Source organism: Heteronotia binoei, chromosome 7 (genome assembly GCF_032191835.1).
Source record: "Heteronotia binoei isolate CCM8104 ecotype False Entrance Well chromosome 7, APGP_CSIRO_Hbin_v1, whole genome shotgun sequence".
NCBI classification, from domain to species: domain Eukaryota; kingdom Metazoa; phylum Chordata; class Lepidosauria; order Squamata; family Gekkonidae; genus Heteronotia; species Heteronotia binoei.
Window position 1 is genome coordinate 97,708,065 of NC_083229.1, and position 71,549 is coordinate 97,779,613.

General features: G+C 42.2%; 2 protein-coding genes and 1 pseudogene across 3 annotated transcripts; 1 reads left to right on the forward strand and 2 right to left on the reverse strand.

Moving 5' to 3' along the window:
- Positions 1–13,604: 13,604 nt before the first annotated feature.
- On the reverse strand, positions 13,605–35,259 carry FBXO15 (F-box protein 15). 2 transcript variants are annotated; one of them, XM_060244075.1, is made up of 10 exons: positions 34,965–35,259; positions 27,061–27,180; positions 26,414–26,518; positions 24,842–25,084; positions 24,040–24,249; positions 21,753–21,882; positions 19,859–19,938; positions 17,997–18,142; positions 15,720–15,844; positions 13,605–14,172 (listed from the first exon to the last, which is right to left on the reverse strand). In XM_060244075.1, exons 1-10 carry the CDS (start codon positions 35,084–35,086, stop codon positions 13,903–13,905), a joined length of 1,551 nt encoding a protein of 516 aa, XP_060100058.1. In that variant the 5' UTR covers positions 35,087–35,259; the 3' UTR covers positions 13,605–13,902. The 2 variants fall into 2 exon arrangements, with proteins under 2 accessions (XP_060100058.1, XP_060100057.1); XM_060244074.1 differs by having other exon boundaries at positions 21,729–21,882; positions 34,965–35,246.
- Positions 35,260–36,163: 904 nt separating this feature from the next.
- Positions 36,164–47,865, forward strand: TIMM21 (translocase of inner mitochondrial membrane 21). The gene is made up of 6 exons (XM_060244076.1): positions 36,164–36,736; positions 43,358–43,420; positions 43,519–43,616; positions 44,399–44,472; positions 46,982–47,087; positions 47,180–47,865. The coding sequence occupies exons 1-6, from the start codon at positions 36,433–36,435 to the stop codon at positions 47,270–47,272; spliced, it is 738 nt and encodes a 245-aa protein (XP_060100059.1). The 5' UTR covers positions 36,164–36,432; the 3' UTR covers positions 47,273–47,865.
- An 18,135-nt stretch (positions 47,866–66,000) lies between these two features.
- On the reverse strand, positions 66,001–67,217 carry LOC132575547 (gem-associated protein 2-like; annotated as a pseudogene).
- Positions 67,218–71,549: the final 4,332 nt, after the last annotated feature.

The following is a 71,549-nucleotide window of genomic DNA, read 5'->3' on the forward strand; positions in this document are numbered from 1 at the left end:
TCCATATAATTTACTAAAAATACTGGGTCCGGAACTGAGCCCTGTGGCACCCCACTGGAACCTCCCTCGATTCAGATGATGAGCCCACAGAGATCTTCCCTTAATACACCTCCTACTTTGCAAGGTGTTCGCATTGGCTGGTTTTGCAATGGTGCACATCCAGTTTAAAACGCAGCACTTGCTTGTATCCAAGGTTCACTGTTCATCTTTCACTCCTTCCCTATCTGAGTCCTAAAGACAAAATCCAGGTTGCTTATATGGGTGTTCTGGGGTAGAGTTTCAAAGCCCATAAAGTTTTTTGAGATTGGCTTCTTCTGATCACAGAATTTTGAGGATTATTATTATTACTAAAATTCCTAGGCCAAAAGGTATTCCAATGACTTTAATGGGACTGCTTATGTGTTAATTCTCTCAGAACTTAATTTAACATGCCAACTCCCTTGGTTAGCTACCTCTGTAGTGAGCTTCCATGGAAAGAAGACTTAAGTGCTCAAACGTAAGGAGAAAGGAGGATGGTCAATATACAGATGTAGAGGATTTCTTTTCCTAGCAAATAAAATCTAAAATCTAAATCAAATCTCTGAATAATTCAGTGTAAGACTGTCTCAAATTTACTGCATACAAGCAGCATATATACTTCAACCTCTCACTAGACAGACAGACAGACTGACCTACAAGCTGTATCAACAGAGAATTAGTATGACCCCGGAAAGCACTTTATCACAACTATATGATGATTCATTGGTGTATAGTTAATCAGTAAACAAGTTGTACAAGCTTCCCTTCCCCATTATTTCATTAGTCACTGCAGCGTCATTATAGCATTTGCATGTCTTCCAGTGATGAAAGACATCATTTCATTCCTTCTCACCCTCCAACCTTGTTTATACTGCTCTCATTTCAAGGCATAGTAAAGAGCAAAGTGCAATTCCAAAGCTTTGACTGAATCTCTCCATTCTGTCACTAATTATTTCAACCAAATATGTTTGACTTTACAATTTGGCATGATTCAGTACAAAAATGCATCTTTAAAAGAAGTTACAAATATGCAGTTTTAAATATACAGCTGTTAAGCATGCGATTTTCAAAAGAACGAGTCAAGTAGATACAAAACTACATTTATTGCGAAATCGAGATGCTCTCTTGGTGCAGGACCTTGAGAGTGATGCCAACAATACATTGATACACTTATTTTAAGACATACATCAAAGGGTTCTCAGTGGAAGGGGTGAGGAATGCCAGCCGGTGCATAAACTATCATAAAAGTCTACATTCTCACTACGTTATCAGTATCTCGTTCTTGCTTTCCCAGATGGTCTACACTCCCATGCAGGAATGTATGGGAAGGTGTCACTCCTTCTCTTCTCTAATAGTTTCCTTTCCTAATTCACTACAAAAGCCATAAAGCAGGAAGGAGGGGGGAAGAATAACAGAGCCATGTTACCTCGGCCCTCCATGATGTTTTATAGACCAGCTTTATGGAGGGTCCTAAAACCATATATCACCATTGAATTTTACCATGCTTGATATACTGCCCCCCTTTAATCAATGTCGGGGTTTATGAGGAAACGCCTTGTAAAATTTAGCAATTAAATCCGGGGCGAATACATTTTGTTCTACCACCCATTCATTTTGGCTGGCAGGGAAATGTTTCCACCTGATCAAATAATACAACATGCCACGTTTGATTTTGGCATCTAAAATTTCTTTCACTTCATGATGACTCTGATTCCCAATTTGGATAGGTTGTGGAGCTGGTGGTCGAAGACTGCAATGAAAGACAGGGTGTATTTTACTAAATAGTTTGGGTTGATTCAGTGGCAAATTTTTGGTTGATACAAACACGGTATACCCCACCTTGAAATCCCAAACGGGAATGTGTGATTTATCATACTGTTTCTTGTAAGTTTCCTTAGCCGCCTCCAAGTTCTCCTGTATGAGTTTCCAGCTTTTTCCTAACTTTCCCCACCATTGCTCAAAAGTCATGTGAGTTCCCGATCCCTCTCCCCCCGGCAACGATGGGACAGGCTTGCCTTCGTACCCATTTACTATCTGGAAGGGCGAAGCCTTAGTCGAGCTATGAACACTATTATTATACCCATATTCAGCAAACGGCAGCAACTCCACCCAGTTGCATTGTTGGTGATTCACGTAACACCGTAAATACTGCTCTAGAAGTGCATTTACTCGTTCCATCTGGCCGTCGGTCTGGGGGTGGTAGGCCGAACTCAAGCCTCGTTCTATCCCCATTAGCTTGCAAAACTCCTGCCAAAAGTTGGCAACAAATTGCGGGCCACGGTCACTAATTATCTTGTCGGGGAACGAGTGGATTTTCACAATATGGTGGAAAAACAAGTACGCAAGCTTTTTGGCTGTGGGCAGTTGCTTACAAGGAATAAAATGTGCTTGCTTTGAAAATGTATCCACTACTACCAGAATTACGGTTTTCCCTTCTGAGGTGGGTAACTCTACTATGAAATCCATAGATACCACAGACCATGGGCAGGTTGCTGTTTCCAAAGGTTTTAACAGACCGGGGGGCTTCCCCCCTTCTTTTGGCCATTAAGCATATGGGGCAGGAGGCCACAAACTCTGATATATCCTTTTTCATTGAGGGCCACCAGAATTGTCTATTGATCAAATGCAGAGTTTTCACGTACCCAAAATGCCCCGCCAGTTTATTGGAATGGCAAAACTGCAACACTTCTGCCCGGAGGCTTTTGGGAACATACAGTTTGCCATCCTTGTACCAGTACCCATCCTCCCCTTTCTGCACTTCGCCTGGCCGGTCTCCCCCCTCGTTCTCAGTTTCAGTAGCCAGCCATTTCCCTCCCCACTTCTCGGTGTGAAGATTCTGTTTGGATCTAGCCGGGGTGGTTACCATGCCGGCCACTTGGGTGGGGGAGATTAAAGAATCGACCACCTCCTCCTTTTGACTGTTGTGTTGGGGAAGTAGTGAAAGGGCGTCCACCAAAAAGTTTTCAGTCCCAGGGATGTGTTTCAAACTGAAATCGAACTTCAAAAAAAATCCTGCCCACCTGATCTGCTTTTCAGTTAACTTGTGGCACCCCGTGAGTGCTTCTAAATTCTTGTGATCCGTCCAAATTTCAAAGGACGTTTTGGCGCCTTCTAGCCATGACCGCCAAGTCTTTAGCGCATACGTTACTGCGAATGCCTCTTTGTCCCACACGGACCAATTTCGTTGCTCAGGGGAAAATTTTTTAAAATTGGTCTACACTCCCATGCAGGAATGTATGGGAAGGTGTCACTCCTTCTCTTCTCTACTAGTTTCCTTTCCTAATTCACTACAAAAGCCATAAAGTAGAAGGGGGGAGGGGGAGAATAACAGAGCCATGTTACCTCTGCCTTCCATTATGTTTTACAGACCAGCTTTATGGAGGGCCCTAAAATCATATATCACCATTGAATTTTACCATGCTTGACAATAGCTGCCAATACATTTATATACAGAGGTAAACATTACTTGAAAAGAAAAAAACTTTCCATTCTACACCTAACTCTGATTTAATTTGTAGACTCCAATTTAAAACCAATATTTGATCAGAATTATTTAGCCACAACACTTATTGGGTCATCCTTGTCCACATGCTTGTTCACCTCCTCAAAGAACTAATAGGCAAGGACTAATATCTCTTATTTCTCCTTTGCAGTTTTGGCAATGGAGGCCCATATCACTTGCAACAAGTGAAGAATACATTCAGTTAGAATCACAGAATCAGAAAGTTGGAAGGGGCCATACAGACTATCTACTCCAGGGGTGTCAAACTCATTTGTTATGAGGGCCAGATCTGACATAAATGAGATTTTGTTGGGCCAGGACATGTTGGGTTGAACTGGGCCATATTGAGCTAGACCATGTATGTACCTATTTAAGATTAGGTAGCAGAGATATAAATTTTATAAAGGACAGAGATAAACACAATTAAATATTTAAAAAAAACCCCTAAAACATGTTTAAAACGTTAACGCTCATTGGTCTTAAAGATGTTTTCTTTGTTTCTCTCTGGGCAAAGGAAGCTGTGGCTCTTTCTTTCCTTCCCAAGGAGACTTGTGGGGAGACGCCTCAGCCAATAGAAGGAAGAGACCCTTGGCTCAGTAGCCCTGCTGTGCGACTGAGAGAGTCTGGCAAAGCAAGTTCTGCTTCCCACCCCCCTTCCTCCCCAAGGGAGGAGCCTCAGCCAATGGAGAAAATAGAGACTTTGCTCTGTAGCTCCTATGTGATTGAGCAAGCCTTGCAAAGCAAGCTCCTATGCAGAAGGGAGCAAGAGATAGGAAGAAGGAAGCCGATGACAGCCAGTTGCTCAGGGGCCCAATAGAAACCCTCTGGGGGCCTGATTTGGCCCCCAGGCCTCATGTTTGACACTCCTGATCTAGTCCAACCCCCTTTTCCATGCAGGATCAGCCTAAAGCATCTCCAACAAATAATCATCCAACTGTGTTTTGAAGACTGTCAATGAAGGGAAGCTCACCACCTTCCTAGGCATCTGGTTCTACCTCTGAACTACTCTGACCATTAAAAAAAACGTTTTTCTAATATCCAGCTGGTACTTTTCTGCTTGTAATTTGAGCCCATTGCTATGGGCCCTATCCTCAGCTGCCAAATGGAACAGTACTCCAGTCGCAGTTGCAACTACAGTGGCAACATATGTGATGCACTGAGGGGCTGGGGTTCTCTCTGTGTAAATAGTTCTTAATTGTTTATTGTAAATATTTCCACTATACATTTATTACAGTTAAAATAGTAGAGCATTAATTATTAATTCCATTTTGTGTTGGCCAGAAAGTTACATAAACCTCAACCAAAAAAATGGCACTGTTATCACCAGCCTTAAAAATAGCTGAACTGTCTCAGAAAGGCAAAGGGAAGGCAGATGGTTACTGGCTACCCAGGGGAAGAGCAGTGCAAAAAAGACAGGTAAAAATGGATAGCTATACTGTTCTAAAACAGGAGAACAAAGGTAGAGTGCAGTTCACCAGTATGACCAACATGGTTTCATTTGTTGTTGGTCAGGGTTACACTGGACTGAAACTTTGCTTTGCAAACAGGGAGCAGTGCAGTTAAAATGAGAGAATCACAGTCCTTACTGTCTAAGGGGAATAAATATATCTAGAGCAGACAGGACACCTACTGCATGATGGCTCCTTTACCTTCTTGCTCAAAGAAGATGCAGAATATTGTGCAGTCTTGGGTGCAAACATGCAGTGGTTCTTGCATTTCCACAGGAGCCTCAGAAGCAGAAGTTGAGGGCATTGGATGCTCTTGCATGAAGAACATCTTGAAAGCTTCCACAGCAGACTCCAGTAGTGTAAAATTCCTCCTCAGGACTTCCTGCACCACCTGAGAACAGGCCTACCCTCCACTGGCTTCCATGACAGTAGACCTGGCCTCCAGAGAAACAGCAGCAGCATTCCCTCTCAACTGTTAGTATGAGCTAGCTCAGTTTTTTAGCCTCCGGAGCACACATTTTTGTTTTAGCTAAGAAAAAATGGCTCCGGAGCAAATTAATTTATGCAGTAGCTCGCAACTTTAATGTCTTCAGTCTTAATGCATCAGGATACCCTTAAAACACTAGTAGGTTTTAAACACTGTAAGTCTGAAGATTTAGAAGTATATTCTGAACAGCAGGAATTAAGTACTGAATGCTATTGGACAGCCAGGTACTTTCCTAATGTAAGCTCAAGAATCACTATCATTATTCAAGCTGTGATGCCTTGACATTTTTCAAATGTACTTCATGTTATAAGGCATCATTAGAACAGCTGAGTTTGCCATTGGTGGCAGGGAAGTGAAGAGTGTTTAATGATAACAGTAGTATATTCTTCTTAGACTCCTACCAGGGTGTTCAGTGAAGGCCTGTTGAGAATTGGAAAAGGAGGTCAAGACAGGTGATATTTCTTCCTTCATTCACTTCAGAACCCTTGGCTCCTTCTCGGCAAGCAAAAGCAGAGCATTTTGCTGTTCATCAGCCTTATCTGAGAAGTCCTACGGGAACAATTGTAAACTTATAACATCCCGACTGTGACTGGACAGCATAGCTTGCAGCATTTAATTCTCGAGACAAACTGTGACTTTGCCATGACACTGCAGTAACTTGGTTTCAGCACAGTCTGTTAAAACCACAGCCAAGCATTATGCACTATGAGATATTGCACTGACTCTAGTAGAAGCAACTGATCCATCCCACTAGCTATACAAAATGGGTAGTACTGACAGTAAGCAATACACAAGGAATGAAAAATAGAGAGCAGGCACTAGATCTGGACAAAAAGATACTTTAAAGTGTGAGCCAGTGATGCTAAAACACCACTGAAAGTCATTGGCAACGTTTAAAAGCAGCTATGAGAGGAGAAACATTTTATCTTGAAAACCTGTGATCAGATCTCCCAGCAATTTCTTTTTAAATTAAATATAGTAGTGAGAGGGATTTAATTCTTTTGCTACATCATTCTGTTAATCAAATGTGCCCCCCTCCACAAAAAAACCCCTCCCTTGTTTTTTTTATTTTTTTCCCTCCAAAAGAATAAGAAGCTTGGTCAAATTTGCCATCTCTAGCTTGGAAAACTCCTGGAGATTTGAGGGCAGTGCCTGGGAAGGATGGGATGTAGGGAGGTGGGAGGGAGTTCAGCAGGGATGTAATGCCACAGAGCCTGCCTTCCAATGGTGCCATTTCTTTCCGAAGAACTGATCTCTATAGTCTGGAGATCAGTTGTAATTCCAGGAAATCTCCAGGCTCCACCTTGAAGTTGATGTCTCTAAACTTGGCAGAGCTCTGCTGAAGTAGAAACAAGTGACAGAAAAGGCCAAAGAGACCACTCAGTTGCCAGAACTACAAGATGGACAATAATGATAAACAGCTTTGAAGATTGGGGGGGGGGGGGAGGGAGCATGCAAAAGATATAATAAGACAGTCTACAAAGTCAAAGGCAATCCCTTGAACTTCAGGGAATAATCCATCAATCCAGTCTCCAGAAATTGGATTACCATTTGTTCAGAGAACATCCACCTGTCAGTTACACCAGCGTTCTGGGAATTATAGTTTAAATGGCCTTTGTTAGTCCTAACAGTATCTCAAAGTGACTTTCACATTTACGAATTGACTGTACTTTCTCTTCAACACCTGTGCACAGTTTCTATTAAGGCAAGCTAGACAAACATAATCAAAAGGATTTGATGCTGCAAGAATTTAGCTATATAGCTTCCTTTATTGTTTCATTTGCAATTTTAAAAACTTTCTGGATACATGGCACATCTGGCTAATGGCAAGCTTAGACTACCAAGTGCTTCTGCCCCAGCTACTAAACAGCAATAATGATGCGGCAGGTGTTGTACACAACAGTTACACAAAAGTTACCCGGACATAATAACTATCAAGGAAGGTAGAAGGGAGAGGGCCTAGTAATGTGTGTGTGTGTATATATGTGTGTGTACACACACATATACATACATGCATATATACACACACATATAAATTGGCCACTGTGTAACAGTGTTGGACTGGATGGGCCATTGGCCTGATAAAACATGGCTTCTCTTATGTTCTTAATAGAACAGTACTGAAGAAAGTGTATATGCTTTTATGTTTCGTTTGATAGTACTCTATAGACTGTCCATACCTTAGCTCTGACACTGCTACAACACAAAAAGACCTTCTAGCATTTGTGACTGCATGCTAAAATCTACGTTTCTCTCTCTTTAATATATGGAAGCTTCCTGTGTATACAAAACTGGGCCTTTAGTTTATTATTTATTATTTTATTAGATTCAATTCATTAGCCACCCTTCCCTAAAAAACAGGGTTCAGGTGCATGCGGAGGTACCACAACAGCATAATACCCTGCTCTTTCCACAGTTGAGAGAAACTGGATAGTGTTGCGGTAGTTGCAAGTAAGAGGGCTAATAAAGCTGGTGTTACTGGACAAAGGTGGCAGGAATTTGCATTTGATACTGAGCTGAACTTTTCCAGGCTGGAGGTTCTTGTTCCAGGCAAAAGGTGGGGAGAGGGCATTTTTACAGTCTTTGAGCTACTTCTCTGTTATTTTTACAAAATGTCAAATACAAATTACACACCTGATGTCAGTTCTGAATTGATACATTCTGGAAATTTAAAAGGTGTCCTGTTAATCCCTAACACCATAACCAAGTTCCACAACTAAATCCCAGCTTAAATTATGCGCAGAGCTTTGCTGGGCTATAGAATTGCAGCTGGAGTGTTTTTCTTTCACCCAGCCTTGACAGATCCCTCTCTGCAGCTCCTCACAGTCCTCTCAGGTTCTCACTGCCCTAAAGAACTTTATGTCACAAAATTAGCCATTTCACTGCCTACTCCCAATTCCAAATTAATGAGCAAGTTGTAAAGCACCAGACTTAGTACTGAGCCATGCAATACCCCACTGCTTACTACCTTCCACTTTGAAAACTGCCCATTTATACACATTCTCTGTTTCCTATTAATTAACTAGTTCTTAATCCACAAGATGACTTGTCCTCTTCTCCCATGACTGTTGAGTTTGCTCAGGAGGCTTTGATGAGGAACTTTATCAAAAGCTTTCTGGAAGTCTGGGAAAAAAATATCTACTAGATCACCCTTGTCCACATGTTTGTACACCCCTCAAAGAACTTTAAAAGTTAGTGAAACAAAAATTTTCCTTACAGAATCCATGCTGATTCTTCCTCTATAGCTTTTGATCATCAATACGCCTACTCATTCTGTCTTTAACAACAGATTCCACCAACTTTCCTGGTATCAACATTAGATTGACTGGCCTATAATTTCCCAGATCTGTCCTGGAACATTTTTAAAATATAGGGGTTCCATTAGCTACCGCCTAGTACTCCACAAATCAATTTTCAGTTTGTTTACAATCATAACCTTCATGTTATAAATCAATGATTTAATGCCAACTTTATGCCAAACCATGGATATGAGCTAACCTTGATTTCAGTTTCCATCTTTCCAGCCCAGTGCAAACCAAAGTTTCTGATTTGCTTACCCACTGCAAAACCTCTAAGCAAGTACAAAGATTCCCAATGGAGTCTGACAAACAATTAAAAGAACACAAATTTGCTCCAGAACGTACATTAATGGAAATACCTTCCTGTCACCATTAACTGAGCTTGAACAATTAATAAAATTATAGTAACAGTATGTTGGGTTTTAAATTTCATCAGTATTGGTCTGCCAAAATAATTATTGCAACTTTTAGGCAGTTTTATTGCTGATTAATATGTACAGATCAATGCTTGCCATTTAAATGTATAATTTAATGCGTCTTACCTCTAACTCATTCTACAAAGTCTCAATTTAAAATTGGCAGGAGTTAGATGACTTTCACAGTGTTTTCAGCATGGGAATGCCCCCCCCCCCAAGCCGGCACAAGCTGCACTGGCAAAAATGGTGTTGTGGCCCACTGACGGCCATGGGAAGTCAAAATTCACTCCCCCAAACACAGCCACAGCCATGTCCATGGCAGCCCAAGCAGCTCAGGATACCAACTAATTGCACATTGAATCAGCAAGCTCCCATGCGCCAGCCACAACCTTCCTCAAGATTCAATCATGGGGGACCCACCCTACAAATGGTTCCAAGAGATCACCCCAGAATTCCAGAGATAGGGATGCAGCATGGAATGCTGCCTGACAGCTCCCTGCCATGGAGACTTCAAGTGAGTGCACATGCACCCGTGGCAGGAACAACACAGACAGGGCACCTAGCACTACCGAGCAAGTACCTAGTGAAGATACAATGTAGTAGGGAGAGCAAAGTCTGAACTTTTTGGCTGACCTCTCCCAGATTTCAGTCTGCAAAGTACACCAGACCCTCCACCAGGATCCCAAGGGACAGCCACATGTGAACAGGTAAGCAAGACTCTCACAGTGCCCTACCCCCATATCTCCCCTGGGTCTACCACGGCAGCACTAAGCAGCACTAGACACAGCATCTTCCCTTCTTGAACCAGGCAGCCCTGGAGGAAAGCATCAGGCCCCAAGAGGCAGCATACCAAGTGGTTAGGTGGGTCAGGGTAGAGCAAATTAGGAGCGAAGGATCTTTGCTTTCAATGATACCGAGTTTGGGCTTTCAGCGAATAATAGTTGAAGCGGTGATATTTTATGTTGTTTTACTCAAGTATGTAAAAAAGATTCACACACAGAGGTATACAACAAACGCCCAAGAAACTAGGGAAAATAGAGGCTATCGATAGAGGAATTGTAGGGTCGTTGAAGTGGGTAATATTCACCTGATCCAGAAGAGGAGACGTCCTTTAAGTGGAAAAGTATAGCGAGAGGGATGAGCACGACCAGCATGACACGCCCTATAGACCAAATTACAGGAGTAACGGGGAGTACAGACTGCAAATGGCGCCCTACAGAATGCACACCGAAACTGGTTTTGAACCATATTATATAGAGATCTGAAGGATGGGGATCGTTAGTTGCTAAGGAGTCATTGATGGCTCGGTGATGGCTTTCTTGAATAGATATTTAATTAAAACAATAGATCGGGAATTCCATGCATTTACTAGAACGATGGGCTAGGACATGACTGAAGAATTCGTTATCAGTTTTGGCTGACACTCAGGAAAGGACCCTTTAGGAAAGATAAAGTCCTTAAGTGATAGGATGAGTCTTATCATGAATTTGAATAGAAGTGGCAGAGTGGAGAGGATGGGTCGAAGGAAGAGGCCATCGACAGGTAGATCAGAGTGAGAATAACACTTACCAGCAGTTCCCATGTTATTATGCATCCTGTCTGGGTGGAGGCAGTGCCTCTCAGTAACAGGGGCTTGCCCAAGGCAGTTGCCAGGGGAAAGGGACCACCGTGACTGCTATGGAGAAGACTGCTTGCCTAGCCAAGTGACAATTTCCCCCATAGGCAAAACCCTGTGGCAGCAAGCAATCACCACCAACCTATGCACTGGCTGATTTCACATGACAGTCGCACCTTTTCCAACCCAGAAGCAGTATGCTTTGAAGGTGCTAACACCATTCCTCTTCCATTACAGGGAGGTGCCAACAGAACACTGACTCAAGAGAGAAGGGTGTAGAAACCGCCACCTGGGGGGGGGGGGGGCTCCTCTGTGGGATTGGAACATGGAGGCCCCTGCAGGACAGTGAATGGCCCTTTGTTCTGCCAAGACAAAACATTGCTGGCTGTTCCCAAGTCTGTTTTGGTCATACACAGGTGCTGATCCAACAAGGTGAAACTGCACAGCCAAAACACCATCTAGCACTCATGCTGCAGCAGGAGCCAACCTTTGTAAGTGAGTGGACACATCCAGCATTCTGGTAATTCCCTTCTCACTGCCATTGTAGAGGTGGCCAGCAGCAAAGGAACAAGTGGGATACCCATTGCAGGGGTCATGATCCCATGAAAACCACTCCACTGTCCCTGGACCGCTTAAAGTTGAAATCATTGTTCCCATCTGAGGTCTTGGTGCCTGCTGGGGACCCACAGGGAAGGGAGCTGGAGGAGGACACTGAGGAAGTAACAAGGGCCTGGTGGACCCAGGATGTTGATGCGCCTGTGCTTAGTGAGGGTGGTCTTTAGTGACGCAAATAATGCAGGCTTGCACACAGCAGTGATAAAACCACTATATACAATTTATTTACACCTCCACTCTCCAAACCGACAGAATGCTCCGCTGCAACTCCACCATACATATCCCACACACAATAAAGTGTCTTTGTACATTTATACAAACCATTCACCCAGGTAACCAATCAGCTTCTTGCTGAGTCATGTTGACATTGTCCAGGCTGATGCAATCTGGCAACCAGCCACCTTCTGTCACTTAGATGATCTACCTGGCAGTTCTGTTACTTTCACTTTTCCCAGCATGTGCATAGAAACTGCTTGGCTTTGATTATGACACAGGAGTGGAGGCCTCATCCTGGCAAGACCACAGACACATATGGGTGGGAGGGAAAGGCAAGGAGACATGCTAGTAGTCTTCCAGCTACAGCCACACAATGCACAGGCATGATTGGTGGGTCAGCCAACTCACCTTGTGGATGAAGGGAGGGGAGGCATCATGGGATGGCAGTGCTCCATGGGAGGAATTCCATGGATGGTCACTTTCACAGGAGCCCTGGGGGAGGTGGCTGGCCCTGATAGGCTGTGAGGCCCAACAAGGAGTACTGGACCTGTTGTTGGAACAGAGCCATTGGTATAAAGGTCTGCAACTGCAGTGAGATTCAACTGATGGCTGAAAGTGCTACAAAACAGATATTGTCAGTTTCAGAAAACGTAGCCCTATGGAGCCTCTTAGGGCCATCTGGAGCACAGCTGCACCAGAGAATATTTGCGTATACAAATAAAGAGTTTGTGCCTTGCATCCATCAAATGTGCCATTTGTGCCTTGCAGCCATCATTATACTAAATGTAAACACACCCTAACCTAGATAGCCCAGGCAAGTCCGATCTTGGAAGCTAAGCAGGGTCAGCTCTGGCAAGTACTTGGATGACAGACCTCCTTGCAATACCAAAACTGAATTCTGAAATTCAATCCAAAGACGATGGAGGTCCTTTGCCTGAGTTCCAGAGGTCCTGCAGGGAGTTTACCTTACCGGATTTTGATGGGCGCCACTGGTGAAGTCGCTACATGTCAAAAAGCCTGAGGGTGATTCCGGAGCCTTCTCTGACGATGGAGGCCCAGATAGCAGTCACTGCCAAATCTGCCTATTACCATCTTTAGCAGATAAGGCAATTGGTTCCCTTCCTCGAGCGCAGCAACCCATGCTACGGTCACCTTGAAACTAGACTACTGTATTGCCACGGGGCTGCCCTTGTCACAAATCCGGAAGCTTCGGCTATTTCAGAATGCAGCAGTCAGATTGTTGTTGGGGCGTTTCATGCGGGAACACATACAACCTGGGCTGAAAGCACTGCATTGGCTGCCTGTTGCATACTGGATTCATTTCAAAGTCCTATATAGCCTGAGGTCTGCTTACCTTCGGGACCACCTTTCCCCATATGTTCCCCAGAGGGTACTACATTCAGGAACACAAAATCTATTGTTGATCCCTGGGCCCAAGGAGGCCAGGCTGAATACAACTAGAAGCAGGGCTTTTTCTATAGCCGCACTGTACTGGTAGAACAAACTCCCTGATGATATTAGGGCCTTGCAGGACCTCTCTCAGTTTCACAGGGCCTGTAAGCCCAAGCTATTCCACCTGCCACTCAATATGGAACTGGATGGAGTAACTGAAGGAACAACCTGCATATAACATTGCCTAGCCCATCAGATGAAAACTGTGATAATGGATACAGTCTAGTTATTTCTCGAACAAATGTAATATAGCACCTATTATGTTTTTATTGTTTTTATAATGCTGTATGTTTTTATATTGCCATAGGCCTGTAAGCCACTCTGAGCCTGCTCCTGTGGGGAGGGCAGGATACAAATCTAATAAAATAAATGTCAGGAGGCGGGGGCAGGCTTTATTCAGCCACCTCCCTGAACATCCTCCAGGCCCCCAGTAGGGGTCGGTCACCAGAGATCACCATGATTTCCAGGTGTACACAAACACACACATTCACATGTACACACACACACATACAAATAAATACAAAGAATACATATACTAAATACAAACCCATAATTTACTATACTGAAGGATATAGGAAATGTTCCTGACTATTTTTAATTTGAATTTCTGCAGTAACACACACAGCACTCCAAAGTGACAGTTATTTATATTTTTACAATACTAAAATTAGAAGTTGCTCCCAAAAAGCAAGCACACTTTTTTGTTGTTCACAAATAACCAATGCAATATTTTTTCTAAAAAAATGAACATTACTGGGGGGCTCTATTTTACTAACAAAATATAAATCCAAACGAGTTCCCTTCAAGAAAAACAATAATTTCAAGAAACTACACTCAGTAATTTCGGCCAAACCAGCTATTAACCTTTTGGGTGCTCAAATAAAGAACCAGACTGGTTATACAGTATTCTTCTGTGTCTTCCATCCAAACCATTTCCACATGTACTTTTCCAGTGGAATCCACATGATTCAAGTAATAGCTGGGTCCAAAAAATTTATAGAGTTCAGGTACTTTGGAAGCGATTACCATGTTGACTGGGGCACTAAAACACCAAAATGGTTTTTGTGATTCATCCAGAACAGTCACATCCATAATGAAGCAATTCTACAGCACAAAGAAAGGGAAAATGGGGCAGGAGTCAAGCAATCTTCATAGTTTAGCTCAACAATTAATTTTTTAAAAGGGCCTGCAAATTCCCTATTCTGACAGTGCTCAAATTGTCTTTAGTTGTCCAGAATAAAGCAGACAAGTAGTAGCCATGAGCACTAACGTTCAGAAACAGTACCAAAAAAATCTTGTGCTTTATTAAAACCAGTACTTAATATGATGAACAAGGGCCAAAGGTGCCAGTCTTTATTTTCACAACATCAACAGAAAACAGCAATGTACTGACAGCAGCTATATACCAAGGGTAACCTTGATGATAACAGCATCATTATCCCAGTTTTACCTCAGCTGTTAGCAAATCAGCACAGAAATATTTGCATCTTTTTGCAAAGGAGAGCCAGTTTGGTGTAGTGGTTAAGTCTGCGGACTCTTATTGGGGAGAAGTGGGTTTGATTCCCCACTCCTCCACTTGCACCTGCTAGCATGGCTTTGGGTCAGCCATAGCTATTGCAGGAGTTATCCTTGAAAGGGCAGCTGCTGTGAGAGCCCTCTCCAGCCCCACCCACCTCACAGGGTGTCTGTTGTGGGGGAGGAAGGTAAAGGAGATTGTGAGCCGCTCTGAGACTCTTTGGAGTGGAGGGCGGGATATAAATCCAATATCATCTTAATCATCTTCTTATTTTTTTTTCCTAAATGGTGTCCTAAAATTAGTGATACCAAAATGGGAACTGAAGTGCTAAATTCCCTATCTGTTTAGCCTATCCCACCTCAATTCACCAACCTTCCCCAAACCAATACTTATGGGGGCTGGCAATGCAGATCATTGCCAGTGATTTCTAAATTAAAAAAAATATATATCCCTTTTCAAATCCAGTGTGTTATCCCATTTCACACCTTGGCTTCCTGAATTCCTTCACTACAAATGCTGCCCCCCAGGTACCAGCTACCCATCCAAGGTCCAAGCATCTCCAAGTAGTCCCAGTACCTAAACCTTTTTTGACATACGAGCGTTGCCCTCCAAACTAATTTTGTTTGTCAAAACAGTTCTATTCTACCCATTATGTCAGTTTACAAATGCCACCCAAGCCTCATTCTCAACTGGCTACCAACATAATGCAACTCACACATTCCCACATCTGTGCTGTCTGGGCCAGTAACCAGCAGTCTGTGTATGACATGCATGCACATTTGCTCATAACTGGCTGTACAGGACCTTTGTACAAGGACCTAAAAAGATGTGCAGCCCTAGAAACCCATTGTAGAAAAAATGCAGGAAAACCAAGCTAATTTACTAACATTTTGAATTTGTCATAAATCAGAGATCTACCTTCCTTTTAAAGCAATGAAACATTGATTCCCTATACATAATATAAGAAGAACAAACTTTGACTTGTATGGACAGATCTTAGCAAATTTGGGGTGAAATTAAACAAGCCTGAACTCAGATCAAGATTTTTGTTCTAAATATTTTAAAGACTCTGAATGTTGCTTTCTGCATGTTAAGTTTATCTTCTATTTAACAGAACAGATTTAGTGCAATTTACCTGAATAATACCTTCAAGTGCATCAGTCTTCCAAGAGAGACCAATTTTTCCAACAAGAGGCAAATGCTGGGAATTATTTTTGTAACTTATCACTGTAAGCTTCAGGTACCCATTTCTAATGTATTCTGTAATAGAAAAAAAACATATAAAATTACATCAAATTAGAGGCAACTAAGGCCAATAGTTTTTTTAATGTTTGTTTTTCTTTACCCGAATAAAGCTTGTGTCATTTATAAAAGCAAACTCTTCTTGGGACATATCAATGGCTCAGATATGCTAGCACTCTCCTTATTACATGGGTTGAACTCAGAAACTAGATGTGTATACAATATCATAATTCGAGCGGTGTACTCCATTAAGTGATGTACAAATACTGATTTACCTATTTATGCATTTTGCAAAATTATTTTTAAATCTGATACAACAGCTACACTTTAATAAAATCATGGCAGTTGGTGGGGATCCAAACTCAAGGCAATACATTGGACTTGCCCATCTTTACCCAAATAAGTTCAGGGTGGACTTTTCAAAATCTCTGTTACCCTTCTTATGCTCAGGTGATCCTAAAGAAGTGCCCCCTTAGTCACTAGAAGCAAGGCAGGGCATCCAAAGAGGGTTAGGGATAACAAGTTATTGCTGACTGAAGAAGGATATTCACTATAAACAACTTCTGACCTTAAAAAAATACTGTTTTAAATTCAATGTATAAATATAAGTTTTGTACTTCTGGGGCTTTATTACAAAATCTGAACAGCCAACAAATCCTCTAGTGATCAATTAGAAACCTCACTTGGCCCCAACCACTTTCTAAAGACACTTGGTAGGCACTAGAAAAGACGTCAGTGCAAACCACAGTGGGGAACCCATGATGGTATGAATAGATATGAATCAATGTTAGCTGTGTCTCTTATCTACTAGCCTCTCATTGGTAGCATTTGTTCACAGCTAAACCATTTAGAACAGAGCAATATTTGCTGATACTGAGCTGAGCTCTGGAAAAATGTTATGATGGCAGTCAATCTATATCCCTATTTCTTTCGGTTCAGAAAACTACTTTTTTCTAATAAATATTTGACCTGTTATTCAAACCAACTGGATACATGCAGTAATTAAACAATTAAGGAAACCTAAATTGTTATCCTGAGCTACTTAAGATCATATCCTGTAATTTCTTTGGGTAAATTTTAATCTGCTTTTTTCTTATAATGGAACTCAGGACAAAGTGCCCCCCCCAAAAAAACAATTATTCTAGATGTAAATTCAGCACAGCAGTAGGTCAGTTCCAAAGGTGCTGTGCAAACACACACACAAACATACACAACTGCTAGATGCTACCCTAGATGCAGAACAACTACATCTTTCAGAATCTTCTAAACCTCTTTCAGCTTCTTCTCAGGCACAGATGGGGAATTCAAAATCTTTTTCAGGCTTACATTCCTTTCCCTTCTTTGGATGCTACCAATATGTCTTCTCCTTTCCTTTACCAACAATAAGCTCCATTGACCCGAGGTCTTGAAGAAGATACTGGATTTATACCCCACCCTTCACTCAGAATCTCAGAGTGGTTTATAATCTCCTTTCCCTTCCCCTCTCCACAACAGACAACCAGTGAGGCAGGTGGGGCTGAGAGAGCTCTTTCAAGAACAGCTCTGAGAGAACTGTGACTGGCCCAAGCCCACACTAGCAGCTGCATGTGGAGGAGTGGGGAATCAAACCCAGTTCTCCCGGTTAGAGTCTGCACCACTCTTAACCACTACACCAAACTGGCTCTCTGTATCACTGAGCCAAATACAATACATTTAAAACACGGATCACATCAGAAACATTTACACATAATAAAAAAAGCATTATCTCCATAATAATATAACATTAAAAGATATAAAAATCAAGTTGTCCCAAAACAGAGGAGCATCTTATGGATATCATGAGACAAAAATATGGCCAAAGCTCATGTCACCTCATGGTTAACATCAGTCAACAGAAAAGAAATTGCCTGCGGTTCAGTGGCAAATTTTATATTAACATGGCTTCTCTGTCTCCCCACTCTCCACCTTCTCCAGGTATGCAAATACAGTCAGCCACAACCTAAAGAGGAACAACTTAAACATAAGAAGAGCCTGAGGGAGGGATGGACGTGCAGCATTCATGAAAGCAATTTTTTTTACCACTTTCTGTGTAGTGCCACCTAAAATTCAGATTAGATTTTTAGTCATATTAGTCATATCTGGAAACAAAAGAAAACTGGACCCATGTGTAGGCATGTAATCTGAGAATTACCTTTTCTACAAAACAAACTGCGAAACGTTCCACACATGTAAGGCTTTCCTTTGCTATGCATATCAATGTGCAGCTGATAGCCATGCAGGCCATATTCTGCGTCAATATCATCCAACATTGCCTTATCTGGGGCTACAGTATGCATCCTGAAATAGAGAAACAAACCAGCCATTTTTTTAAAAGCCCATGCCAAGTATCTTCAAATAAAATACTAGTAAACAAAACAAAAAAATCCAAACCTATTTTTCTCAGCAGCTCATGTTGTGTGAGGAGTAGTGGAGAGTCACTGCCAGACAGCGCTGACAGACAGACCAATGATCTTAATGCACAGAAGTTTCATTTATTATCTCAGCTCAAACTCCTTAAGTCATTATCTCAGTAGTCTTTTAAAAAAAAAAAACAGAAGATTTCATCTGCCTTGATTTAAACACCCTTTTAATTCCATACAGTGGCCTCAGACCAGGGCCCTTTTTACACTTATACGTAAGGGCCACCCCCAGTATCCTCCCTGACCATCTGCATTATATCTATGCACCTAAAAGGTTCATACAATACTTAGCCTTGTGCCTACTCCTACAGTTCTGTGCCTTCCCAAAGTGAGAGGTCCCTTCCTTCATTCCACCCCCTTCTCTCTGTTGTCCTTTTAATTCCTTCAGCCAGTCCTTCCCTGGGTTCTTCAGGGATGGAGTTTGATCACTGCCAGGCTGCACCCCCTCTGGCTCAGTCTCTCCTCCTCTGTTGGCTTCTTTAGAGCCTGGGATTGGCTCTGCCATCACCTCAAGTCTCTCACAACCTTCACCCTCACCCTTGGCTGGTCTCTGTGGCCCTTCCTTGTCTTGACATCTTTCACCACTTCTGGAGCCTCTCTGTCTCTACTGCAGCTGTTGGCCTCATCAGTCTCTCTCTCTCTGCTGCTGCTGCTCCTCCCTCATATCCCCCAACCATTGGATTTTAAATCCCACAGTTGGCCCAGTCAAGCCTTGTTCTCATAACAGTGATGGTGCATCACTTCCGGCCCAGTTTTTTCCCACCCACCCCCCCATGCCCAGGATGCAGGAAGTGCCCTGACACCACTCAGGTCTCATGGCATTAACTTGCTGGCCACAACACTTATAAAAGAAATACTCTGCCTGTTTGAGACTTGGGCAGCTTTCAGTCATCTAAGTTGAATACTGATTTCTTTTTACAAATATATCCCTTGAAAATTATACTAGGAATCAATACCAAGTATAAAAGATTTGATTTTTATTAGATACTTGTTACAAATGTTCAATCATTCTTTCTATATTCAGTTTCACATACTAAATTGTATGTTTTTGGATTTTGAAGTAGCAGTAGAGAAGCAAATGGTAGGTTTTCCCTTGGACAGAGAATGCTTCTAAACATAAAACTAAACACTCTAATCTTGCAATTATGAACATGAACATATATGAAGCTGCCTTATACTGAATCAGACCTTTGGTCCATCAAAGTCAGTATTGTCTTCTCAGACTGGCAGCGGCTCTCCAGGGTCTCAAGCTGAGGTTTTTCACACCTATTTGCCTGGACCCTTTTTAGTTGGAGATGCCGGGGATTGAACCTGGGACCTTCTGCTTACCAAGCAGATGCTCTACCACTGAGCCACCGTCCCTCCCCAATATTTAAGGGTTTCAGGAAAAACTTTTAATTATGCCTCCTTAATGATTAAGTAATTTAACCAAAACTATATAAACCTTCCCGTTATGCTCTGCAACAAAATCACTACAAATACACATTCTAGTTTAAAACTAATTACGGTTCTAAATTCTGCAGCAACACTCTGTTCACCTTCTTTTGTATACCAGTGTTGCATGCCACAGAAGACAACTAAAATCAGTACTTACGCTGTAGCAGAGCCAAGGATGCTTCGCTCAATAAGCTGATGGTAATGAAGACATGCCATAACAAAAGCAATTTCATTTTTCTACAAAGTTAATCACAGAGAACATATTTTTCAGAACAAAGCATTTAATTTCCCCCCAAGCTCCTTCAGAAGTGAAAATAAATTTAAACCCACAGAAAGGCTACTTCTTCATGGTCTAGAATCACAACACTGTGTCACTGGTACTTTAATACTATTTTTATGACTTAACAGCAAACAGGCTGTAATTCATACATCTGTTATTCTATACTGCATCCCGGCACAAATGAACTTTGCCACTGTACACACCAGAAAATCAGTTCTAAAAGAGAATTTTATGTTGTTCAACAAGTTTCTACAGAAAAGTGAACTAGACAAAAAAATTGGCAAAACCCCATCATTATTAGCAGCCTGCTCCCTGACTTGTATTCAGGGAGACAAAATATGAAATTCTGATGAAGTGAAAAACATGTCTATTTAGTACTATCCTACTGTAGCAAAAAAAAAACCTCCAAGGAAAGCAACAAGCATTGTTCACAGGTTCCCAAAGCTTCATACACAGTTCCATGAACTGTATGTTTTGAATATTCATGCCATTTACTGACCACAAAAAGAACTGGGTGACTATTCAGTTTAATCAGTCTTTAAGTCTGAAATTATTACCATAGAACAGCTAATCTACACAATTCCACTGGCTCTTCTCTAGTCTTGTTTTAAGGATGCACACACAAATGTAGAACAGATAGATGAAAAAATAACAGGATGTGGGAAATATTAAATTACAAGATAAATCAATACTCCTAAATAACTGAAGCTCACAGAGGAATGGCAGTGAAAGGATAAGGAGCTGGAGGCATTTTATTATAAACCTAATAAGGCAAGGCAGGAGGAAAAGAATGGCAGGGAAAGTAAAGGAAGTTATTTTAATTTCAGAAAGCAGATGAGAGCATGTGAACATAATCAGTGGCATGCTTTTCTCCTCCTTCTTCCTTGGCATGTGCACTACAGTCAAAATAAGATTGGCAATGTGTATAAATGGCAGTTGCGCACAATCATATGAAGAAATGGTGAATGAACACAACGCATGACCATTGCTGTGTCACATATGTAGTTTTCCAAGTTATATAGGTTAATGTGCCCACAGAAAATCAAACTGGGAAAAAGCACGAATTAGTTACATAATATACATAGTCTTGACGTCAGGAAAATGTGTATTAACCATCCTGAGGAGAACTTGCCTGCTCAAACCCTTAGGAGACCATTTTGTTGACAATTTATTATCACTGTTTTGTTGATAATTTATTAAGAAAATTCATATGCCGATATGAACTCTAAAAGAATGCTATGGTGACAGTCAATCTACACCTGTTTCTTTCAGTTCAGAAAATGATTTTTTTCTAACAAATATGACCAAAGTGAGATTCAGCAAAGCAGAACATTAACAGAAAGCCCATCTCTGCCTTACAGACCAAAGTTATAAGATACTGAGTTAGACAAGAATGTGTGCCCTTAACCAATGAGACAGTTAGTTTAGGAGATTATTTTAAAATCCTGTATATATGGACAGTTGTGTTGATTGAGAGCTATTTCTCAGAAGGAGCTCCTTGCCTGTGACCTGCTTACTTTTGGGGTAAAAATCTTTCATGGATTCATGTGATTGTTCTCCTTTAATTATCTATATAACAATGATGAATGGAAGATTTTTAATAAGCTTTATTAAATTACAGATACAATGTACAACCAATACATAAACAGCCAGCCAGGTAACACCTAATGAGACTTCCAAACTAAAATAAGAGAAAACACCACACAACAGGACTGATCACACTCATCCAGAACAAATCATAAGCTACCTTGTACAAGGAAAGTGATCTTACATTCCAAACTCCCAGCAAGACTCCTTGTTCAACATGGTAAAGTTCAACAAGTGCATCGCCCCCAATCATTTCAGCATTTTGAGTCAGATTGGCAAGCTGGTATTCCGAAATCAGGGAACGTCGCCAAGGCCTTTAAAAGAATATCAAATTAAGTAATGATCAGACTTATTCCCAGACCAGGTCACAATTCTGCAGCTATTACTGAAGAATGATTCTGTGTTTCTGGATGTCCAGTCCTTTCCTCCAAGAATCACAAGACGACGCAACAACAATTCAGACCCAGTGTTCACTTTGCTTGTGAACAGGCAATATGCAATGGGGATCAATCACAAAAGCCTCTTGCTTTGGATCCTGAAGCCTTTGGATTTCAAAATAGTGAAGAAAATCGCCAATAAACCCTACAGTGAAGGAAACTACCAAACACCCCACGTTGGTATGAACATCTCTCTTTGTAATCCTTCTATCCTGAACCTTTTTTAGACTGTAGGCATCTCTGGAATTCTGACACAGTGAGGTGGGAACAACCACAAAATGGCTGCCATGGGAGGCAGAGCCAACCAAAACATCAGAGAGTAAGGATATGTGTAACTCTGAGAGTAGGTCTTAATGTTCAACAGGATGCCTTTTGAAATCAAACTATTGTTTCAAAATCTTTTCTTGCATTCACACAAAGGCATCCTAAGGCATGTATGGAAAGGAAAAATGCTTCTCCTGATCCCCTTTACATGAGCCCTTCTCTAAGAGCCTAAACATTTTTAACCTGCCAATGTATCATCCAGTGACTGTTAGTGTTGAAGGGCTGGTGAGAGTCTCAGTAAAAGAAAGATTCTGGTCATATTTTAAGAAGGAGATTAATTTTTTTTAAGTGAACAAAATTTGATGTAGTGATGTTGCTGTCAACTTCCACCTGAACTATAAAATACATTAAAAGTGGCAGATCTGATGACTTCAGCAGAAGTTCCAGTCAGGTGCATTAAACATTTTAGTCATGCTGCCCAGTCATGTTTAGTCAGAAGCCAAGTCTCACTCTGTCTTTAGAATATCAATCCACTATTAGCACAGGTTATGCCCATAAAGCCACTATCTGCCTTACACAATAAATATCAAAAGCACTTCCGGGCTGTCCACTTTCTAAAACTACTTGTTGGGTGACAGGAAAGGTTACAGTGCCCAGAGGGACTCCTATATCTGTTAAAGATATAAAGATCATGCACCCAACATGGCACTGGATCACACAGCACAATTAATAATCACCATACAGTTTGCAAGACTCACCCAGGTATGGCAGTGGCTACCAGGCAATTTGATGTCACACAATTTGCCTGGGTCCAGCAGCAGCCTTCACTCAACTTGTATGACTTGGCTGGATCCCATGGCTGCCTTCACCCAGGTGGGGCCTGGAGATATTCCAGAATTACAATTTATCTTCAGATTACAGAGATCAGTTCCTGCTTTTGGAGGGTGGACTCTATAGCATTATAACACACTAAAGTCCCTCACCTCCCCAAACAATGCTTTCTCCAGGCTCTCCCCCAAATCTCCAGGAATTTCCCAACCCAGAGCTGGCAGCCCTACTAGGCCCAACAGTGGCCACCACACTATCCACCCAAGCAACTTGCTTAGCCTCATCTACCTCACAGGGTTGTTGAAAGGGGAAAAAAATAAAGGAGGAAATGATGTAAGCTGCTTTGGGCCCCCAATTTTTTTTTTTTGGGGGGGGGAGTTAGAATACAAATGAAAATAAATAATACAGCTGAAAACACGGGCAGGTAAAAGTTGTTTGGTGAATGGGAAAGAGAGAAGGACACAGAGACAGGAGGAAAGATATGGAGACCATCTAGAACTGCTAATTCCAGCTTGGGAAATTCCTGAAGATTTGAGGGTAGTGTCTGGAGATTGCAAGGAAGAAGAGTAGAAACAGCTCAGTAGGGACATAATTCCATAGAGTTTGCCTTCTAAAAATGCTGTTTCCTCAACTGGAACTGATCTCTGTCATTATAAGATCAGAAAATCTTGATCTCTGTCATCTCAAGATCAGAAGATTTCCAGGCCCCAACTAGTGGTTGGTAACCCTAGGGTGGAGGAGAACAGAAATAGGAAACAGTGTGAGGAAGGGGATGCAGAAGAAAACAAAGTGACCCTGCAAGTCCTTGCCAGGACCTCAGTTTGTATTTACTGAAACAGCATTACTAGCAGTACTGGAACAAATTCTTTGTCAGCAAATAACTTTTCAGCAAATTCAAGTACAACTACCAACAACACAAGCCAGGAAAAAAAAATAACTTACCCATTCTTGAGATAAGTTTTACCCTCACCTAGAAGCACTGGTGTCACTCCATATAAACGCAGACATGATACATTGTCTAAAGAAGGCCAACTAATACCATACCAACATATAGTAATAGAGGTCTCATTAAAAGAAATGTCTGCCTGATCCATTACATGTTCATTGCCACTTCGTTCTTTTAATATGATGATCCATCTCAAACCAGACATTCTGTTATCAGAAAAATCAAAAGGTTTAAGATTGTATATTCTGTATTTTAAATACCAACTTCTACTAGTCATCACTATGCCTAAAAACTCCCAAGAAAAAGGGAAGATTTCCCAGCCTTTTTATTTAAAACTAGGAATACAAGATTACTCCAAAACATTACCCATCACAAAGTTGACAAAGCGTGCAAAAATACTACTTCAGTGTTATATTATTATTTATTGCATTTGATGAATCACCCTGTCCTAGCCACTGCCAGGCTCTGGGCGATATACAACATTAAAAAAATACATATATATAAAATCAGTTACATTAAAAAGATTACAAACCCTGATGGTGTCTTTAAAGTGCTCTTATTCAGTCATTACATCATACTGTCATACTTAAATTATCAACAAAGTAAGTCCAGTGTCACCTTTAAGACAATAAAATTTTATTCTGGGTATAAGCTTTCATGTTCATGCACAGCTGAATCTAGCAAATTACCATATAGCCTACCTGAAGTTTTCCACATTTGCTCACAACATAAATAAGCATCACTATTAAAATAGCAAATTAATTGTCTATGTATGAACCTATTTTTAACACAGCTTACTTGATGGCATTTTTGGTTTCAACTGGAAGGCCTGTGTAAGTATTTATGGACTTCAGAAGGTGAATTATTCCAGCTTTGCCAGAAGCTATTTTTTTTATGATGTACTCTTTCTTCCAGTATCCTGATTCCCTATGCTGCAAATCAGAAAGACTCAGAGAAACAGACAATTCCTGCACAGCTTCAGTCCTCCATTTGTTTCTTTTAGGAAGAAATGACTTGGAGTATATTTTTAACCAGATCGTGCTGAGAAAAAAAACAGAGAAAAAAATAAATCTTTTAAAAACTTATGCAAACATAGGTTAGGTATAATAACATTTTTAGAGATCAATTAAATCAATTTTATAGCACCAAATATTTAAAAACACTTGTATTTTATTTTTAAATGGATTCTCACTAGATAATCTATTTTCTATTTAAAACAGTGGCATATTAATAATACTGGACTACATGACAAGTTCTGTTAAATAGAGCTATGTATCCAAGCGTTGATTATTGATTTAGTACTGACTGAATTTGATTACTGCAAGATGAACACATCACATTTGTTCTTTCATTTCATTTATATACGTCTGCTGCTCTAAAATATCTCAGGGCAGCCAGTTTATTAAATTGTAAAAGCTAATCAATACCATAACATATATTAATAATTTTAAATACCAGCAAAAGTAACTATTACAAATCCATAACAGCAGCAGGTAGTAACAATGCATCACTCTAGAATATATTTCATATTTCTCCAAATGCTTTCAAACAATATGTTCTTAGATGACCAGCTAAAAAACAAGACCAAGGTCTCCAGACCTTGTTGAGAGTTCCAGATCAACTAACCTAACACGAGTGCTCCAGCCAAGAACCAAGTGCATGAGAAGGACTTCAAAAAGTTGAAACCAGTACTGTGAGTATGCCTAGATAATAGCTTAAAAACAATGGTTTCACTAAAATGCCATAACAAACTATAGTTCATAAATTACACATTGATCTAACCCTGAGATGTCTAAATGTAGATAGTGCTGTGCAACAAATCAGGGTGTTTATTCAACACTATCCATAGTTTAAACAAACTGTAATTTATTACAACATCTGAATGCATCCACTGAGAGAGAGAGTATATTCTGTCAAACATGAAAAAAAAATTCAGCCACCTTCAAGGGCTGCTCAGGGGAGACATCTAAAAAGGAGGTTAACAACATGTATTACCAAATCTAATGGAAAGTTAATTAGAATATTTTAGTGTTCTTTTTTGCTGTTGACTCTTTTTTCATTTAACTTAGCCAAGGAATGATGTCCACACTATGATAGGAAAGGAGTACCAAGAAGCTGTGTTATATACCTAATGCAAACAGAAGATTTCTTGAAGTAAGTTAATATAATATACTTATTAACAATCCACATACTTGATCTTCAAACAGGGTTTATCACATTCAGACTAATACAAAACACCAGCTAACATAATACCATCCACTTGAAAAATACAGAAGAAACTTATTTCTTTGTCCAGACAATTAAGTATAAACATAACTTAGGAAACTAGACTGCAAACCTTATGTCAAAATAATTGCTATGCTTCCTTACTTGTCATTGGATAGGTGATAAAAGCGTTTATTCACACAGCCAACACACAGCAGAGTCACAGTATCCAGATACGAGAATATCTTCAGTATTATCTCTGAGGGCAAGCTAGAGAATGAAAAAGATCAAGGAGTGGTGCACTTATTTGAATAGAAATAAGGAGCAGCAGTATGGGTTGGAGAAGGGGAGAAATTAACACACTTGGGCAGTAAACTGAAAGAAAAAGTGAATTGTTCTTTCATCTGCTACCCAACATCAGATCCAGGCACAGAGGGAGGGAGAGAGCACACTATCCTGCACCCCACCCCTGGGGTGTTTTGAAGACAGCATGTTTTCACCCTTTCTTTGTATCCTTGCTCGAACAGACCACGTCAAGAAATTCAGCTTGACATTTTAAGTTTCAGGACTATCGCCATATACCAGCACACCAAAGCAAACAATATTCTCAAAGAAGTTATGCATATCTTAAAAGAGATGTTTGTTTAAAAGAGACAACTTTCAGTCATGTTAAAAAATGTTACTTCAGTTTAATTTGATGACTATAATTTTAAGTGTACTTCTAGAAAGCATACTATCGCAGAACACAGCTAGACTTCCTGCCATGTAAAAATACTTAAGAGTGCATTTTTAACATGACAAGTATTCTTTACCTCTCAATTCTTGTTGTAGAGGTCAATTTAGTAAACGGCTTCCAACGCTGCTTTTGAATATGCATCGGTTTGGATTCGGAAGGTTGCATGGCTGTAACAGTTGAGCGTTTGGGTTCAGTGCTGAAAAAAATAATAATTATATCAGCTGAAAAATTCTATGAAATAGAATTGACAAGTTTCACAAATTATTTCTATGTTCTGTCCAAAGTGTTCTCAGACCATATACAACCGACAACCAATTATAGCAGGGATACCATAATTTAGTTAATCCTAACAGCAGCCTAACACAGAAAAGTTTAGCAGAAATAAACAGTACAGGAAGATATGTGATAAAAGAAGTTTCACCTTGTTAGTTTTGTGTGTTAGGCTGAAGTTAAAGGCACAGAAATAAGGGCCTAAAATGCAGCAATCAAAAGAAGATATTGCTATTTATACAGTATTTTATTGCCACATAGCTACAAAGAGAATATCATGGTGAAGGGAAGGGGGGGGATAGAAATAATAAGCAGGAAACAGCTTGGAATATTTGTGTTTCTTTAAATGTTAGGTAAGTTTCACAAGAGAAGGGGTGAAAGAGTGGGGTGACTGAGTGAGGTGGCTGGTTGCTTTCTAAGAAAAAGCAGAATTTAGCAGTCAAGCAGCAATGTCTGAGAGTAGTGACTTTGTAAAGTTCAGTCAACAGAACTGAAAGCGCAGTCTTCTGGTAAGAATCGCAACAGAGTGCTGTGAAAAACATTAGGATTCTAGGGAAGATAATAGTAATACTTACAGAGGACATATTAGTGACTACAGAAGAGTCAAAGCAAAAAGTGTGAGCAAAAGAAGTTGACAGAAACCTGAATAAAAGAAAGGGAAAGATTTAACTAAGCAAATATATTAAAGCTTGAACAAGGGACATTCTGAAGAGAAAGGAGGATTTGAATGGGAAGAGTGATTATAAAGAGAAACAGTGTGACAATTTAGAGATTAACATCCACCACTTTATTTACTGAAGATATAAATTACTAAACATCCCAAAACCAATATGCTTCTTGTACTAATAAAGTTTTTTTTGTTTTATGTAAACCTGGAGTCATATGCTATTAAAATACAAGAATCTCATCCTCAGGACCACAACAAAGGTGCCTTAGGGCTTGGGCACAATACTATGGGAAAGGTTAAATAATTAGATCAGAATTAAATTCCTGGTGGCAGCATTATACACTGAGAGAGAGAGATAACAAGAAAGTTAAAGACACAGCTTATCTAACCTCAAAGAAAAAGAGAGTAGTCATGACATAGCTGTTTTCTAACTCACAGGAAAAAAGAGAGAAATTAAGTCCAAGAAAAAGAATAACCAAAAAGCAAAATTCAACAGCAAGAGCCTTTTCGAAGCCCGTTTAAGCGGCGAGCGTATTTTAGCTCGCCCGCGGAGCCAGATGGACCCTGAACGGTTCCAGATGGCTCTACAGGATCCCTAGCCCTCTGGCAACTCCCTCGATGACCTGGTGGAGTCCTGGAATTATAGGCTCTCCAGGGCCATTGACGAGATTGCACCTAGACGTCCTCTGCGCCCCCGCCTAAAGCTAGCACCCTGGTATAACCAGGAGTTGCGGCAACTAAAGCGAGGACTCAAACGACTAGAGAGGCAATGGCGGTGTACTCGAGACGAAGCGACTAGAGCATCTTATAGAGAGTGTATGAAGTCCTATGAGATGGCAGTCAAAGCCGCAAAGAAAACATACTTTGCAGCTAAGATTGCGTCTGCAACTTCGCGCCCGGCACAATTGTTTAACACGATTCGGACTCTTATAACGCTGCCACAGGGCAGCCCAAACGCTAGTCAATTGGAAATCGGCTGTGAGGCTTTTGCGAATTTTTTTGCAGATAAAGTCGCGTCGCTCCGCCGCGACGCCCCCGCCATATTGGAGACAGTAGGCGAACCTGAGGCTCCTTGCCTGTCTTCAGATTGTGTCTTGGATAGTTTCAGTGCTCTCAGCCTGGAGGAAGTTGACAGGATCCTCTTGTCTGCACGCCCTACAACTTGCAATTCGGACCCTTGCCCCTCCTGGCTTATTAAAACCTGCCAGAGAGAGCTTAGGTATCCTGTATGGGATATCATAAATAGATCCCTGATGGAAGGGCAATTTCCAGCACCTCTTAAGGAGGCAGTGGTCTGCCCCCTCTTGAAAAAACCAACACTAGATCCGGCCGAATTGGCACACTATCGGCTGGTCTTGAATTTACCCTTTTTGGGTAAACTCATTGAGAGGGCAGTGGCGTTGCAACTACAGAGTTTCCTGGAGGATGCTTCCACCCTCGACTCCCATCAGTCGGGCTTTCGCCCGGGTCATGGGACGGAGACAGTGCTGGTTGCCCTGGTGGACGATCTTCAGCGGCATCTGGACCGAGGCGGCTCAGCGGTACTGATGTTGTTAGACCTATCGTCAGCGTTGCTGACCTGCCATCTCGCCGACGTGGGGATTCAGGGGTTGGCTTTACAATGGCTTACCTCTTTCCTCGAGGGTTGGGGACAAAGAGTGGTGATTGGGAATGAACTGTCCCAGAGGCGCCTGCTTGATTGCGGGGTCCCTCAGGGAGCAGTACTTTCCCCGATGTTGTTTAACATCTACATGCGCCCTCTTGCCCAGATTGCCCAGAGATATGGGCTGGGTTGCCACCAGTACGCTGATGACACCCAGCTCTATCTACTTACGGACGGCCAGCCTGCCTGTGTCCCAGAAAACCTGGACCTGGCGTTGCAAGCCGTGTCTAGATGGCTCAGGCTGAGCGGACTGAAACTAAATCCAGCAAAGACAGAGGTCCTTTGCTTGGGTCGCCGTGGCCCAGGGAGGGAGATTCCCTTACCAGCCCTCAACGGTGTGCCTCTGACAGCGGCGCACAGGGTTAGGAGCCTGGGGGTGCTATTGGAGCCTACTCTAACTATGGAGGCCCAGATAGCAACCACCGCCAAGTCCGCATTTTTTCACCTTAGGCAGGCAAGGCAGTTGGCCCCTTTCCTGGAGAACGGCGATCTGGAAACAGTGATCCATGCAACGGTCACCTCGAGGCTGGACTACTGCAATGCCCTCTACATGGGGCTGCCCCTGTGCCAAACCCGGAAGTTGCAGCTAGTGCAGAATGCCGCCGCCCGGCTGTTGTTAGGGCTCCCTAGACGGGAGAACATTCAGCCGGGGCTTCAGGGACTGCATTGGCTGCCGATAACATACCGAGTTTGGTACAAGGTGCTGGTTATGACCTTTAAAGCCCTTTATGGCCTGGGACCTGCCTTCCTCAGGGACCGTCTCTCCCCACATGTTCCTCAGAGAGTGCTGAGATCGGGGTCTCAGAACCTCCTCATAATCCCTGGGCCAAAGGAGGCCCGTCTGAAAGCGACCAGAGACAGGGCCTTTTCGATTGCAGCCCCCTGTTGGTGGAACCAGCTCCCGGAGGAGGTGAGGGCCCTGCGGAATCTTGAACAGTTCTGCAGGGCCTGTAAAACAGCCCTCTTCCGGTTGGCATACAACTGACTGATACCTGGATGCCTGAATATCCAAACTTATGAACATCAGAATATTTGAATACTGGAATACTTGAAGAACCGACTTAAGGAAGAGGTAGCATAGTATATTGATTGTGTTTTATGTATTTTTATGTATTTTACTGTATAAATTATTAATGTATTTTAAACTGATCTACTGTTAGCATTCTGTGTTGTAAGCCGCCCTGAGCCTGCTTTGGTGGGGTAGGGCGGGATATAAATCGAACAAAATAAAAATAAAATAAAATCATTAATTAATAATAGGCAACAAGCCACTATTCCAAGCTACAGAATCCTAAAAAAAATTATTTTGCTGACTTGATTTATGCCTCACCTTTCTCCACAACCTGGATCCAATGCATTCTCCTCTCCTCCATTTTATCCTCACAACACCCCTGTGAGGTACATTAGGCTGAGAGGGTACAACTAGCTGTCAAGTCTGATGTTTCAATAACGAGACCTTTTTGATAAAAGTTTCTAGTTTATTGTAACATGTTGTTAGACTATAGAACGAGGTTGAGAGACTGGCGAGTATACAAACAAGGCAATCATATAAGGTATACATCAAAGGAATTCTTAAGGGAGGGGCACACTATGCAGGGCACATTCACACATTGATGTTACTTTTTTGTTCTCAGGCCTAGGTCGTCCTTGAGCGTCTGCTTGGCACCACTTTCCCCCCACGCTCCTCTGAGAAGGCTCCACAATCTTGTTCCCATATTCCCATTTCAAAGCATTGCTACATAACAAAGGGAGGGAGGGGGAGAGGAAAGTTCGAGCTAGCAGCATTGGCATACAGTGTGGTTTTTACCCAGGATCCTTTTCCTGAACCAAAGAAATGATCTAACTACACAGAGAATTACAGCAGACTTGACACTAGCCCAAGGTCACCCAGCAAGCACAGTGGGGATTTGAATCTAGATCTCCCAGATCCTAGTCCAACACTCTACCACACAACAATTACAATAATGTGGTTGCAGATCAAATGCAGTCAAATCTTCCAAATTAGTATTATGTTTACTTTTAATCACTTATTATCTAAAGCAGTGGCCCCCAACCTTTTTGGCACCAGCGACCAGTTATGTGGAAGACAATTTTTCCAAGGACCGGTGGGGGTGGGAGTGCTGGGGGTTTTATTGCCCCCATACCCACACTCCATCCCTGTCCCCCATGGGGGTCTTTAAATGAGGAGTAGGCAAAGGCCTCTCCCTCACTCCATGGCCCAGTTGCTAACAGGCCATGGACCGGTACTGGGCCACGGATTGGTCATCAGGGACCCCTGATCTAAAGTACTCTTAGCATCAAGAACACATACTTATGTGAACAAAGTTATTAAACACACATAGTACGTTGTTTAGATAGATTCAGATGGATAGCTGCACTGATCTGAAGCAAAAGAACGAAGTTCAACTCCAGTGGCACTTTTAAGACAAATGAAGTTTTATTTAAGGTATGAGCTTTCTTCATATACATTAGAATGGAAGTTACCAGTTCACATATATAGGTAGAGCAGGGGTGGGGAACCTTTTTTCTGCCAAGGGTCATATAGATATTTATAACATCATTCGTGGGCCATAAAAAATTATCAACTTAAAAATAGTGCTCCACCAAGGGAGAATGATTCAAGCCAGCAAAATTAATGCAAATAATTGTTTTTCTATTTGAAGTCATGTGGGGAGAGCCTAATCTGGCGCCCACACACACACCTGGCCTGCTGCCCTAGGCAAATGCATAGGGGTCCAGGGCTTTTTTGTAGAAAAAGCCCAGCAGGAACTCAGTAGTATATTAGACCACATCCCCTAATATTAGCATATTAGGTCACACCATCTGGGATAATCAAATGCAAACTGAACTGTGACAGTAACTTTTTCAGGCCCTACAGCAATTCTGGCCGGCCAGCCAGGCCTCGGGGAGGCTGCCGCACAGTACATCTGGACCCTGTGATCCCTGTCTGGTCCTGGGGAGGCTGCTGCACAGCGCATCTGGGCCCCACAATCCTCGTTGGCCAGCCAGGACCCAGAGAGGCTGCCACATGAACATATGAAGCTGCCTTATACTGAATCAGACCCTCGGTCCATCAAAGTCAGTATTGTCTACTCAGACTGGCAGCAGCTCTCCAGGATCTCAAGCTAAGGTTTTTCACACCTATTTGCCTGGACCCTTTTAGTTGGAGATGCCGGGGATTGAACCTGGGACCTTCTGCTTACCAAGCAGATGCTCTACCACTGAGCCACCGTCCCTCCCTCCACATGGCTTGGTTCGGCCCAGCAATCCCCGAGTGCCACACCAAGTGACCTCAAGGGCCACATACGGCCCTTGGGACAGAGGTTTCCCACCCCTGAGGTAGAGGATGAGCAACAAATTAGTGTACCACATAAAGGTGTTTAATAATAGATGCAAGGACCAAACTGGAACAAGCAGCTAGTTTATAATATGGTCACCACTTGTTTGGGTTTAATTCTGGGGGAAAACATAGTGAAGGAAATATATCAAAATCAGAGATTGATGGGCAGACATGTACCCTTAACTGTGGAATGCTGCAAGTAATTAACTGAGACCCTGCTATCATGCTCCATCCACCTCCTCCTCCGGCCCGTAGTCACAGGGAGGGGGGCATGGCCTCTCTATTAAAACAACCCTTCCCCTTGTAGGGCCCCTCCATTTGGAGGGCCTCCAGGGCTGCTGTTGCTCAATGAGTGTGGCATTTGCACGCCCTCTGTGCAAATGGGGCCATCTGACCCCGCAGCCCCCACCCACCCAATTTCTTACCTTGGGGGCCCCTCCACCCACAAATTTCTGGCTACGGGCCTGCTCCTCCCAAGCGCAGAGACAACAGTACAGCATCCTCTTTGAGCTGGTGCAATCAACTGTGCAGTGTATTTCCTTATACCTTGAATAAAACTTTGTTTTTCCTAAAGATGCCACTGGGCTCAAACTTTGTACATTGTTTAGTAATTGAAACAAAGAAACCTTCCTTGAGAAATGTGTATTATCTTAAAAGCCTGAATTCAGTAACACAACAGTAAGATTTTTCCGCACCATGTCATCACTCAGGATAATTTAGAACAGCACAAACTGTGAAACCACAGCTCACCCTTACTTGACCAAGCCTCAGGCTTCCTCCTTCCCTTGTGCTGTCAGACTTTGTCACACCCTGGCTCACTGTTACAGCCAGAACTTTTAAACCAAAACTGGAAATCGCAGTTTTTAGCAAATTATATGAACAGTCTTGGTTCACAAGCATAGGGCTGTAACAACATACAGTGGGTCAGGAAATGCAGAATGGAATCTGAAGCAGATGGGGAAGAGGATGAAAAGGCGCACATGTGCTTGAAGCTTATTCATATCAATGCTGAATCACAGCTGGGTGGTTGGGTGCTAGACAATGAAGTTTTCAGATACAGATTGCAGTAACTACTGTTTACTTTTCCTGAGTAGTCAGACCCACCATTGTAAGAACCAAACAAGACCATTTGTTTTTACAACTATATTCCTAAGAATATTCACTAGGAATTAAATCCTAACAAACTCTACTACACTTACTACCAATACATATTTACTATCAGGCTGCAAAATAACTACAACAGTTTTTCTTGCTGCCATATAAGTGATTTAATGCACAGCAAGGACAGGATTGACAGCAGGCCTGGAGAAAAACTGCACGTGTGGAAATGTGCAGCTGCAAGTTTTCATGGCATGAAGGTAAATAACATCCCATTAAGCTTCTATTAAACAGTTGGGGCATTTTTTTCTTCCAGGCAGTTGGTAATAAAGCAGAAATAACTAACCAACAAAAGTCGTGTTTCAAGGATACAAACCAAGCCTAATAAAACAACCATGTTTTAGTTACATTCTTGATTTATTGCTCTTGTATATCCTATCATATCATGTCCATCAGGACACAGAATAAAATGGTATCCACAAAATGTTCGTGAAACTGCTCCCAGCAGAACTAAAAATATTTGTCACTTGTCTATCAAACCAAGAACACCATTTTCACAATATTTAATTTTATATAATCTAATTCCAAATTTCACTGGAAAAGCTCAAGAACATTACAAAATGGAAAAATACTAAATAAAGCCAGTTATTAACCAACCATGTGCTCACTCCGACATTTAATGCGGACCAATGTGTTGAAAATATTGGAACCGGTCAGCAGGCCTGAATTTAAGACTCCTAGCTATGGCAATGCCACTCCTAGCTGCATACCTTGAATAAAACTTCGTGGTTTTAAAGATGCCACTGACCGGACTCTAACTTTATTCGGGAATTAGCACCATCACTCAGACTCTAGCTCAGCCGTCAAGTTGTTGACCTTTTTTAAGCAGGGCTGCCGGCAGGCGCAAAACTTTCCCGGACGGAAGGAACAAAAAGAACTTACCAAGAAGGAAGAGTTGACGATGCCGTCGCCCCGCCCCGTCCGGGACCGCCGGGAACGAAAACCGCAAGGCGCGAGACTCCTAAACGGTGCTGTTGTAGAATCCAACCGCGTCCAGTCGCCATAACGCCGGGGACAGCCGGTCTCGCAAGCTGCAACTTGGCGCGCCTTCCCGCCGAAAGGGGAACTCAAAACCCCGGGCAGCGGCAGGGGGAGGGACGGGGAGGGGCCAGGCGAAGCCGTCGGACTTGACGAGCCAATGATCGCTAACGCCCGCGGGGAGGAGGACAGGTCCGGGGGAAGGGTTGGGAATTTGCAAAGCAATCCCATGTAGATTTAAACGCTAGTTAAAAAAGTGCAGTCAACGTTTTCAGCAAGAATAGGGTATTATTTGTAGACAGCCATATGTTTACTAGCGATTCTGCCTGTTGCAAATAAACTTAGTAAGGAATCTTGTTAAAAACACAAATGGAGGTAGGAGGAATAGTACTAAAAAATGCTGTTATTTCTACGGTTAGTACCACACTAATTGTAGGTAATCCCATGGAGGATATTATATATAACCTGACCTACTTCTCACTGAATTGATAAACCTGTATTTAGCCGTACCATTTCAGTACACAAGAACTCACGTGATTAAATATTCTTTCATAACAAAACACCTTCCTCAGGTGCTGACTTTTTATGTGCAGAGAAATATTTGTATGGGGAATCCAAACCCCTCTCTTTACCCACAGTCTAAAGTGGTCCAGTCTCCCCAGGTTTATCACTTCGGTGAGAATTAATAAACAATCTTCCATGAGCGTTTGTGCTCCTACGCGAGGCGTGACTTTTATTGTAGGCAGCGTTTAAATCTGTCCAAATCAACTAAGCAAATAAAAAGACAAACATTGTCTTCCAAAGCGAGTAAAAAACACGTTCTCCAGTTGTCATTTTACAATACTGCTTTAAAATGCAAGCGTTTTTCTCGTAAGTATATATCACTCTCTTTTTTGCAATAACTAACTTATTTCTAATTAACGCACTCCCCTATTCTTTCCTTCAGCAAGGTAAAGATAAACTATTCGAGTTTTGCTGACTTCCCGAAATAAGGGAATGAAAATCAGGAGCCCGCTGCTGGAGTCTTGTTGCAAGATATGACGCTTTGCACTCTGGTAGTTGTAGTGCTCTTTCCTCAGGCATGAGCAAATCGGATCGCCTCTAAACTTCACTTCCCAGAGACCTTTGCATTCATAATGGCGGAGCGGATTGCATTTGTCAGTGAATAAATGTTGTTCGTGCGCCCTTCGATTTGATAAAGTGAATGAAGACGTGAGACCAGGGAAGGGGGGGGTCTATCTTGTGGAAGCCGCGCAGGTTTTTCAGAGAGAGTAACTTTCAGTGCGATGAATACGTTCCTTTGCACAGAGCTCCAGAAGGTTTAATATAATTAATAGATCTTATACATTTGGCGCAATATTGATTTTCTGTTATGATGCTTTCTTCTTTTGTCCGAGGTATTCATTTAAGCGACAGGCTACGGGGATTCCCTTTGAAATGGTCCTGTGTACGCCAAAGGAAAGCTTTTATAAGGACTTGGGTATGTTTCAAGTTAGGGCAAGGGTTGAACCGCAATGAATCTGTTTTGCACTCTGGAGCAGCCTTTGAAAATGCGAGGAGGAAGATCTGGACTCCAAGAGAGTCCCTGAGAGCGAGTAGATCTGAAAACAGCAACACGCAGGTGTCAGTGCCCAAAAGCCAGAAAGGAGGAGCCTCCTTGTCAGCTGCTCAGAAAGGTAAGGGATGGGAGGTTGGCAAAACTTGTTTGTGATTTTGTATATTTATAGCTATAACATTGGGTTATTCTGTGCTTAGTTAATCTATGTGTAACTATTTTAGGTTTTCAAACCATAATTGCAAATAACAGGATTTATTAAGACCACTGGTGTATAAACATTTGATTAGGGCCTGTAAGTGGTGTGGCTCTCTTGTGTATAGTGTGGTACAATGACATAACATTTCAATTTCTAAAATAAAAGATATTTTATTTCTAAAATAAAAATTGTCATGACAATTGGGTCTTCTACATGAAAGTGACTCTGTTTTGAGTGTGATTCGTTATTGTGGAAGTCACTCTGCATATGCTTTAAGACAATGGTTCCCAACCTTTTGGCACCAGGAACCAGTTTGTGGAAGACAATTTTTCTTGTCTTCCACAAAACCAGGGGAGGAGCGATGCTGGGGTTTTTAAATGGGGGGAGACTGGGGCAGTTTCTGCCTCCTCCCCACTAGGTGGTCAGGCGGCAGAAAGCCAGTTTGCCTGCCCCTCCCATTTAAAGACAAGCAGGGGGTCTATAATTGAAGGGTAAGCTAAGGTCTTCACAGCGCTGCCCCAAGACCCAGGCAGACAAAAGGGGCCACAAGGCCGTACTGCCTCTTTTGTCCACCCAGGTCCCGGGCCGGCAGAAGGGGCAGCAGAGCTGCTTTGCCTTGCTTCATGGCCCAATTGCTAGTAGGCCACTGACCCGTACTGATCCACAGCTCAGTGATTGGGGACCCCTGCTTTAAGACAGTAAGATAGATGATTTTTCAACTCCCCAGTTGGCAACTAAAAATGGATTTCAATGCTTATATAATAGCTCTTTATCTTTGACTCAATCTGTGAAGGAGTCTCCTGATCCAGCAAGTAAGTTGCCAGATCCAAAACCAAGTAGGCAGGACTTTGATTCTGGTCCTAGCCTAGCTATTTCTATATTGAAGATACTGGCAGATCATCCTTTTGTTATATCTGATACCCTGCAGAATATTTTCTCCAAGGTACAAGAAATTTGCAATAAACTGGCTGTTTTACAATCTAAGAATAGTCCAGTTGTTTCAACAAGGGCCTTCCAAGGTAGAAGGAACTTTAAGGCGAAGCAATCATTAGTTATCCAACCAACTCAGATTACCTTGAAAGTTTACTCTTTCAATGGTTTTATTCCCCTTTTCCATACTCAAAGCCCTGCTAAAGCTGATTTGAAACAGTTGTTAGACACTGATAGATGCCATTGTTCTGAAATCTGAGGTGCTTCTGCCTAGTCCATTAGGAGTGAAGAGATTTGTATTCTCTTTTTATTGCACAGAAATACCTACAACTATCTGGGCTAAGAAAAAGAGGTTCTTTGATCATGGAGTATACATGATTTGTGCTTTTAAGCAGGAAGGAATCTTGCCCCCGTTAGCACCCCATAAAGACCACTTGCCTCATCAGACCACCTTAGCTAGATCAGGATCTAAGAAGTTGCCACAGCCCATGATGTTGAGAAAGAGCAAACTGGAACTTGACGCTTAAGAATTAAGGCTGTACGAATATAAGCAACTACCTCCTGCTGAACATTCTAAGATTTGATAGAATGGAAAAGGGTACTTTTAGGTATTCAGCCAATGTAAGCAGAGATGCAGGGTGTTCCTTCAACACTCCAAAAAGTGCGTTCTGAGGAAATTAAGCCTTCAGAGTGGAAAACATATTTTAAATAAGATCCCTTCTCAGCTGATTAGTGTTTCTTAATTAGAAGCTGATTTGATTATATCTCCACAAGGGTCACCTCCTAAGGACTTGTTTAATCTGGTTGACCCACTGCCCCCCCCCCCCCCCCGCAGCAGATGATTTGCCTCCACCCTCACAAGTACCTTCTCTTAAGTGCCTTTCTAACTGAGTCAACCCACCACTACCCCTAGACAGTTAACTATTGAAAAATGTGAATGGGATTCTAAAGGTACTCTCGGAACCTAGCAGGTTAGAAGGGTCACTCATTGGATTTAGAAGTCATAGATAGGCTTAGAGAACTTCAGGTGATCCTCCTGCAGGAACTTGGGAGCAGTATCCTTTTTATTTCCCTGGATATAAGTCCTTGTTTCTTCAGGCAATCAGAGGGCTCTTCCCAGGTGCATTTCCTCATTGTCTCCTCACCATAAATTTGGTCTTTGCAATACAGAAGCCTCCTCTTCAGTATGTGCCTTTAATTTTTGTTGTCATCTATTTTTTTAAGTCCTCGAACTTGGTAAGCCTAACCCTCTTATAAGGCTCCCTGGCTCCAGCTTTTTGAACAGAAGTTATCTCTTGTAAATCCTAAGATGGAAAATATTTTTTTTCTTCCACTATAAATCAATGGCAAAAACATGTGACCAAACTGATTTATGCCAGAGATGAGAGTTGTACTGGTTTTGATGCTCGGAGGACATGTTCTTTGCTTGCCTTGGGCCTTTTATCTAAGGGTAAATTCCCTTGGAGAGCCAGTTTGGTTTAGTGGTTAAGTGTGCAGACTCTTATCTGGGAGAACCGGATAAAGATAACTTGATTCCCCATTCCTCCACTTGCACCTGCTGGAATGGCCTTGGGTCAGCCATAGCTCTGGCAGAGGTTGTCCTTGAAAGAGCCCTCTCCAGCCCCACCCACCTCACAGGGTGTCTGTTGTTGGGGAGGAAGTTAAAGGAGATTGTGAGCCACTCTGAGATTCGGAGTGGAGGGTGGGATATTAATCCAATATCTTCTCCCTTCTTATCTAGATTCTTTGGTTAGTCCCAAAAGACTTATGCATTCATGATTCAGCTGCTGCTTTTCAATGGTATTGCTAGGTCATCTCTTAAGGATCCCTGTCCCTTCCTGTCAGTGAACTCTCTTGTACATAGTCTCCTGGAAATGTCCTTATGTGCTGCAATATAGGCTAAAGTGGTTTATTCCATACCAGCTTAATAAATGAACTATGCTTCCCCTAGCAACATTAGACCAGTTCCTCTTAGAGGATTCTGATTCCCAGCATACTTACTTTATTGTTCAATTTCTAAAAGCTGCAGAGAAGTGTTGAAGGAAGGTGTTTTTAGTTATGGGTTTTATTTACGTTTTTCCATTTTATTGTTCAAGACCTTGGTTGAAGAACAGAGGGTGTCAAAAGAAAGATCCTGTCTTCTTCCCCACCCCACCTCCATCGTTGCTGCTCTGCCAGCCTGCCCACCAACCTATCCTCAATGCTGCCTCCCTTTGCCTTTCCTTCCCCACCAGTGCTGCTTACCACATCTCCATCCTCACTGCTCTGCCCCCATGCTACTCATATCCACAACCAGCCACCCAATCATCAGTGCTCTGCCCAGCTCCTTCCCCCTTGTAAACCATCACAGGGGCTAGCTTCTTTCTGTGTCTCCAGCCATGCAGTAGAGGGCTGTGCTGGCCTCAGGGGCAGCAGTGGTGATGCAGGAAGCTACACAGAGCACAGCAGCAATGCCAGGAGACAGGCCCAGGCCACAGCAGCAGTACCAGGAGCAGTGCTGGCCCAGGGGTTGTGGTGGCAATGCCTGGAGACATGATGACAAAGGAGCCCTGGGCCTGGGGCCATCCTTGTCAAATCCAGGTAACATGGTGGTGGCCTGGTCATGTGCCTCTGCCTTGCAGTAGCTCCAGCAGAGAAGCATTTTTGGCCCATACGCATGCAAGTTCTGTTTGCGGGGATTTACAACCCCCTTCCAAATTTTCCCCTGGTTTTGAGATGTTTCTGCAAACCTGCTCCCCCCCCCCCCCACAATTTGTAGAAAAATCTTCCTTCTGTATAAACAGGAGTAATCTGTGGATATCCACAGATACCCCCTTCACTATTAGATATAAGGCAAGTAGGGACCCAAGATGCTCACAGCAGGAAATCCCTCTTTATGGCTCAGGGGGGCAGGAGGCTCATAGGCAGAATCCCTTCCCCTCCCCCCTTAGCCGAACAGCTCCAGGCCCCACTCTACCTGCTATTGAGCCCTGTGTCTGCTATGACTGGGCCAGAGCAGCTGCCAGTGTGTTCCTCCCCTGTTGCTGGGCCCAGAATGACAGCGTCCACTGCAGCTGGGCCAGAGCAGCCACTGGCATCCTCCACAGCCAAGCTGAAGCAACTGCTGTGTCTATAGTGGCTGCCAGCATCTGCCTGCTCCATTCTGCTAAGAGCTTTGTCTGCATGTGCACAGGCAAAGCAACTTTATTGGGGGAGGGATTTAAACCCCCTGGATATTTTATTTTCGTTGTCAGATTTTTGTTTATTTTTGCAAACCCGAGGAGTCTTCCAAGTTTGCTGGAAAATCTTAACTTCCACATGACTCCAGTCAGCAGATTTAGGTATCCGCATCAGTGATAGTATATAAATAAAGATACTGTGCTCGTTGCATTATTTATACTTGAACTGTATTTGTTCCATGCAACCAATTCTGCTATCAGTTTTATGGTTTTTCTTATTCAGCCATATGAAACTAATAATTTATCTGCAAAACAATTCATAAGAGTGAGAGCCTGGCTTAGTTTAATGATCAGAGGCAATGTTCCCTGCATAAAGTTTACTGTTGTACTTCAAGATTAAAAAATAAGTATTTTTAAAAGTCTTTGAGCAAATCTGTGGTGAAGCTACGTCAGCAGTACAATTCTATTCCGAGTTTAGTTTAATCCCATTTATTTAATCCCATTTATTTCAACGGGCTGACATTAGAGGGAAGGGTAAGAGGCAAAAGGTAACTAAGACTGAAGGATGCTTGGACAGTTGTTTATTCCCAGAAAGTTGAAGATGTTATGATACAGCCATTCTTTGCCTATTACATCATACCACTGCTGCCTCTAGTCAAAAAGGTTTTGCATGATTCTGTAGTGCTTCAAGTAGTAGAACAAAAGAAAGATGTGTTAACTCAGGACCAAAATACATAGTATATTTTTAACAACTCAGGTTTAGTTCAGGTTCCCTGGCCCTGGCTTGATTTCCACACAGCAGCTACAGGAAATGTTTAAGTTTAAAAAGTCTGGAGGGCAAGAAGCTTCTGCTACTGGACACTTTCTACTGCTACAGACAGACATGTCTATCCATCTTGATCTGTCCTGTAGTGTTACATATATAGTGCTTCTCTATAAATACTCTAGTAATTCTGAAGTGTCTTGAGGTTAGCAGTCATGATGGAAAGATCAATAGACCATATTCTCACGAGAGCTTGCATTCAAGTCAGTGACAAAGTGTGGCATATTAAAAGAGCCTACATTGGCTTGCAGAGAAGTAATTTGTAACTTAAAGTAACAATAATTCTCCAAATTAATTGGTTGCAACTCATAAGAACATAAGAGAAGCCATGTTAGATCAGGCCAATGGCCCATCCAGTCCAACATTCTGTGTCACACAGCGGCCAAATATATATATATACACACACACACACACACACTGTGGCTAATAGCCACTGATGGACCTCTGCTCCATATTTTTATCTAACCCCTTCTTGAAGGTGGCTATGCTTGTGGACGCCACCACCTCCTGTGGCAGTGAATTCCACATGTTAATCACCCTTTGGGTGAAGAAGTACTTCCTTTTATCCGTTTTAACCTGTCTGCTCAGCAATTTCATCGAATGCCCACGAGTTCTTGTATTGTGAGAAAGGGAGAAAAGTACTTCTTTCTCTACTTTCTCCATCCCATGCATTATCTTGTAAACTTCTATCATGTCACCCCTCAGTCGACGTTTCTCCAAGCTAAAGAGCCCTAAGCGTTTCAACCTTTCTTCATAGGGAAGGTGTTCCAGCCTTCATAGGGAAGGTGTTCCAGCCCTTTAATCATTTTAGTTGCCCTTTTCTGAACTTTCTCCATCACTTGGAAGGGGCTTTTCTTATACAGTAACATAAATTAGTGAATTCAAAAGACACATAGACCGATTCCGCACTAGCATTTGCTCCACCCCCGGGCTTCTGCTTTCCTTGGCTCAAGCAATCAATTCCCCATCAGTTGCTACATGGGTGCATTTTGACCCATGGCTCCCTCCAGATTCCTTCATGGCTTCCGGATCTCTAAAACACAAGATCAGGAAGCTGCGAGGGTAATTGGAGGGAGCCATGGGTCAAAATGTGTCTGTGCAGCAACTGGTGGGGAATTGATCGCTTGAGCTGGGGAAAGCAGAAGCCCGGGGGCAGAGCAACTGCTAGTGAGGAATTGGTCAGAGAGATAACAGTCAGAAGTAGAGGTCACACATGGAATTTTTTGGTAGCCGTAGAACCTGCATGTTTAGTCATGTCATGGTATCTCACTTCCAGGTGTAGATTGGTCGCAATTACTGGAAGAAACAGATTTATTGACAGTGGTTCACCTGTGGCTCTGAGAGTCAGGCAGACATGCCCTAACAGTGCAATCCTGCATAAACTAACCCTGCACAGGGCTGCACTGCACGATTCCCGAGTGGGGAGTGGCGATGGGGCCTGCGGGTGAGTACATTTGCTAGAATAGGTCTGCTGTAAATCCTTTTTGTGTCCTTCTTTAGCAAAACATTGTGATGCTTTTATCTTGATAAAGCTTTAATGAAACCATTAGGAGCTATTTAATCCATATGCGACATTAGCGTGGGTTTTATTTTTTGATATAGTTAATACTGTCTTGTTTTTGTCTCTTTTAGTGAAAGAAGTTGGAAGAGATTTCACATACTTAATTGTGGTGGTGGTTGGAATCGGCATTACAGGTTACTGAAACAATAAAATCTTACAAATAATTTATTATGGTTATTTTTCTAGACTGGTCTTTGGTTCATCTACATCATTTTCCCCCCCTCTGTTTCAGGTGGTTTATTCTATGTGATTTTTAAAGAGTTGTTCTCTTCCTCTAGTCCCAGTAAGATCTATGGAGAAGCTTTAGAGAAATGCAGAGCCCACCCTGAGGTTTGTTTTCTTGCTTGCATATAAGAGTTTCTCCTTTAGAAGCTGCCTTGTCTTATAAAGGAAATACTGCCTTTCTGTAAATCAGTGGCACTTGTTTGTTTATCTCTTACTGCAGTCCTGCACGTTTATCTTAGAATTGGGACTGAATCACAGTACGGGAAAGGAAGGGAGGAATTCATGGTAGAATTAATGACTGGTTGTATATACTGCGCATTGCCAGAATAAGAGTGTTGCCCGTGAAGCTTCCTGTTAACTGGGAGCACAGCTGGATTAACCTGTCAGCTTTTCTGCCTTGGTGAATCAGCAAAAAAGGTCTTTTTTGGAATATTCTTGAGCTCTGTATCATAGATCTATCAAAGGTGAAAGGCCAGCAATCATTATTGTTAAGAATGATGGTGCAGAGGCAGCTGGAGCATTCTTGATAAATTCCTGCACTTTTGTAGATCAAACAGCAGTGAGCATGGGACAAATGGAAAGTGTGGGAAGATCACATTACACAAATAGTTTTCAGAGTTTTCAGGGAACCCTTTTTAGTCCACTGGTTCAACCAAGTGCTGCAGGTTTCCCATTGCAAAGGATTATGGGATGTGTTCTGGGGTGCTACCTCACATCTGATGTTCTCAGTAATTGAACATTTCAGAGGAAGCTTACTGGTGGTAGTCACGCTTTTGGGGGGGGGGCAGGAAAACTTGTCTGCCATTACTGATTTTATTGAGTAAATTACTGACCTACTGCTTGACAGTAGAGAATGCTAATTATCCTATCCTACCTTTATTGCTTAGGTAATAGGTGTTTTTGGTGAACCCATAAAAGGTTATGGTGAAGCAACACGCCGTGGGAGAAGACAGCTTGTCAGGTTGCTGTTAACTTATATCTTTCAGAAGCATTCGTTTTCTTTCCTAGTACCATATATGAACATGCATCATTCCTTTTTCTCTCTTTTGACTTTTATCATATTCACTTGGTTTAGGAGCACTTAATTCAAAGACAAAACATAACTTAGTTTTTATACTATGGAAGTGTGTGGTTGGAGTCATATTTGAGCACTGGTGCCCTAGAACCAGATTCTTCTCATGTTGCCACTAGAACTTTCACACTACAGTACGTAAGCCTTCGTTCCAGTACAGCTATTCACAGAAAGAGGAAATAATGGAGGATAAACTTTCCTGAACATCTTGGTAACTTGTTGTTACCATTAGAATGTCACTCTGAGAACTGGGAGCAGTGTCAAAATGGTTTTCCCCCCATTATAGCAATGAACAAAAGGGGTTTTTATTTCTAACATCTTTTGCTCAAGGACACCTTTTTCCTACTTCAAGACAATTAGTACAAACCAAGTATTTTATGATTTAGAAGAACAAATCTATTGTGGAACATTTTTTAAATACCTTTAGTCTGATGGTTGCTTAACAAATGACCACCTTTCACAAGTTACAGGGAGAAAAGTCATTGTTGGAGAAAAGTATGCACTGTATAAAGTTGGAATGGCAATACAAAAGTCATTATCAACTTTAATTTACAGAAAAAGGTTCTGTCAGCTCTAGAAAGGGCAAAATAATACTCATGGTCTCATTTAAACATAGCCAGGATGCACTTTTGCATAGTAAGGCTGCTTCCATGAACAGGTTTTTCTCAGCTTTGATATCTAAACTGGAGTGTTTTTTTTCCTGGAGTATCTTGACATCATGTTCCAGTTGTGCTTCCATCATTATTTTCACCATCCTTGGTACACTCTTATCCTTCGTTTCATCAGTCTTGATGTGGCACTGCACAATCCAGTCACATTACCACAGCATCTTGAAAGGAAAGTGTGCATTTTCATAGGTCCTGCCTGTATCGAGTACTGTTTCTTCACAGCCTTGGACCTGTCATTTTTCTTCCATTCCAGAGCTTTTTTGTGAGCTTTTTTAAAATTTCAGTAATAGGTTTCTTTTAAAAGCACACAGAGAACCCTCTGTGGGCTTACTGGGGAGGAAACCTAGAGAAAATGGCTGCTGATGGAGGAGAGTGCACAGAAAATTCTCATCCGGAGTCTCCATTGCCAATGCCTCTGCTTTTGCAGCAGTAATTAATGCAAAACAAAAGAATCTTCACCCTCTTTGTTTATGTTATTTATCTCCATATCAAGGAATAATGTGTGAAGTAGCAGTCACAAGTCACAGTCCCACCTCTTTTCCCAGCTGCTTTTTAGAGAGAGCCTGTTCTAGTTCTCTTCTAAAGTTAGTGGTTGGGTTAGTTGCACAAATCCTTGTGTGAAAAATAAAACTGCATACAAGTGCCAGCCTGCGTACAGTGATTCTGTGCACTTGCCTGCCAAAGAGAGGGCGGCTGGTAGCATGCTGGAGTTCAATGAGTTTAACAGAAGCCCAAGTTTTTAAAGTAATTTTGAGATATACTGACTTATGATGCAGTATTTGAGTGGGTTTACTTCAGCTTTTGTAAAAATACAGCTGCAATCTCACATGCTTACTTGAGCATAAGTTCTACTTAATTCACATAGTAGGGCTTACTTCCAAATAAACACAGGTAACATTGGATGTGAATCACCTTACATCCAAATATCCTGGCTTAATCAATGAATTGGGCAGCTTTCTGTTTGTGAAGGTCAGTGTGACCAGCTGGACTTAAAAGTTGGCTCTTAAAGCAGAATGTCCTACTATAAAGATACTTTAAGTTCATTTAAAATGGATTTACATTCGATGGAACTTAAGAGACATACATTGCTCAGACCATAATACTTCTCATTATGAGAATTCCTTTCCTCTAATTACTTTATTCTCTCCAACACTCCAGAACACATCCACATCTCATGCTGTAATATTTCACATTCTTTGTCCTTGAAGATCTGGTCTGATCATTTGAATAACACTCCCTCTGTTCCCTGCTTCACCACTACACTTTCCTGATCAACTGACAGAAGACGACGACATTGGATTTATATTCTGCCCTCCACTCAGAGTGGCTCACAATCTCCTTTATCTTCCTCCCCCACAACAAACACCCTGTGAGGTGGGTGGGGGTGAGAGGCTCTCTCAGAAGCTGCCCTTTCAAGGACAACCTCTGCCAGAGCTCTCACTGACACAACGCCTTGCCAGCAGGTGCAAGTGGAGGAGTGGAGAATCAAACCCGGTTTTCCCAGATAAGAGTCCGCTCACTTAACCACTACACCAAACTGGCTGTAACAGCATAACTGTACACATTTACTCAGTCTAACGGAGTTTAGTAACTCTTAGTCCCATATAGGATTGCTATGTAAACAACTGGTTTGAATATACATGGTTTGTATCTTTAGACAGTAGTGTGTTACTACTTTTTTTGCCTTCGGACGAAATCTTGCAACACCTTTTCTCATTCTGTTTTTGCAGTCACATTGAGTACATAAAAGATGGACTGAAATATATGCGCCTAAAATTCTACATTGAAGGCTCAGAGAAAGGAAAACAAGGGACAGTTCACCTGGAAGTGAAAGAGGTACAATGGCTATGAATTGTGAGCCAAAAGCTTTTTTTATTCATAAGTGACAATGAATTAAAAAAATACTTTTCCCTTTTTGTTTGTTACAGAATCCTGAAAATGGAAAATATGAATATCGCTACATATTTGTGGATATTGATGTTTACCCTAGAAGAACAATAATCGTTGAAGACAATAGATAAGAAAACAATCGGAAGAACTCTCATTATAGTGATTCTTCAGTGCCACAATAAGCTTAATAAGTTAACAAAAACGAGATGGATGAAATGAATGAGACTGGGAAAGTTATTTTCCATGTTCATGTAATATCAACATGCTGGTGGAACAAGTTGGGGTTATGTCTGATTCTGTGACTTAAGTACTGAAAGTAGGAATCATGTTTTTAATAGGAAATGCAGACAGTGTTGACTCACTGCATACAAATCGGCAGCAAACTGTGAAAACAACAAAGCTGTCAGAGGACTGTTAACGGTGATTTTACAATAAACACATCATACACTGCCTTCTAGGGTTTCAGGATAAATTTCTCCATGTAGATATGGATTACAGGACCCTACTGCAATAAATAAAACATGCCAAATGTGTAGATGATCACTGTTGTACTCCTATGCACAGCATTTTAATACATGTTGTGGCACAGAACTTCTGGTTGGATGTTATTTTTAATATAATTCAAATGGCTGTTTTGAGTAAAACGTGCTTTTAAGGGGATGGAAAGTGATATATAGAGATGGGCATAAGCTGACTTAAAAATTAAAGTCTGCTACAAATTTTGGCTAGTTTGTGGTTCTCACAGTGATGTTTATGGAAGGGTGCCTACCACAAACATTCCACAGACTTTGGTGCTGTTCTTAGTGGTCTGTGAATGGATACATTTCCAGACAGACTGCCTCCACTCAAACTGTTTACAAAACTCCAAGGCAATTGAGGGGTGGAATTCTCCAGCCTTGGAAACACCAATAGGAGCTCTCCAAAGCTTAACAAGCACTGCTGACTGCCAATAAGAGAGTTCCTATTCTGCTCTGTGGGGTTAGAATGTTATATATACCCTCAGCTCAACTCAATGCCCTCTCCGTCTGTCAGCTGTTTGCAGTTACAGAAAGAAGCAGGGAACTTGTTAAAAGCAGACAAGCAGAGCACATCCATTTATTCCCTCCTAATTGTGAACTCTTCTTCCCTGCTGGGATTTGGGTGTTAGGTGGACTCGGGGATCTCTGAGCACCCCCTATCTCTTTTGTCATGCTGAGCAGAGGGGCTTAGCTACTGCGTGCATTGGCTGATATATGCTCCTTCCAAATCATTATAATTCCTTGATTCAATTATTTGCTGCTTTGACACCATTTTGTTTCCTCCTGTTCTTCCTTGGATAGTCACATAAATGCATCAGAGTCTATTTATTCACAGAATTTGTATTCCACCTTTCCACCCTTACAAGGGCCACCAAAGCAGCTACTATTATATGATAAAATTACATTTAAAATCAATACCCCCACCCCCAAAAATATATCATTAAAGCAATTAAAGAATATACATGCAAAACATAAAAACATGGCCTAGGAAGGAGGCATCATTGAGGGAATGCCAAATGCGGGAAGGGGAATTTTCATTCTCTGGTAGAAAATGGCAACAAAAGGGGGCAGACAAATCACTCCTTCTGTCTTGTCAGGACAATTAGCTCACATCCACTCCAAAACTGTCCATACACTGGTTCAGGGTTTCTGCAGCCTCTCTGGAATCAGTTAGAAGCATAAGATAGAACTGGATACCACCCATATATTGGTGACAGCCCAGCACAAATCTCTGGATGACCTCACCCAATGCTTTCTTGTTAAAGAGCCAAGGGGCTAAGCAGCAGTTCCCCAGCACCATCTTCTGAAACCTACCTTCTAGGTGGGACTGGAACCACCACAGAATGGTGCCTCCCAATCCCAGTCCAGATAGGTAGCCCAGAAGCATAGTGTGATCTGTGACTTAAGTACTGAAAGCAGGAATCATGTTTTTAATAGGAAATGCAGACAGTGTTGACACACTCTATATAAATTGGCAGCAAACTGAAAACAACAAAGCTGTCCAAGGACTATTAACAGTGATTTTACAATACACACATCATACACTGCCTTCTAGACACTGAAAGCTGCTGAGAGTTCCAAAAGAATCAATAAAAATATGCTCCCTCTGTTTATCTCCTGGTGCAAGTCATCCACCGGTTTGTGTATTGGTTAAGAGCAGCAGACTCTAATCTGGAGAACCAGGTTTGATTCCACACTTGAAACTAGCTGGGTGACCTTAGGCATGTCACAGCACTCTCAGCCTAAAAATAAGCATAGCTCACCGCCTAGTGGTGCCAAAAAAAGAGCTTCAGCAGCCTAACAATCTCCCCAGGGATCTCCTGGTTATTTCATACACAATGCCATATGATAATTTCACAACCAGGGCAACAACCAGATAATTTCATCAACCAAGGCTGTTTCGGTCCCATAAACAGGACCAAACCCTGGCTGGAAAGTAAACACTGCCTCATCCACGAAAACTTGTCCAGCCACCACACTTCTATTGCCATGCTCAGAAATGGAACATTCCAGTTGATATTTATTGAGATCTTCTGGTTCAAGTGTAGGCTTCCTTAGATGTGGACACATTACGGCCTGTTTGAAGGCTGTGGTGACCCCCCCCCCCCCTTCTCTTAAGGAAGCATTAACTACCTCTTGAACCTAGTCAATCACACACCCCTTCCTCCCCTGAGAAGGTTTAAGCAAGGTTCATATGTGACCGCAGTGTTTGTGTAGTCAATCAGATTTAATTGTCTGACAAGTATTACTGTGGCAAACAAAACCAACACAGAGAGTGGTAATGCCTCTCAGATGCTGATCCCAGCCAATTAGGGATTATAGAGTCAGATCAGTCACATACAAATGTTATTGGGGGCAAACAAAGCCTATTTATTCTTACTTTCTCCCTCTTTGATACATCGTTGAAAGTTAAGATGCTTTTTAATAATACTAAAATGGTGACAAAAATGTCTTCTATTTATAAGATGCTGCAGTCATCCATATTTTCAGCTTATTCCTAACAGGGTCTGGACTGTTCATCTGAAAACAGGGATGGTGTAATATCCAGCAAATGGTTTGCTTTGTTTGAATACAGTCAAAGAGTATTGCCATCTAGTGGGACTTATGCCAAACTGCATCAGTTCACATCTAAACAGAATTTACAGCCTGACTGAACATATGAATAAACATATGGATCAGAGATCCATCAGTGGCTATTAGCCACAACATTAGATGGAACACTCTATCTGGGGCCATGATGCTCTGTATTCTTGGTGCTTGGGGGGGCAATGGTGGGAGGGCTTCAGGAGTTCTGACTGTACTGGTGGACCTCCTGATGGCACCTGGGATTTGGCCACTGTGTGACACAGAGTGTTGGACTGGACGGGCCATTGGTCTGATCCACCATGGCTTCTTTTATGTTCATATGACTACAGTGGATTTGAGAGGCTGTGACTGTTTAGGATTATACTGTTAATTCCTTTCCAGTTTATCATGGCCCTGTAGTTTTGTAGTACAATTTTGATTCACAGTTACTTAATTTCAACAGAGATACTTATTTAAGAACAGTAGAGACAAGCTTTCACACTGGATATCAGATTTAGAATGCCAAATTCTACTAGGAAACAGCACTGATTTTTTGTCTTGCATTGGCTTCCCTAGTGTGCATTCTAAACTGAACTCTGGTTTATCTAGTATCTTTTTGTTATGCCCTGACTTCTCTGCTTTCTGGGATTCTGTGAGATGTAAACAGTGCTAGAGATAAAAGTAAGTGCTGAATTAGAGACTGCCCAGCAGCCATATACCAACTGTTCTTTCTGGTGAAACTTCAGATCTGACTCCAGTCCAGGAATTTACCAGACTTATACCTGCTTAGTTTTAACAATGTTGATTTGTTTACTGCTTTGTTTTCCTATAAAAGGAAATGGATGCATACTCTAAGACTTCATGCAACATGCCAGGCTGATAGAGTTCCTAGACACATTGGAGCCTACAATGAAGATATATAGATGCAAAATGCTTTGGATTGTAAAATAATTGGACATTGGTTGTTTCTGCACAAAAATACTGTTACGGCTTTTCTTGATTGCTGCCCCACTTCCATTGAAGCTCACTGATAACTGTGCTTCCTCAATGAGGCCTTCCTTCATATTTTCTTCTGCTTTTTGTAGTTTGTGTCTAGAGCTTTCCCTTACACAGTTAGGCCAATAAAAGATATCACCTGTGGTTCTTATTCTGCAAGGACCAAAGTAGCAGCTTTGACTCTTATCTACCTTTATACTAGTAATAAATGACTAGTTCAGCAGCTGGGACAAATTAGTTGTTTAAAACTTGCTGAGAGCCTGGTTTAAAGTAAGTATAATTATGTACCTTCCAGATTAATCTGAGATGCCATCCAAAGTCCGCTGGCTCAGTATATAGCGTTGTGTGTTATATATTCAGTGTGATAACTGCCTTGTCTCTTCACGTTAGCAATCACAGTGACTGTAATTCTTTTTTGATATGTTTTGCCATATTCTTTCTGCAAAGTGGCTCTACTAGCACAATCAAAAACCCGTGCTTTTCCCTCCTTTGACAAGGCAGTTTGTAGCTGCAAAGTCAATTTATCAGAATAAAGCACAGGCAAGCTGGTTTCAAGAAGACTCCTCAATTGATTTCTAGGCTGGATTAAGCTTTCTCCTTCATTGCCTATTCCCTTGATGTGCGGCAACAAATTATACAAGGGATTCCTGCCATGTAGAATCAGGTTCAAGACATGGTAGTTAGCTAATTTGCCGGCAGTGTAAAGAAATTGGTTTGCCAATCACAGTGAACAGCTGGTTCCCAGTGCAGAATCTAAATTTGCCAACTTTTTGCCTGCGTGGTCAAACAAAATGGCAGGTTGGGACTGTTTACTAGGTTTCAAGATACTATATTTATTTTAAAAATATCTAAGCTGCCACCCCATAGAACCTACCTGGGTTGCTAGTGAGCGTTGTAAGCACTATTTTTCTGGTACACTGGTGTCTGATTTAGAGTTCATAGAAGTCAGAAAAGGGAAAGAGAGGATATAACTGACATGAAGGTTTTCTTCCTCCTCCCTCTTTTTTTGTCAGTAGAGGAAAGTACTTATCACATGGTTACTTGATCCTTTAGGAAGAAACAGCAATCCAAGTAATGTTAGGAAGAAGGTCTTGAGTGCTGCCAATATGACTCTGTGTCATAACTCCCTTTGCCTTGATCAGCTCATCTCTGTATGTCACTGTTAACCAGTAAACAAGCTTCTGACCATTCCCAAGGCAAAAGAAAGTCATTGGAGATCCAGAACTATACCTAACTTCAGGAAATGGAAGCACAGTTACCCCTTTGCACACACCTAACTTCTTCTTCTCTCTTGCCTCCTCTCTTGAGAAACTTGCGCTGTGTTTCAGTGTTTTGAGTGATTGTCTCCTTTAGTCTTCTTCTTAGTGATGGGTATTACCATGAATGCTTGCTCTGTGTGTGTGTGTGTCTGTGTGCGTGAAGTGCCATCAAGTTTGTGTGCATGAAGTGCCATCAACTTATCATGGCACTATGAATTAATGACTGTAAAAACATCCTATTGTTAACAGCCTTTGCTAACAGGAAACCATTCAATTTTTGCAAAGAAGCAATACCAAAGGAGATTGTCCCCTTGGTTGTAGACCAAGTAAAGAGGGCTTGCTAATACATCACATTGATTTTAGAGATTTTGAAAGCCATGAATGGTGGAAAATAGGATAATAATCTAAATTAATATAAGGGCTCAGAAGAAAATGTTACATTTATACAGGAACTCTTCTCATCACATGTAAAGTCTCCACCACTCAAGATTTTGTGCTTTTGCTTAATTTTCAATGACATGGTATTTTTTGGATTTTTTTTAAAAAAAAACTATGCACTGCATTTTTCATACAAAGCAGAGCAAAATAAACCGGCTAAAGAGACATCATGCAATAATTGAAATGTAAAAACAAGAGAGTCATGTTGCTGAGCAGCACTAAATTGCAATATGCAGCTAGAATGTACAGTTTTTCTTGGTAGCAACCACAAGAGATCCTAACAAAAATGTACTGAGTCTTCTAGATATATATTGCTGCATCTATCAATCTAAATTTGTTATCACAGCCTTTCCTATCAATATACTTGCTTTGCACTTTGGTACAATGCAATAGTAGGCAGATCCATTAAAAACCGAATACACTGAAGAATTAAGCTAGATTCAGTACATTTGTTTCCACCAATATTAAGTCAGACTTGAATGTTTAGATTCTGCTGTGGCAAACCATAGCACTGACACCACCAAATATGAAGCCTTTTCATTGCACATTGAAAGCCAGGTCTAAGGACAGCAGTCAGGTGACTTTTTTCACCATACATCCAGCTGGAATGTTTACTGCATTTGACATACAGGTCTTTCACACATAGCCACAGTGGTGTGGAAGCCACTTCCCCCATGATGGGGCCCTAGGCAGCTCATCAGTGGCCCAAACCATGGGGTTGATTATGTATCTTCTTAATTCACTAAGACCTATACAACTGGCAGGGCTGGCTCGCCCACTAGGCAAACTAGGCAGTTGCCTAGGATGCCAGGAGGGTTGGGGCACCAAATTGGGCTCTCCTCCCCCCCCCCCCGGTGCTCCAGGCAAGCACCTAGTTTGCCTGCCTCCACTGCCTGTGTGCCCGCCCACCACCACTTGACCCCTCCTTCCCTTCCTGTACCGTCCCTTTGCCTCCCCCCGTGCATCACAGGGTGCCGCACCTGGGCCCTTCCAGCTGCAGCATGCCTGCCTCCTTTTCTGCCCGCCACCCACCCCCCACCCACTGCCGTCTGCCCCCTCCTTCCCTTCCCATCACTTCCCCACCCTGTGCGATCACAGTGCACCGGACCTGGGCCCTGCTGGCCTCAGAGGCAAAGGGACAGAACAGGAAGGGAAGGAGGGAGTAGCAGGCGGCAGTGGGGGCGGTGGCAGTGGGGGCGGTGGGTGGCAGCAGGCGGGCGCACGGGTGGAGGATGAGGCAGGCATGCCTCCCCTAGTTCCCAGCACTGCTTGCTCCCCCAGCACCCCTTCTCTCCATTGCCAACTCTGCCTACTTCTAGCTCAAGCTCTCTCTATCTCTGGCAGAGAAAAGCGGCTGCTGAGGCTGGCCGAACGCCCTTCTTTTTTCTTGGCGTAGCTTAGGCAAATACGGGCAGCACAACACCAATTTCAGCAGTGGCAACAGCAACCCTGGAGTTCCTTCGCACCCTGCACCTTCACTAACCCCTCAGCTGCCTCGCACAGTGCATCTTCTGAATAAAAAATTTTTGGTCTTAAAGATGCCGAACTGGACTCAAACTTTCTGCTGTTGTTTCAGACCAACACAGCTGCTCACCACGAAAGTTTCTTTGCCTTTCAGGCTTGAGAGGGTTAAAGTGATAGAGTGGCGCTTCCTAGAGAGGCACCCCAAGTCCTCCCGCTTCCACCTTTGGGGCCTGCTTCACTTGCTGGAGAATTGAAGGATTGAGGCTGGAACCAGACCAGGATGTGGAAAGGCTGGAAGGGTAAAGAACTTGGGGGCAGAGGAGGTGGGAGAGGATCCCCCAGGCTGGCCTCTCAAATCCTGTGAGCCTCTCATAGCAAAATAAAACAATAATCCAGTGGCAATGGGGGGGGGGGGGGGCGCCAGAAGTTAGCTTTGCCTATGGCTCCAGATAGGCTAGGGATGGCCCTGATAACTGGACCCATCTATGTGGTTGTGCTATTCCCCTGAAGCCTACAACTATATGGGAACATGCCATGGGGAAGTAAAGTGAATGAAGGGCTGATTTAGACCGGATCATTTGATATGCTCTTCATCTCAAATATGAATTTAGTTCTAACACCCTGCTTTGTTTTGCACTAGACTCTATACAACTGGCAGTCAGATAACATTTCTGAAATTGGTTTGAAGAAAGCAAATCATCAGCCTTCATTGTGTGCATCTGTAGAACCAGATGGACGCCATCTTGGGCTGAAGCCATGCTATAATGCCAAGCTGCAACAATTGAACTCAGTTCCTAAGCACAGGTTCCAACATGGCTTTATCCATTCATAAACTGAGGATATCTGCCATCCCTCTAATCCCATCATGTATTACTAACTCTACTAATGTGTAATCTGATATTAAAATGATGTACAGTTTTATTGCCTAGCTGGCTGCCAACAAACCATCTCAAATATAAAAGGCAACTAGTTTCAGTTGTGGCATCTATTTTATGTATCTTATGTGTCAAAGTTGGCGGGGGGGAGGGAATAGCACTTAGTTGTAATAGTGTAGATGGGCTCTGCAAAATTGTGACTAGGTCAGTAATAGATGGCACAGATTCAGATGTTCAGTTTAGCAAGTCTGGCAGCACTTCCATCAACAACTGCATTAAAAGACAGAAGCTTAAACGAGGACAACAATACAATTTGCCTAGTGTGAACACATACACATCTTCATGTTCCCTTGTGTCAATGAGATCTGAAAATTCCCAGTTTGCATCAATTGGTCCAGTGAACAACATGCAACAGATAATATATAACTATGCTATGACATGCGAATACATTCATTTTGCAGATCATATTTCTAATAACAACAGATATAATATTTTACTGAAATAGCATTTCTAGACCATGGGAATGATGGAAGTTTTTTATGATTAATATGCTGTAACTTGTTTTTACTGATACTGGATTTTATCCTTTTTATACCTCAGATTTTATTTTTGTGTTCTTATTAATTCACTGGCTATTGTTGTGAACTGTTATTACTGCTGGCTTCTACTGTAATAAATGTTTGGATGGATGCAGAGAAGTAATTGATATGCCACAGCTAAATTTTTCCTTAAAGCAACAAGCTTGCTACTCTCACTTCCTGGGCCAGTCTAGCCAGTCTCTCCAGGAATTCCCTTCTGGGGTGGGACATCTTTTCTTCCTTCCCTTTCATCGACTTTTTGTAAGAGGTGTTGCTTTCTTTTTCTCTTTGGCTCTGTGAAGTACCACCTTGAAAAGCATGATCTTACCAGACACATGAGGTGTCAATAAGTAGGGAATGGAATAAAGTAATAGCAACATTCCTGTCATTCACAAATCTTAGGGTTGTACTTGGCATAACAGTATGCAACCACACCCAACTCCCATCACTAAATTCACAGTGAAAGATGAAACTCTCTAGCTGTGGTTGGCCATGCCTTCAGAAGAAGAAATCCCAATTTGGGTGAGAGAATGGAGCACAAACTCTGTCACTTAAATCCATTATTTGTACAGCTAAGTCAAACCAATCAACTTGTTAAGTCCTGAAGGACTCTTGTAGAACTACAGGACTTGTCCTGCCTATCACAACATTGACTCACACCAAACGTTTTAGAACATGTCTTTCCATCAGACAAGAAGCTCGATCGTTACATTACAGCTGTAAGAAAAAACACCTGGATATATTTATTATCAACATTTTACAGAAAAATGCAGTATTTCCAATTTAACATCATGTTAGTGCACTTTCCAATACAGATGAAAGGATTTCCTGTTTCAAGTCAAAATTGCTAACAGTGATTCATCTGACATATTTCATCAAAATTCCATTTCTTCAGTCTCCGTGTACCTTAATTATTAACCATCCTTAGTTATTGGTGCCAAAGCTGTTTTCCTGTGTCTGGCTCATCCAATTGTTATGGCAACTGAAAGATTCTGTGATTGCCTTGAACCCTTTGACCTTAGTCTAAAACATTCAGCAAGACTTATTCCCAGAGGGGCAGCCACATTAGTCTGCTGAATCCAAAATAACAGAGTCTCATGGTCTCTTAAAGAGTAATGAGTTTATTGTGGCATAAGTGCATGTGAGCCAGTGCTCACAACACGTTAACTTCTCACAAAAACACTAAATAAAGGTGTTAAGGCTTCTAATCTTAGGGCCAAACCAGTTGTGACACTGGAAATCATGTGAAAAGAGCAGACAAAATAGCACACAGATCAGGAGTATGGGGGGTGGGGTATGCTTCCCTATAACCATTTGTTAACTTGAAATGAAGCCACTATTTGCCCACATACCAGTACATACAAGGATCTGTATGGTAACCCCTTTCCCTTCGTGATGGGGTCCCAAACCTAATTGAGTTCAGATGTGCCAACTACTTTTAAAAAATGCTGAAGGGTCTATTCACTAAGCTTCCAGTGTTACATCTGGTTTTGCCCTTATTCTTTGACCTGTGATTTTTTTTAAAAAGTCCCCCTCATCATCAACATACCTTATCATCAGCATACTTTCATTTTATTCTCTGTGTCATCTTGGTCCAGTCCTTTCAACCTCTATCAAAATTCAGGATGGCTTCCAGCTAGCAGGGAGGAAAGAAGAAAATAAATCTTAACCAGCAACAGAAGCCCATATACTAGCCTGCATTTTTTTATTTGATTGATAAGAGTCATCTAGGCAGAGAAACATATTTTACCGTTTCTACCACAGAGTTTATAGCACCCTTCTTTTACTAGAAGGGCACTGCTGATGGTCTGTCAGATTGGCTGCTAGAGAAAGTCCATCATGGTGCTCAGGTGTGCCATCTAGGGTGAATTTCGATAGTTCCTTTCAGAGTCCTTTCCACAAGAGGATTAATCATAACAAATTGTTTTAGGACACCTTGTGTCCTAGCTAATTTTATTGCCCATCCAGACCAACAAGTTGTGAGGAAGCCTGGTTGATAGAGTCATTAATCTCAGAAGCGGCTCAGTTTAAACTAAAATTCTTCAAGCCCCTTTGATTCTTTGCTTGACCAACTACCCTTCAGTTGATTCTTTTAACAAAGTCTTTTCCTCTTTATCACTCCCAGGTATCTGAGGTTTTGGGTGGTTTTTTGTGGGTTTTTAAACCTATATCTCAAGTACTAAAGAGAACTAAAGGTTTGCTCTGCAAAAATGAAAAATAAAAGTTGATCTCATAAGGGACCCAATGGTCATGGCTCTATTTTAGAACAACGTCATAAAACTTATCGCAGATACCTGACATCACTGATCTACAGGCATTTCTCTATAAAATTACAGAAGTGTGACACTGGAAATCTGCCTTGGGAAAGAGGGATCTAAATTTAGCAGAGTTTAGAATTTAAAGAGGTGCCCATGGATAAATCTTTTCCTGCTGAAATCAAAGGGACTGACGAGTTTTTAACTCTGGGTGCCTTTCATTTTTATGAACATGTACTTGGGAGCAAATCCCCACAGAGAGCAATGGGATTTACATGGAAAGGATCAGGCTTTTGGATTGCTACATCTTATCAGCCTTTGTGTTGCATTTCATTTTGTTCTGGAAGAGAGAGGAGTAAAAATAAACAGGAGTCTTCTGGTACCTCAAAGGCAAACAAGTTTTAATTCAAAAAGTGATTCCATGCTGAAGCTATTCTTTTAAATCAAATTATTGTTCTTCCATCATTAGCTGCACCCAGAATTAAAATAGAGGATTCCCATGTTGTTAGATGTTGATAGGTATTGCACCAATGAAATCATTTCCCTCTCTTCTTTTGCTATCTGCATGAGGGGGGGGGGGAGTGTTGCACAATTAGGGATGTGCACAGAATGGGAAAATGCTGATTTGTGGCTTGTTGGTTGCCTGAACTAGAGGTTCATCTCATTTTGTAATTTATGTGGTTGTCCAAACTGGTTCATGGTTTGTTTGGTTTGGGATGTGTAAAACTCATCAGAAGTCTTCAACAAGCTCTCCTCTACCTGCCCTCCAAGTTTGGTGAAGACTGGATTTGGAATGTCCGAGTTATAGCCCCCAAAGCAGGTATTCCTAGGAAAGCTCCACTTCAGTTCTCAACACCTCTTCGTGCTGCAAAGTGGAAGCAGCAGAGTCAGGGTGACTACTCCCATACAGCAGAATGGGAGCTCTGTGATTGGCTCCCAGAACTGCCAATCAAGCTACAGACAACTGCTATGGGTGTTTCTAGGGCTCCCAGAAGTCCACCCTCAGTGTTGCCTAAGAATTGACTGAATTAGCACCAGACTGTCTGAGAATATGAACCACAAAAATAAACCAAACGAACCACCAAGGGAAAAAGGCAGTATATTTTTCCAGTTTGGGCATGGTGCAATCACTGAATTGGTTCAGAACAAACCACAATTCATGCACGAATTGCTGTCCATAGTTTGTTTTGTGCCCATCTCCAATTACAATTATAAATCCACTTGCTTTTTCTGCTCACCAGTTGGTGGTATACTTTCATTAATTTGTTTTCTGTTTGAGTTGAGTAGCACTATTACACCATGATGTAGGGTTGCCAATGTCCAGATGGTGGCTGCTATTACAACTGATCTCCAGGCAGCACAGTTCAGTTCACCTGGAGAAAATAACTGCTTTGGAGCACAACCTCTATGTCATTATGCCCTGCTGAGGTTTCTCCCCTCCCAAAGCTTGCCCTTCCCAGGTTCCACCCCCCAAATCTCCAGGAATTTCCCAACCTGGAGTTGGCACCCTATATTAGCAGCACACCAAAATAGTACCCTTTTAATGGACTGTGGCTGCCTATGTCTTGTGAAATTCCTTGTGCAACATATTATCTGATTCTATAATCCTACTGCAATATCATGAACCACTTGCTTATGAATTTCCAGAACCTGTAGGCTGGAACTCAGTTTCTAATTGACCCTCACTCAATTGATTTTAATAGGCTTTCTCCCAACAAAACTGGATTCACTATGTTTTGCAACTGTGTTTCACAACATCAAATATATTACATGTAAGCAAGTCCCACTACTTTAATGCATCCGGCAATCATACAGGAGCACACAACAATGCAATCTAAAGCTGCATCCACATGTCATTGGTAATGACTATATCATAGTGCTATAGCAATCACTTGCAACTGGATTTCCCGGTGTGAATTCTTAGCAGGAACTGGTTGTATGAAGTGGAAGGGGGAAGCTGCTTTAGAATAAAGTCCATATAAGGCATGTTCATTTAAGAAAATAAAGGATATTCTCTATTATTAAAGAAATCCATGCTGTGATAGGAAAGGCAAGACAAGACAACTAGAATGCCTAACTGTGGCTGTGATCACACACACTAAATAATGCACTTTCATTCCACTTTCAGTGCACTTTCCAACTGGATTTTACTGTGTGAACTGGCAAAATCCAGTTGGAAAGGGCATTGAAAGTGGATTGAAAATGCTTTATTTAGTGTGTATGATCACAACCTATGAGATGCAGAGAGATTCAGAGAGCACACAGTGCCCTCTTGGAGGTTGAAGAGAGAGAGAAGAAGGGAGCAGGAAAGAAGGAATGCCATAAGAATAGCAATCTGGGCAACAAAGAGCTGCAGAACAGACAAGGAAAAGGATACAGGAGGATCTAATTTCTCCACCTTCCTACCTCAACTGACCCTTATAGTACTGGTATGCTTGGTACAAAGAGACATTGCACTGTCCTTCACTTCCAACATGGACAAGACAATCCAGTCATAACGGTTCATGTGAGGCACAAAGTGTGACAGTATGGCCCAATCTAGTAAGCATCTTTTGGTGTGTGGATGGTTGTTCAAAGAGCTGCACTTTTCCTCTTTCTCCAGCCCTACATAGGTACACAGGCACTCACAGGAAAAGCATAGTGCAGTTTGTTCTGAAACACCCCGGGTATCAAACATGATCTCAAAAGCTGCCCTGAGTGCTTTTTGAAATAGAAAGGTGAGATATAAATCTTACAAATGAACAACTTACAATGCCAAAGGGGAGGGAAGAGACATTTCTATTGCCCGTGATGCATCTAGTCATGCGTTCCTGCATTTGAAACCCATTATTAAGAGGAAAGAATGCATTCTTACAGCCTCTTTTGCAAATCAAACTTAATTTTGATTACAGTTGACGTATAGAAGAGAAAGTGGTTTGAATACTTAATGACAGAATGAGGCATTCAAATACTTTTCATTATTTTCAGATTAAAATTTAATTAGGATTCTCAGCACTTTTATATGCATTGAATGTATTTGTTGTAAAACATTTATTTTCATAAACATTTAATGAAGACTGACTTATAATGTAATTTCCCCCTTTTATTTTTTATTTGTCACAATTGCAACACAGCATATGTTAAAAGAAATACGTAACATCCAGCTTGAACAGAAAAAGATTTAAAATGTGAAGTTTGGTGGCTAAGAATGCCATGAGATTCAATGGTTTCCCTATTCTGGCAACAGTATAAAAGTTGGCTTGCAAAGGTATCATTTTTACTTATGTTTTATTTTCTCAGTTAGAAGGCTGACCAATGGCAAGGGCAATTTTTAATTATTATTTTTAAAAATCTAAGGAGGCGAGCCTCAGCACTTTCCTGTTCTAAAACACCATAAGCACTTCTGTGTTTACTGAATGTTGTATAGTATATGGATGCTGTATGGCTCTGCATCCGTCTTCTTCCAGTCTTTCACCATCAACATTCCTGTAGCAAAAAAAAAAAAGGCAGAAGGAAGAGGTGGCAACCCCACCCCACCCCAAAAGGGCAGGGATTGTGGTAACAAAACTAACAGCAGAAGAGAGGACATGGGCTTAAAAATATGCCTGCTCTAAAGGACATTCCTCCAAGTTAGAAGGCAATTGGTTTCTTCATTCCCAATTAGAAGAGCAGACCATTCTGATATAAAGTATATTCTTAGGTTAAAGTTTTGGGAGTTTTACGATATCTTCATCATGATGTGATAAAACATTTCTCTCATAATTTCACTGATCAAGAAAAGAAGTATGGAGATTCTATGTATATTCTCTGTTAATATTCAGGTTGGTCTGAAGCAAAAGAACAAAGTTAGAGTCCAGTAGCACTTTTAAGACTAGGCTTACCAATCCACCGCCAGGGGCAGGAGACCCCCCCCCAGTTTGCAATCCCCTCTTACACTCATCAAAAGTCCAGAGACAGGGCACAAAATGGTGACCATTTTGTGACTTTCTAGGATTAGTCTTTATGGTACCATAAAGACAAAGGCTAGAGTGGCACAGGCAGAGTCCTCTTGGGAGCTATGTGCACTGCTGAGTTGGTATCCCCTATGGTGCACTGACTCATGGTATTGATTTCCCCCACTGTCGCCACCCCCAACCAATGCACAGGTCTCTGACTATGAGAGAGAGGCTGGCTGAGAATGGGCAGGGTGTGTGTGTGTGAAAAGAACATGTGTATCTGTTTGCCTGTGTGTGAGAGAGAGGCTGGCTGAGAATGCAGGGTGGGGAGAAAAATGATGTCACATCCTTGTTCCTGGCTCCACCTCAAAGTCCCCAGATATTTTCTGAATCAAACTCGGTAACCCTATTTAAAACCAACAAAGTTTTATTGCGAATGTAAGCTTTCATGTGCATGCACACTTCCAAGGAAGCCTCCGAAGAGTGTAGGGGAGTAAGGGAGCGCCTGGTGGTGTCCCCAGGTGGGGTAGCACCCTAGGCAGCTGCCTACCCCACCTACTCCCATGCACCGGCCCTGCCTGTGCTAATAAGAACTAAATGTAGTAACAACAGCCTCTTTCCCCCATGCATTATAATGAAGCATTGATTGCCTTTTAGACCCTCTGCTTTTATGTTCAAGCATAAGCCAGAACAGTATTTTTCTAACTATTGGTCTGCAATTCAAAAGGTTTGAGAATTTTGCCTGACATACTATTAATGGGTTTTTAATGTCCATTTTACACTGATTTAACAAAATATAAAAGAGGACTGACTTGGGTTGCATGAAGGCAAAAATAAGGAGAGGAAAATAATTGACACATTTGTGGAAACAGTTACCAGCAGCAACGCAGACCATTTAGAGGCATACAGAGATCTGACTTGAGTGGTATGCTTGCATATTACCCAATTGCCATAACAACACAGGAATCTCTCAGCACCTTACAGATAAACAGATTTTTTTTTTCCAGCATAAGCCATTATGAGTTAGAACTCAAATGCATGAAGTGTACACCCACAATTATATTTGCAACAGAAAGGCCAAGGGTAGGGGGAAGATGTAACTTTGACATAAAAGATATCAGTTTAACACAAAAAAATCATCAATCCTCCATTCCCGATTAATAGATAAGCAATGTGACAAGCAGATGCTACAGAACTTTGCAGAAGTATGGATGAAACAATAACATCCACAAGGTAATGTTACCATGAAATAAAGTGTGATGAAAATGTTGATTTAATACATTTTGGAGGCATACGAGGTGTTGTTTGGCGTGTTTAATTTCGCATTGCACAAAGGAAATCCACTCCCCTCACCGCTTTGTGACAATATGAGCTTTTTTTGTAGCAGGAACTCCTTTGCATATTAGGCCATACACCCCTGATGTAGCCAATCCTCCTGGAGCTTACAGTAGGCCCTGTACTAAGAGCCTGTAAAATCCAGGAGGATTGGCTACATTAGGGATGTGTGGCCTAATATGCAAAGGAGTTCCTGCTACAAAAAAAAGCCTTGATGGTGACAATATTCTTTTGTTTTTGAGTCGTCAGCTACTGATGTAGCACATATTTAGGCTACACATATTTAAGCCTACAGTTAAATATTTAGTCAGCAGAGGGCACTTATCTCAGCTTTCAATGGACAAACTTTACTGTGCTGTTGACTGTTTTGTATTTTTCAAAAAGTTCAGAAAGACAAAATGCTTCAGAACAATCCCTAAAGGAATCCAGGTTGGATGATACCTGCAGTAATATTAATAACCACTTTAATAAAAGTTTTTAAAACCTTTCTTTTTCTTCTTTCTCTGTTGTGATCTGTTAAGCAGTTTTTTGCACACACCCAATGTTACTATAATCTGTTATACAGGGAAAAAAATTAAGACTTTCAACCATGTTTTCTAAAAAGAAACTTGAGGATTTTTGTGTCATGGGTTGCAAAAAAAAAATCTGAATCTTTTTAATCCCCAAGAAATGTCACAAAAACAAAAATTATACAGGTTGCATTTGAGGTATAATGCCTACTGTAAGTCAAATTGCATTGTATCTTGGGGTAGAAAAATGCCCCATAAAACCAATAATGTTTGTGGTGGCAGAAGTCACTGAGTTTGACAATACCCAAGCATCCAGAGATTAAAAATACACCTTTCACATGAAGCAGATTTTTTCCCCTTTGTGTATAGGAGTAACTCACACAACTCTTGTGCCATATAAGGATTAAACAAAGACAATGTTTTGAACCTAAGATATTAAAAAATGAACACAATCAACCAACAAAACATGTAATATTAGTGAACCCTAATATTGTTTGCATCTGTTTCCCATCCCCACCCCCAATATAGCTTCCTGTTGTGAGAGGGATGCAAGCTGTCTGTCTAGTTTCCTTTTCTCACCCCTGTACAAACAAGTCATACTGCATGGTAGAAAAGAAAGGTCCAGCTTTGTGTTTCTTGGGGACATATGGAACCAGTGTACATTCTCTGTCAAAACTAAACACTGATGACAGTGATTCCCTGGAAGGATGTGGCTGTATTTCAGGAGGGATGTATGACTTGTTCTGCCTAATGGGGCCAACATATCTCAGGTTTTTAGTTAGCGAAGCTTCTTTCACCTCTGTACTGTAGTTATCCTCACTACATTTATCCCAGTGTGGTTCCAAGGTTTGACCATTGTTGTCACCATACGTTACAAAAGCTGGAAATCGCACAGTGTTCCAGGCTGTTTGGACCAGTAGACTTCTCCTTTGAGAGGATATGATGTCTCAGCATCAAAACACAAGTTTGGTGTAGTGGTTAAGTGTGCAGACTCTAATCTGGGAGAACCAGGTTTGATTTCCCAGTCCTCCACATGCCCTGGCTGAGTGACATTGGGTCAGTCACGGTTCTTGCAAGAACTGCTTTCTCAAGAAAGTCCTGCCGGCTTTTAAATGATCTGATTATGCTTGCTCCATAGCATCACCCAGATAAGCCTACAGTCTGTATACACCTTCTCACAGCCACTTGAAGTCAAGTGAGCCTATAAGAAAATGTTTTGGCACTCTGTTGCTGATATCTTTCAAGTGAAGCTAACCAAGATATTACTTTTGTAATCTGAATTGCTCTTCCTGTAGATCCCCTACCCAGCAAGGTCATACTGAAAGGCAATTATTCACCCTAAAGTCATAGAGGAACTGATTGATAATACTGGCAAGGTATTCTTTCTTAGCTATTCTGCCAGACCATGCTTTTAAATTGTCCAGGTGGGTCTATCAGTGTCAAGAGAGAAGCCATCTTAGAGAAAAATTCCAGCTAAACTTTCATTTCACTGTATTTTGAGTGCTCTGCAGATGTCAGCCGACACACACACTCACACACACCAAGGTTACTGGCCACAGTCATCTTGAAGGCCTGTTAATTTACTCACACAATTCAGCTGTGAATCTGGTAAGTGGGAGGGGGAGCTTGCTCCTGCCCAGAAAATTCCTTGGGGACAGCTCTGTGATTGATTGGGGCAGATCAGGAGGCTACGGTTGGCAGTGTCTAAATAATATAGCCTCCGATGGAAGAAATTATCCCCTTCTTATCCCTTTTCCTCTACCTACCCAGCTGTGCTGCCTGAAGATACTCATTGGCAGCAATCACACAAACTAAACAATGCACTTTCAATCCACTTTCAGTGCACCTTCCAATTGGATTTTGCAAGTTCACACAATTAAATCCAGTTGGAAAGGGCACTGAACGTGAATTGAAAGTGCATTATTTAGTCTGTGTGATCACAGCCATTGTAAGCTTTAGTAATAATAACCAGTATTGCTGCTGCCAGAATTAAGTAAGGAATGAGCTGGTTAGCTTTTTATTTTCCTGTGCATTAACACTTTCACTGAACTCTATGATGTTTTTTAAACTTTTCTTGAACCAAACCAAAGGTAAGTTCAGTTATGTTACCACATCAAGGCAGAGTCAGCCTTGACAGGTAGTTCATGCTTTTATCAAGATGGCTCATCTGCTAGGTTATGCCTGTCAAAGTACCTGCCAACTAAACAACAAGTTCAAGCCAAGTACTCATCATTCTTCTCCAAGACTCTAATTTCAGAGCATCTTTGGCCAGTTAGGGAGTAAGATATGGATTTTCAAGACAGGCCAGCAGAGCATAAAGTTATCTGCCAGTTCTAAAATAAACTCTGTAGACTGGACACTGGTTACTGTTGCCCTATTCATTCTCCTAACAATGCTCAGCAATGCAGAAAAGCCAGTGGGTACATCACCAATGTCTTGATTTTTCATCACTAGATTCCTGAAACCCTCTCTGTAAACATTTCATTCAGACATTTTTTTTTCACAGCCTTCTTCCTCATCTGATCTCGGTATTGTAACATAACTGTCAAAATGTTGATTACTCCAGTGGTGCTGTGTTTATCCAGTCAGCGACTGACTGAAAAGCAAGCCTCTTATTTTTGTTGCCATTTCCAAGTTGAGGAAAGCCCCTCTGACGGCAGAAAGGCATTCTGAGAGTGAACTATCAACAATCTGCTTCCTTTGCATTTTCCTGGAGTTTATGTGAGCAACAACAACCACCAGAACATGTTGCAGTTGCAGCTCAATTTAAGGTCTGGGGGGAGAGATACAGGGGGCACCATCAGGAGACTATGTGATGTCATTTCTGGGGAAGAGCCCAAATGTCATGGCAGTTCACTCTAGGAATCACTGGAGACTATGATAGAGTGGACTGACATCACTTCCAGGTTTTCCCTGGATGTGACATCATGTTGTCTCTCAACTATGTCTTTTTTTCTCTCCTGCCTACCACTGAGCAGCAGCAGAAAACAGGAGCCAGGGGGGGAGAATCCCCCACTCCCATAGGAACCTGGGTGTTACCAGCAATGCTTTTAAGTCTCTTATGTCTAATGGGGAAATTAGCTAAGAGATTTGGTAGAGAGAATTAGGAGTGAGGATCTTTGCTTTCAATAATACGGAGTTCGGATTTTCAGCCAAGAATAGCCCAAGCAATTGTATTTTATAATGTTTTACTCAAATAAATGTAGGTGTTGCAATACAATCATTCCTTTACACATAAACAATATAAGCACAACGAAGACCTAAGAAATAAAGAGGTGAGATATAGCAGAGTCAAAGGGAAGACACACACTGAGCATACTACCTTTCCAGGTGTGCAGAGGTCCATTTGGGACCTTGAAGATGAAGGCATGCACGGCCATGTGCCATGACTGAGAGACCCCCCTTACTTAGGGTAATGAAGGGGAAACAATCTGGTTACATGGTGTCCAGGCAGGAAGAGAGAGAGAGAGAGCAAGCATGGCTTGTAGTCCTGTATGTAATCTTTGGAGAGGGTGTGACCAACCCAGAAAAGGGACTGGCTTGTGTGGTGGGCAGTGGTTAGTCTATTCTGGGTATCTGATTGGGTGCCCATCTTAAGCCAATGAGTAGAGCAGATTCTGGTCACCTGGATGGATCTTCAGGTCACAATAGTGGGGCTGATTTAGTAATGTCCTCCCAATAGGTTACAAAAGGTCAGGATGTTTGAGCGGTTCAGCAAAGATACCCCCCTGGGGAGAGACCAGCATAGAAGACAAAGAATCTGCCCAGATGTCAGACGTTACCATAGCAGTAAACAAACAGAAACTGTCGCAGGAAGAGCCAAGGAGATGGCTGATTGATCAGTAGCTGAAAATTAGGGTGTGAACAATACATACCAGCAGTTCCCATGTTATTATGCATCCTGTTTGGGCGGAGGTGTTAGAAGGGGAATGAGTGAGATTACACTGAGAGACAGAATTCAGGCGCCAACCAGAACAAACTTTCTGCGGGGGTTCACTCCACCTTTTTAGATGGAGTGTTTCCTTGGCTTGTTTTATGGTCAGACTCCATTTTGTTTAACAGAAATAGGAGACCCACTCTCTCTCTCTAGGCACTGGGGTACTCCATTTTATCAGGCAGCACTTCTCAGTAACAATTCCTCCCTTTGCGGTCATGCTTATCCATGGATGTGATGATAGCATGGTGCCAGGTGGTGCTGCCGTTGGGGAACTTCATATCCAAAAATTAAGTGTAAGAATAGAGTGCAAATGGCAAGGAGAAGTGAATGGACAGATTGTAAAGTTCAGGGGTATTGATTGTATAAAAAAATTAAGACCATGAGAGCTTTTCTGTAAGCTCAAGCCAAATTCAAAAATAAGCCCATTAAAGAGGACTGCAAATATATACATGAGTAAGAGTGTGGGTGTCTCTGCACATCTGGACAGGCAGAATTTTGCAATACACATATTTAGTTTAAAATTATAAACATAAATCTTGAAATGATTCCATGAAACTTATTGATCTATCACTAAGACAATACTTCCTAAAAATGCAATAAAACAAAACTTATCAGGATTCCTAAGACATACAATGCTAAGGGTAGGCTTCCCAACCCTCCCGCCCTGGCGGGGGACCCCAGTTTTTCCAGCCTCTTCCCCCACTCCCCCAAAAAATGGAAGCGGGGGAAGGGGGGAAACGGCGCCAAGGAGCGGGCGGCGCCGCTGCGCAGCTGCCGCCTCTTCTCCGTAGCTGCTCCTCCGAGATGGGCTCAGCCTGAGGAGCAGCTACGGAGAAGCATGGCGAGCCCCGAATCTGGGTCCTTCTAGGACCCTGAGCAGCAACGCTAGAGGGGCAAGGGGGGCACGCTTCGCTTCTCCACCGGAGAAGGAGGCGGCGGCGCTGAACTGAGCCATGGCGGGAGGAGGAGGAGGCAGAAGGAAGGGGAGGGGCGGTGTTGAGGAAAAGAGAAAGGTAAAGGAGGGGGAAGAAAAAGGAGGAGGCTGCTGTCGTGGTGCGGGCGCAGCAGTACTGGAATCGCCGCCGCCACCTTCGCTAGACCGAGGCTTGAGCCCGCGGGGAGGCCCCAGAAGAAGAAGGGGAGACATCGCGCCGCCACCCACCACCTCCGGAGCCAAGCTGCCCAGTCACCAGCCCTCCGAGCCCAGGTAAACCCAAGAGAGCAGCAGCGACCCCTCCTCTCCGCCCTTGTAGGCCTCAACTCCCCCCCTCCTCATGGGGTTGCTTGGCAATGCCCCTTGCGAGGGATGGAATCGAATGTGTTGGGGGCCGCTGTTTGAGGCGAGGAGATTAGGAAAGGTTGGCCTAGCTGCCTGAGGGGAAGTCTCTTGATGCGGGTAGGCCTCTGCTCCTCCTGCAGCCTCAACCAGTTTGGCTTTCATTGGGCCGCCTCCTCTTTCCTCAAGAAGTCACACCAAGGCAGTAACTCTGTGACCACCACCTCCCGTGGAAATAGCCTTGTCTTCTGGCTCTCCAGTGTTTGGGGTGGGCGAGTGGAAAGCTGCCTAAGGGTCAGGCCTTGAATTCAGCAGGAGCGCAGTTCCTGAACCTTTCTGATAGTTCTCCCTCCTTCTTCCCACCTTGCCCATTGAATAGTAGGTGCATCTGTATAACAATCCCTGGATGAGGCGGCATGGCTGCGGCGGAGGCGCACTGGCCTTCCAAGCCAAGGACTGGGTAAGGCTGGGACGATGCGGAAGGCTGTCGGAAGGCGGGAGGGGAGCTGCGCTGGTAGCCAGAGGGAGAGGCCCTCCTCACCTTCCCTGCTGGCCGGTAGGGTTGCCAATCCCCAGGTGGGGGCAGGGGATCCCCCGGTTTGGAGGCCCTCCCCCCCTTCAGGGTCGTCACAGCCTCGATCTTGGCTCCACCCCTAATGTCTCCTGGCCCCACCCCCAAAGTCCCCAGATATTTCTTGAATTGGACTTGGCAACCCTAGCTAAGGGAAATATGCAGTGACAATTACAGGCAATAATACAGAGCATGTGCAATATGAGACATATGTAAGCAAGTTAGACTATGAAATGAATTAACTCGTGTGCCTTCATAGCAAGCAGCTTATTGTAACATGGATGATTTAGACAAAACATTCAAACATACTTGAGCATTGCCAGAGATGGGCAGTCCATACTGGCTACAGACATTACAAACAGATTTCTTTATTTGTCTCCCCACTTTGCTACCCATAAATTTTTCTCTCTTCAGGGCTAATCCCAAGCAAAAGTCCATGAGGGGTGTATGTGACAGCCTTTATTTTGCAGGGAAACCTGGTTTTATTGCAGTCAGCAGGAATTCTTCTTGTAAACCCAACTTGGAATTGGCAATGGTGCCTTCCAGCCTGTCCACCTATGAGCATTGAGCAACTGTGAAATTGAGGAAAGAACCAAAGGGAGCAAAACATTCACATATGACCACGTAAAAAAGCAGAACAAAATGCATACATTCAACCAAGAAGAAAGGAGCCTTAAAAAGCTATTAGTAAAGTATTCTCCTGTCCAGGAGATGGCACCCAGTGAGCTTTTTCGTCACAAGCTTGCACATGTCATGATAGGGGCCTGCATCGAGCAAGTTTACTGATTACACTTTCAGGACCTTAGGAGACTTTTTCCTTTTCAAGGAAGGAAAAGAACACACAATTCAGAAAACAGAAACCCACAATACTCTGTTGCAACAGAAATGAATAAAAGAAACATGAAATTATACTTGTGCACATGGTTGGAGCTCCAGGAGAATGGCCAAAACTGGGGGCGCCATTACAGTAAGACTAGTCACAAAGAGAGGGGAAAAAATCCTCTTGCTATAGCTTTGGAATAATGTCAGAAATTGTCAAAATGAGTAGAAAAGGTTTCAAAACATTGAGATCTCAAGGAAAACAAGCAAACAAAAACAAAGCCGGCTATAATATATATATATGTATGGGAGAGGGGTCAGACCCAAAATGATAGGGGAGCTGGATCAGAGAAATTAAAACTCTGGACCTAAGTGAGGTGATCAAGTCCCACTGAATCCAGTTTTTCTCTGTGCCAGTTCAGCCAAAACCTCTTGGTATAGAGTTCAACAAAACTTAACAAAACAAGAATTCTGAAAAGCAACATAATGGTTACACATACATAAAACAATTCTTAACAGACCTATCAACAAATCTTAAAACAACTAAGCATGCCATAAACTTGACTTGCAGGTCCAGATTTCCTATGTACATTGAAAAAGATGAGCAAAATCCTATAAAACAAATTCTGGTTAATGCAGAAACAATAAATTACACACAAAACAATTCTTAAACCTACATGATAAGCATGCAATATATGAACTTAAAAGAGAGAAGATGTGGCAGGGCATCTTGAGATGCTGCAAAACAAGTCAAAAGAAAGATTGGTGTATAAAAATCAGGGTGCTGGGCATACCCCCTTGAAGAGAAACCTTTTATAGAGTAAAAGGCAGAACTGTCTGGTGGCACAATGCTCCAGACTTAAGGCTTGTGCCTGAGAATAATTTTCCTCTGTGCATGTGCAGAGTGCAAAGACGATGTTGCTTGAAGCCAGCATGCTGTAATCACAATCAATGAGGGAGAGAGTGGTCAAGGTAGATGACCAATGTCATATTGAAATACAACAATCATAAGAACATAAGAGAAGCCATGTTGGATCAGGCCAACGGCCCATCAAGTCCAACACTCTGTGTCACACAGTGGCAAAAAATTTTATATACA

Bases quoted from the DNA above. Each gene is read 5' to 3' on its own strand.
- TIMM21 (XM_060244076.1), top strand. From the start codon at position 36,433: ATGATGCTTTCTTCTTTTGTCCGAGGTATTCATTTAAGCGACAGGCTA. The intron at 43,421-43,518 runs GTTACTGAAACA...CCTCTGTTTCAG, and splicing joins GGTTGGAATCGGCATTACAG to GTGGTTTATTCTATGTGATT. The intron at 43,617-44,398 runs GTTTGTTTTCTT...TTTATTGCTTAG, and splicing joins AATGCAGAGCCCACCCTGAG to GTAATAGGTGTTTTTGGTGA.
- FBXO15 (XM_060244074.1), bottom strand. From the start codon at position 35,086: ATGGCGACTGGACGCGGTTGGATTCTACAACAGCACCGTTTAGGAGTC. The intron at 27,181-34,964 runs GTAAGTTCTTTT...TATTTTTTTCAG, and splicing joins TCGTCAACTCTTCCTTCTTG to CACTGAACCCAAACGCTCAA. The intron at 18,143-19,858 runs GTAAGTACTGAT...TCTCTATTTCAG, and splicing joins ATCCTTGGCTCTGCTACAGC to GATGCATACTGTAGCCCCAG.